General features: G+C 39.1%; 1 protein-coding gene across 2 annotated transcripts; it reads right to left on the bottom strand.

Annotated features, from left to right (window-relative positions):
- Nucleotides 1–12309: 12309 nt before the first annotated feature.
- LHFPL1 (LHFPL tetraspan subfamily member 1) lies at nucleotides 12310–60085 on the bottom strand. 2 transcript variants are annotated; one of them, XM_081125780.1, is made up of 4 exons: nucleotides 59901–60085; nucleotides 51057–51695; nucleotides 40579–40677; nucleotides 12310–13109 (listed from the first exon to the last, which is right to left on the bottom strand). In XM_081125780.1, the coding sequence occupies exons 2-4, from the start codon at nucleotides 51436–51438 to the stop codon at nucleotides 12928–12930; spliced, it is 663 nt and encodes a 220-aa protein (XP_080981906.1). In that variant the 5' UTR covers nucleotides 51439–51695; nucleotides 59901–60085; the 3' UTR covers nucleotides 12310–12927. The 2 variants fall into 2 exon arrangements, with proteins under 2 accessions (XP_080981906.1, XP_080981907.1); XM_081125781.1 differs by lacking the exon at nucleotides 40579–40677.
- Between the last annotated feature and the right edge of the window lie 12004 nt (nucleotides 60086–72089).

Raw genomic sequence — 72089 nt, 5'->3', positions numbered from 1 at the left:
CCCTTCATTTCATAAACTAGTGTAGTCCTTAAGTTTAAATTGCAAAAGAATGACTGAGAACACTACTTTGAGAACAAATTCTCCCCCATGGTTGGCCAGGAGAATGGAAACTGTTTTTGTTTGTTTTGTTTTGGTTTGGTTTTATAAAAGTTCACAACCCTGTGTAGCAGTGAGTGGTGGACATTTACATTTCATAAGCTCCCTGGAAGCCCAGATCTTTTTGAGTTGCTCATTTTGAAAGTACTGCAATTTACCTAAATGCTTGCGATTTTCTACTATTTAGAAATAAAATGGGTTTCTGACTGCTGTCATGTCCGGTAGGCTAAAATATAAATTCAAATTAGTGTTTTTGTTTTCTGTAGACAAATATCCAGGAGTTGGATCATACGGTAGCTTTATTTTTAATTTTTGAGGGGAAACTCCATAATATTTTTCATAATGGCTGCACCAATTTGCAACCCCAGCAACAGTGCCAGAGGGTTCCCTTTTCTCCACATCCAACACTTGTTATTTATTGTTGTTTTTTCATAATAGTTAGGTGATATCTCATTGTGGTTTTGATTTGCATTTCCCTGATGATTAGTGATGTTGAACATCTTTTCATATATCTGTTGGCCATCCGTATGTCCTCTTTGGAAAAATGTCTTTTCAGGTCCTCTGCCCATTTTTTTTAAAGATATTTTTATTGATTTTTTAGAGAGAGAGGAAGTGAGAGGGAGAGAGAGATGCAAACATCAATGATGAGAGAAGAGTCATTGATCAGCTGCCTCCTGCATGTCCCCTACTAGAGATTGAGCCCGCAACCCGGGCATATACCCTGACCAGGAATGGAACCTCAATCTCCTGGATCACAGGTCGATGCTCAACAACTGAGCCATGCTGGACGGGCTTTCTGCTCATTTTTTTATTGGATTGTATGTGGGGTTTTTTTGCTGTTGAGTTTTATGAGTTCTTTATATATTTTGGATATTAACCCCTTATCAAATATATTATTTGCAAATATCTTCTCCCATTCAGTAGGTTGTCTTTTTGTTTTGTTGATGGTCTCCTTCACTGTGCAAAAGTTTTTTTAGTTTGATGTAGTACCATTTGTTTATTTTTGCTTTGGTTGCCCTTGCCCAAAGAGACTTCCTAACACCATGTATTGAATAGACTGTCTTTTCCCCTTTGTATATCCCTACTTCCTTTGTCTTATATTAATTGACCATATAGGCATGGGTTTATTTCTGGGCTCTCTATTCTGTTCCATTGACTCATGTGTCTGTTTTTGTGTCAGTACCATACTATTTTGATTACTATAGCTTTGTAGTATAGTTTGAAATCAGGGAGCATGATACCTCCAGCTGTGTTCTTCTTTCTCAGATTGTTTTAACTATTAAGTGTCTTTTGTGGTTCCATATGAATTTTAGGGTTATTTATTCTAGTTCTGTGAAATGTCAGTGTGTGTCATTATATATATATAAGATAGTGCATGAATGAAAACATGAAAACAGGATACATTAGAGTTAGTGTTGCGGCTGGGAGTCAGGTTAACTAGAGGGCTAATGTACATGCATTGCTATGATTTACAGAAGAAAAAAGATGTTCATTATTCTTCAGAGCCCAATAGGGATGGAAAATAAATACGATTATTTTTGGATGGTAATGTGCCAGCCATACAAATGATAAAAGTCTTTGAAGCTTAAGGTGTATTAAGAGTCTAGCCTTTTTCTTTCTCAAAGCAACCAAGGAACGAGAAATTATAGATAGCTCCCTAAATATCTCCACCCTTTATCTGAGTTATGCTTTATATCTATAATATGTATATATACAATGTATATTTACATGGATTCATTTGAGCTTACCAACTACCCTGTAAAAAGAATGGTTATGCAAAAAAAGGAGGGAAAAAACCTCTCTCTCCAAGTTTGCTAATTGGAAACAACCCTAGTCAGGCAAGAGTTTAAAGTAAGGAAAGACAATTTTGTTGTTAGTGAGTTAATGTTCTAAACTACCGCTGACTCAGACCTAAAAGCATGGTGTGGGGATATGTTGGTCTTTGCTGAGAGAGCAAAACTGTTAGAGGACTTAGAGATCTGTGGGGAAGTTCAGTGTCAGAGAGACGAGAAATGCTTGCATAACAATGAGAATGGTCTTTTTTCCTAGATTATATGCCAAAGATTTTGGCATTTCATTCAGGATCCTGGAATGCTAATATGTCAAAATTTTGTATAAATAATGAGAACATGTGTGACCTAGAAAGGAGAGATGAAATATATAAAGTGCAGCCCCAAAGGGCTCTTCATTTTAGGGGGGCAAGAGAGTTGAGACAGAGATGTGGCATTAGACAAGGCATATAGAAGTATAAGGAAATCTAATAAACCAATGAAAGCTATAACAGCACAATTTATATTTCAACGTACAATAATTGGAGATAAGTAGACCAGAAATTTAAGGACTGGGACTGCAAAGCAAAGCTCTCAGAAAAGAAACCTCTGGAATGCAGGAAGGGAGAGTTAGCTAGCAACAGACAACAAGGTAGTCCTATGGAGGTCGCCCTAATCACTCATCCATCTTTGGCTATGGTTATGATTTTTCTTTTTAGAGAATAGAGCAGAGACTCAGAGAGTTTAACAGATTCACCCGAAGTCACACAGTTAATTAGCAGAAGATCCAAGGCTGGAACCTGTATCTCCTGGCCTTTTTAGCAGCTTTCATCTGGGCTCTTCACCTGGAGTACATTATTGTAAGATGGTATTAAGTAAAGCAGGTTTTGAGGAAAAGGAGATTAGAAGACAGGGAAAGAAACCCCTTCATTACATTTATTGTGAACACTAAATAAGAATAATCAAACAGTGACCAAAAGCATTGGTGATTTATTGAGCTGGTTATATAACACATGACAATCTAAAGATTCTTAACCATACACACACAATAGTAATGATGTGAGGTTATGGATATGTTAATTAACTAGATTATGTTTATCACTTCACATTGTCTGCATATATTAAATCACCATATTGTATACCTTAAAAATTACATTGTACAATCTAAATACACAAAATTTTTCTTTCTCAATTATATTTCAATAAAGCTGGAAAAAGTAAACATTCATAAAAGCATTGATAACTATTGGTACTGATATATAAATTTAACAAAGAATTTCTTACTGAATTGATAAAGTAAAACAGTTGTTTTTTTTTACAGAACTGATAATCTCAGAAAAGGATTCTTGCAGGCTGAAGAGCAAGTATGTTCACTTGTGTCACCTCTTGGTGAACAAGGGTATTTTAGTCTAGCTGGAATTACACACTTTAAATGACCAAGAGTGAATCTAATTTCTAGAAGCCAAAAATGTGAAATCAGAAGATTGTGATATATTAGAGATACTCTAAGGGCTTGAGGAAAGGGCAGAAGGAGAATAAAGCACCAAATGCTTGACCACTATAGCTGCTCACATAATGATCTATGTGTTAACCTACTTTCCCAAACTCTCTTGAAGTTAGGTTGGAGTCATGTAGTTAGTTATGACTAATGGACTCTAAGTGGAAGTCACGTGTACCAATTCCAGGTTCATAGACTTAAGAGCTGGTATTCCTCCTCCATATTTCTCTTTTCTTCCTATGATCTTAGAAACTACATGTTGGGATAATGGTGTCACAAAATGGGCAAAATCTGAATCCCTGAGTCACTGCTTGGAGGAAAATCTTCACCAACTTGAATTAGACTTGAGTAAATAAACTTTTGTTGTGTCAAGACACTGAAATTTATATTTATCTTCTGTGGCAGCTAGCAGTAACTAACCTTAATGCAATATTCTCATGAAAATATCCAACGCAGTCACTCCTTTGCATGATAACCATATTCCTCCCATACATGTCATTAAATGCATTTCTGATTGTAAAAACTCTTATAAAAATGATAAAAACTCTTGATCATTTAAATTTGTATTAATTCTACAGAAATTCATTTTGTACCACTTCATTGGAAAACACTTATTCCATAAGGCTATGTAGCTAACGTTTAGATATTTTCTAGGAGTCCCATCAAGAATACTGAGTAATGGAACAAGGAATGCATTCAGAAGGTAACCATAAATATGCTAAAATTAGATTGTGGTGATGATTGCACAAATTTATAAATTTACTAAGAATAGATGAAGTGTACACTTAAAACAGGTGAATTTTATGATGTTTAAGTTATACTTTAATAAGATTGTTTTTAAAAAGAAATCAATTAGGAATAGGTATTTTCACAAACCTTTGCACATGCCTACACTGATTATAATCACTCCCAAATTTACTTCAAAGAGTTCTAAACACATGTCCATAAAATGAGATATGAGCTAAATAATACAGCCTTCTAAACAGGAAAGCTAAGGATATTATTCCCAGGATCAGGAAGAAGTCTGGCTAATAACACCTGTGTAGTGAATTTGAGGTTGGTTTCTCTTGGCAGGTCCCCAACAAAGGGGAAAGATAACGGGACATAAAACAGCTAGAAATAGTCTCAGAACATGGAACACTTGGGAACCCTAACAGAAGAACTTCTCATAGATTTCCAAACTCTCACCCACATTATAAGTAACAGACACTAGAGAGTTGACTCCTTTTTTTTTTTTTAAATATATCTTTATTGATTTCAGAGAGAGGAAAGGAGAGGGAGAGGGAGAGATAGAAACGTCAATGATGAGAGAGTCATTGAACGGCTGCCTCCTGCACGCCCTCGACTGGGGATCGAGCCCGCAACCTGGGCATGTGCCCTGACCGGGAATCGAACCCCAATCGCCTGGATCCTAGGTCGACACTCAACCGCTGAGCCACACCCAGCCGGGCTGAGAGTTGACTCCTAAGACAGAGCAACTAGAAGCAATTCTGAACAGGTCCATGCTTAAGGAAAAGCGGTAAGTAATCCAAGGTTGCCTTTAAAATTTATCCCTTCACTTCTTTTCCCAAACCTGTACCCAAGTCCCTCATGTTGCCCATCTGCCGAAGATAGCACATAAAGTTAATGAAGCTAAACTGTTGAGAGCATAATCCCAATAAAGTTTATAACAAGCAGCTGGAATGGACAAGACATAAACCAAAAGAATAATTTCATAATGGTAAAATTTAAGATGTAAATGACAGACTACTGTGGAACATATTATTTTAGTAAAGAAACGTCCCAAATACTCTTAAACTTATACCACAAAGCAACTGCCTATTTTGTAGTAGTAGTAATATAGCAATAATAATAACTACAATAGTAATAATAATAAAACAACTAACATTTATTTGGCATTTACTATGTGTCACACCTTCTGCTAAGTGCTTAATATAATTATATCATTTAATACTCTCAACCAACCTTTGAGGTAGGTATTGTTGTCAGATGAGGAAACTAAGACAGAGAGAGGCTAAATACCTTGTTCAACATTGCACAGCTAAGAAGCAGTGGAACCTACACCTTGAGTGTTATATACATTATTCAGATAGTTCAACAGAGAAACTGCAGATCCAAAATAGAAAAATAAAGAAAGGAGACTGACATAATTGTGTACCTAGATGACAAGCTCAACACTATGCATGCTCACAGACATACTCTCATTTAACCCTCAGTATAACTCTGCAAGGCCAGTAGTATTGTCCCTACTTACAGATGTGTAAATGACTGTATACTTTCAACAAGTATTCAGTGAGTGCCTACTGTGTGCCAGGCAAGGTACTGGATGCTTGGCCCACAGCAGTCAACAAATAAGGGAAGTTTCCTGCTTTTGTGGAATTTACATTTTTCATGGGAGGGAGAGGGAAACAAACAAACACATGCAATGAGTAAAATTAATCAGAATAAGGGGGTGGGGATTCCTTGTTCCCTCTCTCAAAAATAACCACTCTCCTAAATTTAGTTTAATATTCCTGTTTTTATTATGTACGCTACCATAATTAGCTAGTTGTAGAAAGGAAAGGAAGCAAAGGGAAAGTCGGACATTGTTAAGCATGGTCAGCTGGGAAGCAGGGGCCTGTTTGCCTCACCAGTAAGCTACAGCTTCACACTATCCCCTGGGAACCACCAGTTCATTCCCTGCAGATCACTGGGGGAAGGGATAGAACAAAAGGGAAGGTAAACACACGTGATAAAGTCAATTGGCTCAGGGGGAGGTGTTCCACCATAGAGGCCTGTCAGTCTAACTTGGGAAAAAGATTATTGGCTGTGGGGGGGTGGAACCAATGCAAGCCTGAAAAATCTTGGGAAGTTAATTGCTTATTTTGAAAAAGCTCCTGTTTATAACCCCAGGAGAAAAAGCTGTCTCTCTCTCTTGCTCCTGACCCACACTTGTCCCATGTGCTCACCTGTTTTCTCTCCACACTCATGTGGCTTTAGCAGCCACATGATCACTGGCTGCTTGGATTTCACATGCAGGCTCCAGGAGGGAGGCTGTGTACAGCAGCAAAGCAATGGATTGCAGCCAGTAATGTAAACTAAACTAGCCAGATGCTAGACTAGGACTAAGGTTTAATATGGCACAGAATCTCTGGACATAGACTCTATTTCTGGCCCTGATTTTCACAGCGGGACAGATGGAGATCAGATAGACAGAGATGGGCCATCAGAGGAGCTTCTTTTTGATTTTACATTACAAGTAAATATTACCACCAGACCTCATCCTCTTTTGTGGGTCCCAGCAATTGCTTTTTCTTGCAACACCACAGGAACCTCACTTCCACTGGCAACACACATACATTACAAATATATATGTAATGTGTGTATACATAGATAGATATGCGAGTGTGTGTGTGTATGTGTATTCATAAACATTTTACTTTTCAGTTTTGTCTGTATATCAAACCAAGTCTCATACAACAAGCATTTATTCTTCTCCCAATTCTACATGTCAGCTGGGACAGGTTTTCTTTCCTTCTGAGGCTGATACTGAAGGAACAGTCTCAGGGGACATGCTGCGCCTTCACATGGGAGAGAGAAAGAAGAAGAAAAAGGAGAAGGAGAAGGAGAAGGAGGAGAAGGAGAAGGAGAAGGAGAAGAAGATGAAGACAAAAGAGAGCAAACTCTCTGGTATTTATTCTTATAAGGGTACTAATTCCATCATGAGGTCCCCACCATCATGACCTCATCAAAACCTAATTGCTTCCTAAAGGCTCACATCTCCAAATACTATGGAATTGTGGGTTAGGACTTTTAACATATTAATTTTGGGAAGAATTCAGTCCATAGCAATCCTCTATTCTGTTCCACTGGTCTATTTGTGGATCCCTGTGTCAACATTACACTTGTTACGTACTATATCTTTGCATTAAGCTTTGATATCTGAATACTTATGTGAAAATCAGCAAGTAAAGTTACACTAAAAAAAGATGCAATCTTTACTGGAACTGCATGGAATTTACAAATTTGTTTAGAGAATTGATAGACTAAGATATCAGGTCTTCATCCATGTAACATATTTATCTCTTCTTTTAGTCTTTCCCTATGCTCTTGAATGATATTTTGTAACATTCTCTGCATCTTTTCTAGGATTTAGTCTTTGTGCCTGATGTTATTGGTTGCTATTATTGACCTAAATATTTTTCATTGTCTTTTTCTGACTTAAATTATGTTTCTAAAATTTATTTAGTATGATGTTTGCTGAAGACTTGATAGCTATCTATTATCAGGTTATAATATCCCCTTTTAGTCCCAGTTTTCTAAAACTTTTAAAAATCATTAATGTATTAGAATGATGGCAGTAGAGATAAGAGAAGTAGAGAGAGAAAGAATATATTTTCTAGGTAGAAGTTATAGGACAGTGCACATGGATTGGAGGTAGGGGCCAAGAGAAAGAAAGAAATCAGAGATTACTACAGATTTTTGGCAGGAGCAACCGGTTGGAGAAGGGGGAAAGAAAACTAGTGATTTTCTTTTGTACAAGTTAAATTTGAGCAACCTGACCGCGTTTAAATCAGAGCATCATTAGCTCATTTTATAAGATCACCTGGGAAGATTCTGCAATTCTGCGTCTTGCAAGGAACACTGTGCCCTGAAGCATTTCAACATTAAGAGGTAGAACAAAGGCAAAGGGTCATAAAAGAGTGAGAAGAGCCACCCAAAGAGGTAGAGTGAAAACCAGCTAAATATGGTGCCTTTTACTAAGATGGGGATAATGAAAGGAGCAGGTTTAGGGAGAAAGATTTGGATCTTGGTTGTAATATATACAATTTGTCAAGCCTATTAGATATCCAAGTAGAAATATAGAATATGTAGTTGGACTTATGAACCTGGAGTTAATAGGAAAAGCTTGGCCTAGAAATATTAATTTGGGGGTCATCAATATTTAGTCAGTGGTTCTCAAACATGGATGCACATTAACAACACATAGTGACATAAAATTTATGTATGTCCAGACCCTACCCTAGACCAATTAAATTAGAACCTTTGAAATTGGGCCTAGGTGTTAGAGGAGTCTTAACTCTCCAGCTGATTCCAATTTGCAATCAGAGCTGAGAATCACTGTTATAGATCCTGGAACTCTTACTAAAACACAGATTCTGATTCAGTAGGTCTGGGGTGGGGCCTAACACTCTAAATTTCTAATGTACTCCCATGCTTTCAGACTATACCTCACACTTTGAGTAGCAAGATTATAGATATTTAAAGCCATGAGCTTGGATGAACTCATCAAAAGAGTAGGTGTAGACAGAGAAAAGGTGCAAGGACAGTGCTTGTGTTTCTCTATCAATGGTTAAAAATTTGGTGCAAGCACAGATCAGGCAGATAATTACATTTAACCAGGATTAGGGTTTTGTTGGACAAATATATGACAGGGTGAATGAGGGGCAAAAGAGTAAGATATTTATTTAAGAGGTGATTATATTGATGAGCTATGGACTCTAGAATGGGTAAGTAGAAAGGAATCAAAGAGTTGACAAAGTGAAAATAATAAAGAACATGAGCTGAAAGGATAAGAAATGTTGGTCAGGAATGGAATGCTTGAAATCTGGATTTTGGTGATGTTGCATTTGTTGGTGATGTAAGAAGTGGGAAAAGCACAGGTTGGGTGGAAGAAAAATATCACTGGCAGTAAGGAAGTCAATGAACTTAGAGGCCAACAAGCTGGTAGAGTGGTTCACATGGATGTTGAAGTTTACAAAAGGCTGACAGAAATTGGAATGAAAAAGAGAGTGAGCCAGGTGCTAAAGTTTTCGATGGATGAGAGATGACTAGGAAGTCAGTAGGTGATATCAACAATGAAGATATGGTAGTATGGTCCAGCATCCCCCATAAATTCAGACTCAGTTGAACTGGGGTGAGACATAGCCATCAAACTTTTTTAAAGCTTCTAGAGGATTCTATTGTAAACCAGGATTAAAAATCACTGTGCAAACTGGAAGGGATGGGGCCATTGGATAGTAAATGTCTTCTATAGTTCCCAGGGAGAGTGGAGGCCAACAGCAGATAGGAGATGCTGTCTTAGAAAATTTAGTAAACACAGGGAAGTTATGTAACTTCCCCAAGGACACATAGCTCATAAGTGTTTGGTCTGGGGTTCAAACCTTGATTTGTCTGACTCCAAAGCCTTGACTGTCTTCACTTTACCATGTTGTCTAGGTGCAATATTTTAACTTAGAAGATACAGAGAGATATCTTGGAAAGAAATTTAAGTTCCACAAATGAAATTCTAATAGGCCACAGTGGGCAGAAACATGTCTCTGGAACAATTCCAATATTTACCTATCTACCCCTCTTTATTCCCCTTGATCTTCTACTTTTCTTTGTTCCCTTTCTGTAGTTGCCACAACCTCTCCAGGAAGGAGAGGCATTACATGAAAGGGAGCCAACATTAGGGGCTGCCCTCATGGATGCCAGCTGGCCTCAATGTCACTCTTCCCCAAATACTGTTCGCTGGGTCCTCCTTTCTGTAGAGGGAGGAAGGTGCAGGACACCAAGCATTTTGTCTTCCCCTACTTCTGCCTCCTAACATATCAGCACTTTTGTATAATGAAAATCTAAATCATTTGTGTGCACACATAGCAACTGTTTATTTGCTGTTAGCTTTGAGGACTCAGTGGGGGTTCAATGTGTTTAGAAAAGAGATCAACTCTGGGAAAGCCTAATCTCATATGTAGACAAAATGAAAATTAAATCTGAAAATGCATCTCTCTACATTTGAAAGAGAGGCCAGTAATAAATATCCTTCAACTTCAGTCCCCCTCCAGCTCAAAATAATGCTTTTAAACCAAGGACATAGGGCAGAGATGACTTTTTGGAAGTTTCCTGCCTCCTGTCTGCTAAGAAAGCTTTACTAGGCCTGGTTGGAAATTGATTATGAGTTCTAGAAATAGCACACCTTTCCCCTTAAGCCACCAAGTGGGATACCTTCCATCTTTTACAAAATGCATTCCCTATTAGTTTTTTTTAAACTTCAATTTTTTCCCCCCACTGACAGTCTTCCTTGGGAACAAATACAGTCTTTAAGCTTCTCCACATTAGTATTACTACCAGGAGTGAATGCCAGACTGAATCCTTATCACGTTCTGAAGGGGCAGGCCTTCCCTCTTAGTGCAATTGGTTGGACAGTGTATAAAGTGTGTGCTTTCTAGCAGCTTCCTTTTCCCCTTAGCCTCCCAAGGTTTCCTCTCCTCCAGAAACCTCTTATTGCCACCTATTCTTGCAGAAGTCAGAACTCCTTTTACCAGAACCTGTCTGTTTTGGTTCACCACACATGCTCTTGTAAGGTGGGCACCCACTGCCTGGAAGTCACCAGAAGCTACAGTTGAATGGAGGTATTTATTCTCCATGGGAGCAGGGATGATGAGGAGTGACATTAAGGAGAGGGCATCACTCAAGACAGACCTGAGTGACTTAACACTTGTAGTATACCAAGGGCCACTGCAGGTGTAGAAATTGTAACCCTGCAGACACAAACACATGCCAATCGGGTAGTGGCTGCCCATCTGCCATCTCTGCTAAATGGACTTTTAATGAATTCTCAGTTGATTGTGAGCTAGCCCAGATGAATAGCTTCCCACCTCTCTCCCCTCCCCTCCACACACATAAGATTTAAGTGGTTCTAAAAATCAGAAAGGACCCATGGTTAAGCATTCCATTTGTGTACATGTAGGAAGCATGATAGCCAGCCAGGCATAGGACAAACCAGTCTTTGAGGTCCTCACTTCATTTGTTCAGCCCTCAACCTGACCCATAGGCTCTTCTTCCTCTGCTCAACGGCAGCCAGAGGAGGTAAGTTTAGCTTTCAAGAACCTGCTGCAGGCCACAGGGAAAGAAAACCCAGGCTAATCAGACATCTATGCAAAATACAAGGCCTAACAAGAAAGAAACCGGACACAGGTAGGAAGGAATTTAAATTCAAATTGAACAGGGACTGGATCCCTCTTTGAATATAAACCCCTGCAGGCTTGGTTTCTTCATAGAAAAAAAAAATCTTTTTAAATTTGATCCCCTTACCCTGGAAAAAGAGAGGAAACATTCCAACTGGCTAGGACGTTAAAACAAGGTGACAGTCATTTAAAATAGTTCTTTTAAATTAACCCCTTCTTGATCAGTCTCCTCTCTAGGGTGCCACTACTTCACAGGGTGTTTAGGTATCTGAGCCATGGATAGCAGCAAAGCATTGTCTTCCTGGGAAGCAATGTGTAAGGGAATGGTAGCATCAGGGGCTAACACTCACTGAGCTGTTATTTTTTGCACTTTGCCCCTCCCACCCCCAAGGTTCATTCTCTGCCCTTCTCTGCCATGCTCTGTGCCAAAGGAACCTGACCTCAATGGACTGTAGCACCAGAGTTTCCTATACCCTAACACTCTGGAGTAATTTAAAAAAAAAACAGATGAGCTGGACTTTTGAGTCATAGGCCCTGCCTAATCCTTAAAGCTGTAGTTATGGAACAGTAGAGCTGGCCTGAATTAATTGGGTGTGAGGGAGAGACAAATTCTGTCCCTGAGCAACACCAAGTTCTTCTATACCATCCGTCAGCCTTGAGCACATTTGGTATGGAAGCCAGGCCTAAAAATACATCAGCCTTTGGTGACATCAGGGCTGTTCTTTTATGTCTAACTCACCCCAGATGGAGAGGAAAGCATTTGATGAGCAGTGTTTGAAATAGGCTAAGAAACATATCATGGTGGGAATGACTATAAGGCCAAAAGGCCACTGTGGATTTCCTAGTCAATAAAAATGAATTCTGACAGAAATTGCACTAAGGAGCCAGCAGAAACATCCTTGTCATCATGATCATCAAATCATGTTTATTAAGTGCACAACAAATGCTGTTTTATGCTCAGAACATTTAATGAACACCATTTCTGAATCTATAAAGGACTAGAGAATACTTGCCACTATATGTTGATGTCAGTCACCCAGACAAAAGAAAAACTGAACTCTTATGAATATTCTAAAGCATAATGAGGAAGGGGTCTTAGACTATAAGCAATTAACCTTGGTTAATGTTTTCATTCCTGGGAATCACCCTCTCCACAAGCTTTCCCACAAATGAAAAGGAAGAAAGGCAGGATAAAAGAGAAAGAAGTCAAGGTGTAGTCCTGAGAAAGTCTCAAATATTTGAGCAGTGGCATTCTATAGATAGCAATCAATACCAGAGGGAGGGCCACAAGAATGGAATGGCAGGAACCAGCCCTGTCCATCTCCTTGTCCCTTCCTGCACAAGTGTCCTTACCTAGCCTTGTGCAGTTACCTTTCAAGTGAGGATCTTCTCCTTATTTTGCATAAAGGGGTACTTTGGGACTTGGGGGTTTGAGAAAATCATATTTCTTGATGGATTTTGTAAGTAGCCACTGACCCACTGGCTTAAGGGAAAGTGAAAATGAATGGTGAGTTTAAAAGCATGCAACTCTAGGCTACACTGCTAAGAGGTGGATGGCAACTGCCTTAGCCTTAGTACCTCTTTTCAAGGCTCCCTTACCTCTTCTTTCCCACCCTCTCCAACCTTCTGACAAAGCTCAAGGCTTGAGGCAGTAGTCAAGCTCCATGGCATAAGAATTGGTGTTTCTCATGATGCTCTCCACCAACATAACAGGCTTGGGGTTTCTTCCAGCAAAGCAAGAGAGCCAGGTACAGATCAACATGGCTGCAGCTGCTCCACCTCCAGCACAATAATAGGCCCAACCAAGCCTACAAGTACCTGTAGAAACAAGAATAGAGACATAAGGGTTAAAGTAAGAGTAGGAAGCAGTGAATGCAACTGGGATTCCTGTGTCCTCCTTTCCTCCTTTGCTGATGGATGGTATTTGCTTTAGCAAGAGGTTATAAATTTTCATTCTGTTACAGTAGGAACCTGGGGGTGATGTGTGTGGTGGTAGTGGTGATGATGCTATTGGCAATGATAATAAGACAATGATAAAGTGTCAAGAACTAGGCTAAGGTCCTTAGACATACATCTCATTGATCATTACAATAACTGTATGAGACAGATACTCTTATTATCCCTGTTTTTTTATACATGAAGCAATCAATACACAGGTTAATAGTGAAAAACAATATAGCTAGAAAGTCATAGAGTCAGGATATAAACCCTGGCTCATCTCGACTCACGCTCCACACTTTTTACCACACTGATACACTACAGTGCATGGATTGTTTTCAAAGAACTATAGCCTGTATCATCAGAAGATGTGACAGGCAAAATCATATCTCTTGCAGCTTACTCTATGTCTCTATCCTAACCTAGTTTTAAAATATCCAGGGAGGAAATATAAATTGGAAATAAGGCCAAGTTACTAAGCAGGTAGTTTCAATTTGAAGGAAAATGGGAAAGGTCATCTGCTCAAAAAATCTACCCCACCACCTGATACTCTATCAGAGGTATATTCTTTCATTTGAAGTATTTGGGACTGTGTGTTTTTTCAGAGAATTTTCTTCAGAGAATTTTCCCCCAGAAAATGTCAATGCCCAAATATAGGAGAGCTATTATTTTACCAGGGATCAGAGTAACAACTAACTGTAAAAAATCAAGTACTGAAGGAAACAGAACTCCAGAAATTGGGATAGATGCCCAGTGCTACAAAACTGCAGAGGAGTCCTGGGAAAAGAGGTAAGCAGCAACCCTCACTTACCTCACAGTCTTGGATGAACATAGTCAGTTGGGGATGCCAAGACTGATCTTTGTAACAATTTACTTTTTAATAACAAATTATTTATGCTCACATGGTGCTCAGTGAACCTTAATTTTTCTTCTTTTAATTGACTGGTTGGCATGTCAGATAGAGTCTAAGATGGCCACAAGTTAGGTTGTTTTACTTGTCTAGTCAGGCCAAGCTAGTTTATCTCAAATTTCCCACCTCAGAAAGTCTTTCTACACCAAGTCCTCATTCATGCTATCTCTCCTGCCAGTAACATCTTTTTTATTCACCAGTGCATATTGTCCTTGGACCACTATGCAGGGCTCAAGTCACCTCAACCAAGTAGTCCTCTAGGAATTTGTCTATACACCCTTTATGTGGGTGTACGTGTTGGGTAAAACATTGGGAGGAAGATTTGTATATCACGTATTTTTCATCTGCCATTTACCCTCTACCATATTGTTGGCTCAACAGTGCAGGTGTATTTGTTTATTTCTTGATAATGCCTCCTATGCTCTCTCAACAGCGGGTGCTCAGTATGTGTGATTTAGCCTAACAATACTTCAAAGATGGGTATACTTGAATTTTCAACCCTCAACACCCCAAACTATGGCTTGAATTTTAAATTAAAGTTACAAAACGAGTTATAGTTGTAAAATATTTGTTTCTGGAATGTGCTATGGGCCTTACTACCATAAGGCCTATGCACATTCTGTACCTTCTGCTTACTTCAAGTGCACGTGTACACATACACTTCCCACCATTATATTTCTACTAGTCAATGTTCTATCACATTACAGAGCTTGGTTCAATCATTAATTCCTTAGTAAAGCCTTCTCTGACCACCCTAAGTCAAATTCCCTTATCAGAGGCCCTCATTAGCATTGTGTACCTTTTCTTCTGTACTTAAAATGAACAAGTGAACCCCTTATCCTTTCCTATGGAAAGTGTCAAGTCTTAGTTCTTCAGGGGAAATAGTATTTTACCTATAGACTGAGATAGTCATATAACTTCTTGATGTCCCATGGCCCGGCCCAAAATCATGGTAAAAGCCAGACTATAATAGCTATGGAAACAATGCAATTTTAAGAGAGAGGAGTTGAATCTGAAAGAGAAGCCTTCTTAAAGAAAGAAATTCACCTATCTACAAATTGGCTTCGACATGAATAATTTTGATGGAACTCTGGAAAGAGTAAACTAAAGAATACCATATTGAGGCATCTTGTGGCACCTCCCCTTAGACACATACTCACTAAAAGTATGAGGTTTTATCTAATGCTTTAGATTTCACAGAGTTGACAACTCTAAAAACAGACAAACCTTCAACTTCTGTCATCCTTGGGAGAAAGCCTTGCGTGCTTTATTGCATCTACTACACAGAGAGGAATGTGAGGTTCAGTTGACAATCCTAGGAATGCTCTCAGGAGCAGAGAGGTAGAGGCAGGAATCCAGACCAACTCTCTGCTCTTAATCTGGTGCCCTACCCTCTCCTGGTTTTCTAATCTTCCCAAAAGCCATTTTCCTCTTACAGGACCTTTGACCTGTAAGTTTTAAAGAGGGGGCTCCCAAATCAATTTGTAATACACTCACCTGAGCTTCTCCCTTATCCTCTACAACCCAAATCTCCTGTGCTAATATGGCTGAGTAGACAGGAGCTAGCTCTGGGGTAGGCCCACTGTAAGGCAACGTCCTCCTCTCTCCCATTCTCCCAATCTAGTCTAGACAAGGCAGCAGAGGTCTAATTCTGTTTCTTCACTTGCCTGTCAGGTCATCATCCACATTAGAGTAGCAGTGATATTTCTATTAGAACCAGGGAAAGACTTGCTTCTGTAAATGAAAAGAATAAATGCATAGCATGCCATTACCCAAAAGCCTGAAGCAGGAAGCAAGCCAACAAAGTGGGAAGTTCCAGAGTAGAAAACTGACTAGAAAGGTGTCAATAAACCTTATTGAAATCAAGTCATAACCAGGTATCACTGGGCTAGGAGTCAACACCAAGAACTCAGAGTTTTCTCCACAGAAAGTTTTATTAGGCCAATGAATAGCATTTAAGCCCCAGACTGCTGCCACACAGAAATCCAAAAGAAATAGAGGGAATATATCTTCTATCCAACCCTCTCCCCACAACCCTACCTGTTAGCTCCTTGAGGGAACAGAGAGGTTATATCACTAGCATTGCAAATGGAAAGAAAAGCCTACCTCCTAAAAACTACATTTCAAGGTTAAGAACTTCTGTCAGTATTCACCTACTCCACAGAAAACTTTGACACTTCTCTGGTGGCCTATAGAAGAGCTTGTGTTTTCTACAGAAGGCTGTAAAATTAGGGAACAGGGGCAATGAACTACCACCTTTTACCTCCAATAATCTTTAGTAAAATCCCATAACCATCTCCAATCCCTAAAACCTATTCCTTGAAGCACTGCTAATACTTCCATTCATCTGACAAAAATTTATTAAGTACCTACTATGTGCCAGACACTTTGAATATACCATCTCATTTGATTCTCACAAGAGCCATAATTATTTCCATTTACATTTGAGGAAACTGAGTCTCAGAAAGGCAAATTACTTTGGCAATTTTCAAGTGTCAGAGTTGAGATTTGAATACCAGGACTGGAAGTCCATGGTTATTTCAACCATGCCAGGAGAGTAGAGCCAAGGTCACAAAATTGGTCCAAATTTTATGGGAAAATATGCCTTTAACTAATCACTTCACCTTTTTGTCTCAATTTTATTTTTCCCTAAATGAAAGTAATTTTACTGGAGAGATTTCTAAAAGTCCCCCTCTAATTCAAATTTTTTCTGCTATGAATGTGATAAATGCTTTAAAAGGCATATGAGTAAAATGCCAAAGGGCTATCCAGAGAAAGAGAAATTATTTGTCGCTGGGAGAATTCAGGCTCAGGCAAGGTTTTGTAGACAAGATAACATTTCAACTTGACTTTAGTAGTGGTAAGTGAGCATCTAGGCACTGGGAGTGGTTGGTGTGTGAGCAAAGTTATATAAGTGAGAAAACAAAATACATGTTTCAGAAAAAGCCCTCCATTCAGTATTGTTTCAGAAAAGGTGCTGTAGTTGACAAATAATGAACTAAATATAGACCAGGAGGGGCCATGAAATCTGTCATCTTTCCCACAAGCAGTGGGGAACAATGAAAAGTTTCTGATTAGAAGATGATATGATAGGGCAAAGCTTCTCATCCTTGGCACTATTGACATTTTGGGCCAAAACATTCTCTGTTGCATGGGAGCAGGGTGGGGAGGGTTATCTTGTGCATTGTAGCACTCTAGCTTCCACCTGCTAGATTTTAACAACTTGTCCCTACTTCTGAGATGTGGAAACCAAAAATATTAACAGACATTGCCAAATGTTCCCGGGGTAGAGAAGGTGGATTGCTCTCCATTAAGAACCACTGAGTTAGAGGTATGGTTTGGGAAGATTAACCTAAAAAAGTTCGGAGGAAGTTGTACTCGGAAGTTAGGCAGAGACCAGTTAACTAGAGGTCAGGGATGCTGTTACATAAAACAGCCTCTCACAACAAAAAATTATCTGGCCAAAAATGTCAATATTTTTGAGGTTGACAGCTTTCATCCAGGCAAACACCAAATATTTACACTGAATTATCTCCAAAATGAATCTTGATGACTGAAAGATTAACCCAAAAGAATGGAATCTTCTCCTTTAAGAACAGCTGTGTGTTGTTCCTTATTAACCTGGGAAGCTCGCTGGAACTGGATCACGGTCAGCCTTAAGCATTCTAGTATGCTAGCCCAAGGAAGCTGGGGAAGGTCAAGAAGAGAGATCTCACAAGGTATTGAGGAGGAAGCACTGATTCTCTGGGAGACTGAGTCTGAAGAAATCTCTTAACCCACTTGAACACAACTCCATCACGCTTAAAATAGGAGAAAATAGTTAAGTGCCTGCCTAAAGACATAGCAATAGGACCAGATGAGTTCTTGAGGTCCCTTACAAAAATAGCCAGTCTCATTGCTGCCTTGCCTCTTGGACTGAATGCGAACTGACATTGCACCTGGAGATTATCTCTACATACATGCATAGGTATCTGTGAAGAGAAAGATTGGGGAGAGAAGAAGTCCTAATTACAAATTAACTTTATGCAAAGATTCTGGATGAGCCCTGAGATAAGCCTGTTCCTTTTTGTGCTCCTCTATATCATTTCTAACACCCTATCATGAGTCATTCTATCCCAGCGTTGAATTTGCTGTGACAAGATTTCTCATAAAAGTTATTAAATCATCACTCAGCAGTGGGTCTGACATTTAAATCAAGACACGTTGCTTTTATTCCAAGTTGCAAATCAAATTAGTTTGATGTTTGATTGTATTTACTTTTTGATTCAGCATTAACTTGTATTATTACAACTGACCCCCTTCCCTAGAGCCCCAGTCCTATGTCCTTCAGACACTTGGTGTCTGGCCAGCTGTTAATGGATCATACTGAAGTACTGGGAGAAATTAGCCACAAACCAATGCTTTTGTGAGTGGGGCCTAGCATTGGTGGGGGTTCAGGGTTGCGTATCAGAGTAGGAAAGAATCTGAAGAGTTTAAAAGAGAGGCTCTCTGTGCAGGGGGCATGTTCAGAATACCAGTTTAGGAGCCAAGAATAGTAAAGAACTAATCAAAAGAAAGGTGTCCTCCTTGGAGGAAGAGGGGAAATGCATAAAAAGAGATTGAGACAACTTTGGAAGACAGTTGACTGTCTTACAAAACTAAACATACTCATACCATATGATCCAGCAATAGCACTCTTTGGTATTTATCCAGAGAAGTTGAAAACTTATGTCCACACAAAAACTTGCACACAGGTCTTTATAGCAACTTTATTCATAATTGTCAAAAGTTGGAAGCAAACAAGATGTCCTTCAATAGGTAAATGGATAAGTAAACTGTGGCACATCCAGATAATAGAATATTATTCAGAGCCAAAAAAAAAAGAAATGAGCTCTCAAGCTATGAAAAGGCATGGAGGAACCATAAATGCATATTAGTAAGTGAAAGAAGCCAATCTGAAATGGCTGCAAACTATACTATGCCAACTGTATGACTTTCTGGAAAATTAAAAACTGTGAAGACAGTACAAGGATCAGTGTTTGCCATGAATTAGGAGGTGTAGGGAGGGATGAATAGGAAGAGCACAGAGGATTAATAGAGCAGTAAAAATATTCTCCATGATATTATAATGATGGATACATGTCATTATACATTTGTCTAAACCCATAGATTCTACAACACCAAGAGTGAACCATAAGGTAAATTATGGATTTTAGGTGATTAAAATCTGTCGATGTAGGTTCATAAGTTATAACATATATACCACTCTGGTGCAGAATGTTGTTAATGGGGAGGCTGTGCATGTGTGGGAGCAATGGGCATATAGAAAATCTGTACTTTCCCCTCAATTTAGCTGTGAATCTTAAACTCCTTTATTAAAGTCTTAATAAAAAGAGAAAGAGAGAGGTAAGTCTGTCTTTTGGGTTTCTCAAGTCTGCCCTTTTAGAGAATCATCTGATGGAATTCTAGGCCCCTGAAAGGTTGGAGGAAGAGACAGCGAAGCAGGGAAATGGTAAGCACATAATGACCACTAACACCTCTAAAACTAGGCTAGATAAAAATGTAATGGAACTTTCAGATATTTGAAGTTTTTATTTGATGCAAGTGTTGCCAGTATCAAGTTCTGAGAGCTAATACTCCAGAAAAAAACATGCTTGTGACTTAGGATCAGTGGTAAGAAGCCACAAATATTAGTTTGGTGAGGGAGAGGCTGATGGAGGAGATAAGAATTGTGGAATAGCTGGGAGCTTTGGGGTAGGGCAGGAAGGGAAAAATGTGTTTTAAGAATATAAACAACTTAGGGGTGTGAGAGGGGATTGTATTCCTATACAAAGATTAGATCCAAAATCTAGGAACTCAAGGAATCAGGATGTTGGGAGGTAGTTCAGGTAGAATGCAAAGTAAACAATAATGACATCTGTTATTTTATCTAACATACTCCAAAAAACAGGGAATTTGAGACATATTGCTCTAACCTTAGATAGGCCAAATAAAATAAGGAGTAAACACAACGATGGAAAAGGACCTGTAATGGAAACCAGCATATTGCCCTCAACCTCACCACCCAGAGCAGATATGCAGAGATGTCTGCCTGGGAGCCACCCTCCAGGGAGGGCGAGGAACTTCACAACCTTAATCATATCAAACTAGGCTGCCTGCATTGGCCCTGAGGCCAATATCCTCAGCTACAGAGAGACACCTAAGATTCCTTTGGAATTCTATGGAATAGAGAGGGAAAGAAACAGAGAAAGATCAAAGAAGAGAAAGAGACTAAAGGAGGGTTGATGGGTCTAGTGGAAGAAGAAGAGAAGAAAGGTGGGGGGGTGCTTAGAGAACATTAGAAGATTAGAACACTAGAAAACATGTTGCCTATGGGCTGAGAAGTGCAGAAATTAAGCTCTTCAACATTCTTTTTCTTTTTTTAAAATTTATCTTTATTGTTGAGAGTATTACAGGTGTCCCATTTTTCTCCCCAATTGACCCCCTCCACTTTGCTCCCACCCACTCCCCAGGCCTTCACCCCATTATTGACTGTGCCCATGGGTTATGCATATAACTTCTTTGGTTAATCTCTTCCCAACCTCCACCCCCCTTCCCTCTTTCCTCTGAAATATGATCATCTGTTGCCTGTGTCAATGACTCTGGATCTATTTAGTTCATCAGATTCTTTTGTTCATTAGCTTCTTCTTAAAGAAGACCCTTCAACATTTCCTGTAGTGCTGATCTGGTGGTGATGAACTCCTTTAGCTTTTTCTTGTCTGTGAAGTTCTTTATTTGACCTTCAGTTCTAAATGACAGCTTTGCTGGGTAGAGCAATCTTGGTTGTAGTTCCATGTTTTTCATCACTTTGAATATTTCTTGCCACTTCCTTCTGGCCTACAAGGTTTCTGTTGAGAAATCAGCTGACAGTCGTATGGGTGCTCCCTTGTAGATAACTAAATGCTTTTAAGATTCTCTCTTTGTCTTTAACCTTTGACATTTTAATTATGATGTGTCTTGCTGTGGGCCTCTTTGGGTTCCTCTTGTTTGGGACCCTCTGTGCTTCCTGGACTTATAAGTCTATTTCTTTCCCCAGGTAGGGTAAGTTTTCTGTAATTATTTTTTCAAATAAGTTTTCTATTTCTTGCTCTCTTTCTTCCCTTTCTGGCACCTCAATAATACGAATGTTGGGACTCTTGAAGTTGTCCCAGAGTCTCCTTATACTATCTTCATATTTCTGGATTCTTTTTTTCTTTTTTTTGCTCTTCTGGTTGTGTCCTTTTTGTTTCCTCATGTTCCAAATTGCTGATTTGATTCTCAGCGGCCTCTACTCTGCTGTTGATTCCCTGTAAATTATTCTTCATTTCAGTTCCTGTAGCCTCCATTTCAAATTGGTACTTTATTATGTCATCGATTTTCTCAGTTATTTGCTTAATAGTATGCTTAAACATCCTTATAAGCAAAATTCTGAACTCAGTGTCTGTTAGCTTGCTTGGATCTATTTCATTTAGTTCCTCTTCTAGAGATTTCTTCTGTACTTTCCTTTGAGACATGTTTCTTTGCCTCCACATTTTGGCTGCTTCCAGGTGTTTGTTTCTATGTATTAGGTAGAGCTGCTATGTCTCCTGGAATTTGTAGAGTGACTTTGTGTATTACGTGTCCTATAGGGTCCAGTGGCTCAGCCTCCTCAGTCACCTGAGCTGGGCCTTCTAGGTGCTCCCCTGTGTGAGCTGTGTGCACTGTCCTGTTGTAGTTGAGCCTTGGTTGCTGTTGGCGTGACTGAGAGGAATTGACCCCCTGGCCAATCGGCTGTGAGAACCAGCTGCAACTACAACCAGAGAGCTGCTATGCTGGAGACACCCCTATGGAGCAGGATTTACTTCAGTAGGGCTTTGGTGTTCACCAAGTGTGCCCCTTGAGTGTGTCACTTGTGGATATGGTAGGGTTGTAATCCAGCGTGGTCGAGTCTGACCACCAGGTGCACTGTCTCTGGAGCCTTCTGGGAGGTGCAAAGTCAGCCTTTGCCTGTGCATTGCCCAGGGCCACCCAGCATGAGCTACACAGCAAACCGTAGTTGGCTGCTACTTGTCCTGGGCTTGGAGGTGTCCAGGAGAGGCCAAGCTATGAGCCAATGCAGGCTGCCGCTAATGCCATGCCTGGGGCCACTTATCAAGCCATATGGGGCATGCTGCTGCTTGTTTGAGAGATTTTAGGAAAGTCCTAAGCATGGGGCTCGAGAGGCCACTTGCACAGAAAAGCCCCTGGAAATTGCCTGGATGAGCTTGCAGGTCGGTAGGGGCAGGGCCTCTGGGAATCACAGGGCAAGGCCAAAGGTGTGAATCAGGTGCTGGTGATTCAAATATGGCTCCTGCCTTTTGGCTGTGTGCGGGGAGGACTCACCAAAGGAGCAATGGCCTCTGCCAGCTCTTCTGCCTGGGAGAAAGCTGCCCCTCCACCTCTCACCCCAATTTCAAGCAAGTTAGTTCCTCCCCGAGTGTCCCCAGTTCCTTTCAAGCTGCTGCTCGGCACTGGGGCTCAGAGGGAGCAAGTCTGAGTGAGTCCATGCTCAGGCCCTTTAATAGAAAAGCCTGGGACTCCTGCAGCCTCCGTGACCCTCTGCCACAGTCCCCACTGGTTTCACAGCCCAGAGTTGTGGGGACTTCTCTTCCCAGCCCTGGAGCCCTGGGCTGGGGGCCTGCTGTGGGGCTGGGACCCCTCACTCCAGGAAACCCCCACCACCAAGATGTCCCTCCCAGGTTTAAATGGCAGCACCAGGTATGGGCCCATGGCTGAGTCTCCACAGTTCAGTCCAGATCTACCCATGTCTCTGCCTCTCCTACAGTCTTGGTGCTTTTTCAGTTCCCTGGTTGTAGGGCTTCTGTTCAGCCAGATTTCAGGAGGTTCTGAGTGATGGTGGTTATGTATTTAGTTGTAATTTTAATGTGGTTGAGGGAGGCGGCACATGCAGCTGTTACCTACGCCGCCATCTTCACATGTCTCCCAACAGACTTCTTAAACAGGGTGCTATTTTTTCCAAGGAAGATCCAGCACAGGAAAGCCAACTGCTCTTCCCATCACTGTGGCATCATCTAAGCTTATGAAACCAGGGCTGCAACCCACCTCCTAAATGTTGTTTGGTATGTATGGTTGAAGGGAGGGAGAGGGTAAGTTGCTACTTATTTACTCAACATATTTTTGCCACTGGGACCTGAATTTTGTGTTAAATGGGCAGCAGGGGTTTGGAAGAAGCTACTGGTCCCATCTATTGAGAGAGATACTGCTAACTTTAGGGTCTCCATAGGTAGCAACATAAAGAGTAAGGGCAGACCAGAGTACTTGTTAGAAAGTCAAAGTAGCAGTTAGTAAAGAGTCAAATCTTCATGGTGACAGAGGTACCCTAATATGGTTGATTTTTTTTTCTTACAGTCTGCCAAACAAATTATGTCCATCTACTGAAATCTTCCCCATGACTATTGAGCATTTGCTCTGACTTACCCTCATACTTTGTCAACCAGTCTTTCTTATTTATATCATCTCTTGCATAGCTAACCTGAGTTTTAGCTGACCTACTCATCTTTTTATTCACTGGTGGGCCAGGGGGAGAAACCACATCTCAGGCCAATTTAAATAGTGCTTCTTGCCTGGCTGGGCGTGGCTCAGCAGTTGAGTGTCGACCTAGGATCCAGGCAATCGGGGTTCAATTCCCGGTCAGGGCACATGCCTGGGTTGCGGACTAGCTGATCAATGACTTTCTCATCATTGATGTTTCTATCTCTCTCTCTCCCTCTCCTTTCCTCTCTCTGAAATCAATAAAGATATATTTTTAAAAAATTAAAATTAAAAAAAATGTGCTTCTGGGTCTTTCTGAAGATTTATCCCCACCTGTATCTGAAAAAACTTCCATGCCACTCTGTGTTGTCCTTTGTGCAACTACATTGGAGCAGCTTCCTGGAAGAGCTTTGGGTTCCCCAAAATTCATAAATTAAATCTTAATCTCCAATGTGATTGTACTCAGAGGCGGGGCCTTTATGAGGTGATTAGATCATGAGGGCAGAGCCCTCATAAATGAGATTAATGCCCTTATTAAATGAGACCTAAGAAAGCTCCCTTGCCCCTTCTATCATGTGAGGACATGGCAAGAAGATGACTATGATTCAGGAAGTAGGATCTCACCAGACTCTGAATCTGCTTGTACCTTGATCTTGGATTTCTCAGCCTCCAGATCTGTGAGAAAAACGTATCTATTGTTTATAATCCACCCAGTCTTTGGTAACTCTCATAGTAGCCCAAACAGACTAAGACAGATACCCTCCCCAAAGAGATAGGTCAAAACCCATTTAATCAAGTATTGGACCTCTTTGACTCAGCATGAGTTCTCTAGGATACTTGGTTTCTAAGAAATTGACCTCTCTCCTCTAACATCTGCTTAATACACCTCTGTTTGCATCCACTTGAACTTCCTCAGCTAATTAAGTCTGGAACTGGAATAGTAAGAGCTAATATTGGTCAAATGCATCCATGTGCCAGACACTGGTAAACTCTTTAAACATATTCTCACATAGGTATGATCAACAAACGAGATGAATGAAAGGGAGCCAGAGACAGACATGAAACAAGTGAATAGACTACTGGTTTGTTGAGTGCTATGACACAGAGTAATACGAGGATATAGATGAGGGGTATCAAATCAGATTAAAGTGTTGGACCAAGGTTCCCACTTAGTCAGAAGGTAGAGACTAGAACAGCCCTGTGTGTGCTCGGGAAGCATGTGGTACAAGGTAAAGAGCCTGGGATGGGGGTCACAGGGAACTGTTTTTGAAACCATACCCTGTCATTTACAAACTGAATGTCTGGGCAAGTCATTTAACCTTTCTGAGTTTCAGCTTTCCCATGGGTAAAATGGAAGCGACATCAACTACCTCACAGAGCAGCTGCGAAGGTCAAATGACGTTACAAATATAAAGCACTTAACACAGCACCAAGAATTATCAATACTTCTCAGCTCCTTTTCCTCTCAGCTAAACACTTTTTAACTAGTCCACTAGTTGGTAAAACTGTCTGGGGAGAGCTTTATAATACATGTTCCTAGGCCCTGCTCCAGATCTACAGAATTATTATCTCTGGGGAAAGGGCCCAGATGATTCCGATGCACAGTTCAGTGGGCAACCTCCTGAACCAGACCATATCCTTAATCCTGACTAGTCTAGCTTTTAAATGAAAAGTGGAAGGAAATAAATATTTATTATGGTTGATGCAATGCTAGGGGCTTTTCTGGAAAGATGTATTTGTATGTAAATTCTCCCAGTTCACCTGGGTGACACTTGGTGAAAATGGTTTGAAAAAGTTATATGACACAGCATACAAACATATATTTTTACACCTGTAAGTGTCAGAGAATTGCTCCTAGGATGTGAAGGAGTTGTCCCTTATTTTTCTTCTGGTTCCTGGCTTTGAAACCCATTTTATGTTGTTAAAAAATCTTCTGATTCAGTCTAACCTATAATAACAATAACAATAGTAGTAATTGTTAACACTTAATGGGTACAAGCCCTGTACTAAATATTTTAGGTACATCATTTCATCCTCATGAGAGCCCTGTGAAATGGATGCTACAGTATTAACACCCCCATTTTAAAATTATCTCTGTTTTTAAACAAGGGCTTAGGATACAGAATCACTCCAGAGGAGACAGGGCTAGAAAAATGCTCACTAATGGTGAGAGGGACAAAGAAAGCTGATGATGAGGTTTATCGAAGGAAATCAAGTAGGGAAAATGGAAACTAGTCAATTAAGCCTGAATCACATTCTTTGATTTGAAGACCAGAAGCAGGGCTGAGAAAAAAGCATAGAACAGAATGAATTCACCTGACTTTACTGCCATCGCGTGGTGGTCCTATGTATATAGACAACCGTTTTTGCAATTCTGCATTAATTAGTCAGTGAGCTTCTTGGACCCTTTGCAAGGCACTGAGTGGGGAAATAAGGCCATATAAAGCAGACCTGTCCTTGAAGCCTTTTATAGAGCCTTGTCTCCCTCTGGAGTCACCAGGCTGGAAGTCACCTTAGGCATCAACTACAACTATTAGAGGGGTAAGCACCATTTTCTCATGCGGGCTATTTCAGGAAAGACAGGAATGTTTATAAGCATAATATAATTTTTATTCAAAATGAAAAGAGCTTAGCATCCAATGGATGTATAGAGTCTCATTATTTTAAGTTCTTCACTATTTTGAGTAGAAGATGGTCAGTGAAAAACCTGGCTCTGAATTTTAAGCAATAAAATGACAGGAAGGAGAAAATGTAATGGTATATTGGCTTTCTTATCTTTTACCCCTTACACATGTAGGACATTGTTTACATAAAGCATATTTATGTGTACTTAGTCATTTCTTGGCCAAAACAACCCCAGAAGGTAGAGAAAATCATCCTCATATTAGTTATGGGGAAATAGGCTTAAAGAACTAAAATCTATACGTGGAATCTACAAAAGCCAAACTCATAAAAAACAGAGAGCAAAATGATGGTTACCAGAGGCTTGGGGGATGCTGGAGGTAGGAGAGATGTTATTTAAGGGTACAACATTGCAATGAGGAGTAAATAAGCCCTAGAGATCTAATGCACAGTATAGTGGATATAGACAACAATATTGTATTATAACCATCAAACTTGCTAAGAGACTAGAATTTAATTATTCTAAACACTAAAAAATTATGATTATGCAATGTGATATATTAATTATTGCTACAATGCAATATTTCATATACATAAATGTATCAAATTAACATGTTATATACCTTAAATTTATACAATGCTATATGTCAAATGCATTTCAATAAAAAAAAAAAAACAACTGAACTGACTTGGTTATTATCACACAGTAAGATGGCAGCAGAGATGCCTTAGAATTTTTTCATTCCACTCGATGAAACACTTAGAGAGTGCCAACAGTGTGCCAGGCACCAGGGATATGCAGATGAATTTAGTTGCTCCCTGACCCATGGATTCCATCCTGCCTCCTCTAGCTTAGTTCAACTTTTCTTATGGAGGGAGACTCCTCTCTGTGTGGGTTAGGAAAGCAACTAAGAAACCTTAAGCAATTCCTTAGTCATGAGTTTACCTGAAAACTGGCTGCCCAAGGCATTCATGGGCTAGCTGATGCTGCCCAATGAATGAGTTGCTTTAGGCAATCCCCTTGGCTGATCCCTGAAACTCACCCACATGGGTGAGTAATATTAAAAGTCTCCTATCCTCTGCAAGGGCTGCCTTAAATAGACTGATATTTTTAAATAGGTTGATTTTTTTTCATTATCCTTCTAGTCTTTAAGAACAAAATAGATAAATATAAAATTAGATCAAAGACTTCACTCTCAAGGTAAGCAGGCCACAACAGGGAGCTAGTTAGGTATCTGGAACCTCAGGTTGCTCGTCAGTCCAGTCCAATGCACTCTGTAAAACCAGGGAAACCAAGGTTCAGAGTGGGAAAGTGATGTGCCCAAGCAAGCTTAGGAAAATTAAAATCCAGCTATCCTTATACCTAGGCCAGGGCTGTTTCTACCACACTCTGCTGCCCCTCTGTGGACATGAAGGTGTATTAAGCTGCTTCACTGGACTCTGGTAAGCACAAGAAAACAGACTGTCCTTAAAGAAGGAAACTAACAGAGACGAAAGGTAATAGGAAATGCCTGGAAACTGAACCCACAAAGGCCAAACCCAGAATCACCATAAAAGGCTTTGAACTGGTAAGAATGAGAGGAAATGATGGGAATACAAAGGAAATGGGCCTCTGAGAGAGGAAACACAGGGAGTACACACAAGGGCTTTCTGTAGCTTCTATAGCAGGCCTTTGTCAAGATGAGTGGGTCCCTCCACCCCACCCAGCAGCCAAGCCTGGGGCATCCTCTTCAAAGAGGCTCTTAAGCTGACTACCTACTAAAAGCAAGTTACATTTAGTGCAGCCTATTGTACTACATGCTTTGTATGGGAACTCATACAACTTAACAAAAGGAAGACAAACAGTCCAATTTAAAAATGGGCAAAGGACGTAAATAGACACTTCTCCAAAGAGGACATACAAATGGCTAAGAAACATATGAAAAAATGCTCAAGGTCGCTAATCATCAGAGAGATGCAAATTAAAACCACAATGAGGTATCACTTCACACCTGTCAGAATGGCTATCATCGACAAATCAATGAACTACAAGTGCTGGCTGGCGAGGGTTTGGAAAAAAAAGAACCCTAGTACACTGCTGGTGGGAATGCAGACTAGTGCAGCCACTATGGAAAGCAGTATAGAGTTTCCTCAAAAGATTAAAAATTGACCTGCCAATTGACCCAGTGATCCCACTTCTAGGAATATATCCTAAGGAACCCGAAACACCAAACAGAAAGAACTTATGCACCCCTTTGTTCATAGCAGCGCAATTTACAATAGCTAAGATCTGGAAACAGCCCAAGTACCCATCAGTAGATGAGTGAATAAAAAAGCTGTGGCACATTTACACTATGGAATACTATGCAGCTGTAAATAGGAAGGATCTTTTATCCTTTGGCACAGCATGGAGGGAACTAGAAAGTATTATGTTAAGTGAAATAAGCCAGTCAGAGAAAGACAAGTACCTCATGATCTCACTTATATGTGGAATATAATAAACAAAATAAACTGATGAACAAAGTAGATGCAGAGACATAGAAGCATGGAACAGACTGAGGGATCTCAGAGGGAAGGTGGGGATGGGGGTGCGGGTGGGAGAGATTAATCAAAGAACTTATATGTTTATAAGCATAAACCATGGACACAGACATTGGTATGGGGAAAGCCTGGGGGTGGGATGGATAGGGGGTGGAGGAGATCAATGGGGATAAAAAGGGGACATCTGTAATATTCTCAATAATAAAGATAAAGAAACTTAAAATAAATAAATAAATAAATAAATAATAAATAAATAATAAATAAATAAATGCTTTGTATGTATGTATTCCTTAATTTTCTCAGTACCTTATGGAGAAAAATATTTTTATTAATCCCCATTAATGAAGATACAAGGAGGTTAAGTATAATGCCCAAAGGTACACAACTAGTGAGGGACAGGGCTCAAATCTGAACTCAGGACTTTCTACCATTAACCTGTGTTTTTATCCATGATGCTATATAGTAGCTCCTTGCTGTAATCGGTCTTTTTTTTTTCTTTCTTTTTCTGAAAATGAAAGCACTTATTGAGTGGTTACTACAACAATTTTTAACCTTTTTCATCTCATGGCACACATAAACTAATTACTAAAATTCTTTGGCACACCAAAAATATATGTTTTGCCAATCTGACAAAAAAAAATAAGTATAATTTTGATTCATTCACACCAAACAGCTATTGTTGTGTTGGCTGTTGTCATTTTTTTATTTGACAATCTAAGGGAAAAGACGTCATTGCTCCTGACTAAACAGTAAGGTATTACATGTTTTTTAAAATATGTTTTTATTGTTGTTGTTTTTTGAGAGAGAGGAAGGGAGAGGGAGAGAGAGAGAAACATTGATGAAAGACAAACATCAATTGACTATCTCCTGCATGCCTCCTATGGGGATCGAGCCCAAAACCCTGGCTTGCGCCCTGACCAGGAATTGAACTGGCTACCTCTTGGTACATGGGCCAATGCTCAACCAACTAAGCCACACCAGCCAGGGTGGTACTGCATGTCTTAAAAATGCTTGTGGCACACTGGTTGAAAATTTCTAGATTACTATATACCAAACACTGATTGATCTGCAAGGTCTCTTCCATTGTAGGTACAAGTGCAAGCCCATGATTAATGTCTGTTTTTTTTCTGTTTTAAATATTTAATTGTAAACTTCTTATTTTTATTAGATATAATTAGCATATAACATTTCATTAGTTTCAGGTATACCACATAATGATTTGATATATATGTATAATATATATAAATTGTATATATATACAAAATGATCACCACAATAAGCCTAGATATCATCCATCACCATGCATAGTTATAAATTTTTATAATGATACTTTTTAATATCTACTCTTGTAGAAACTTTCAAATATACAATATATTATTAACTAAAGTCATCGTATTGCTCATTGTATCCTTAGGACTGATTTATTTTATAACTGAAAGTTTGTACCTTTTGATCTCCTTCACCCAGCTGAACTGGGGTGAGACACAGCCATGAAACTTTTTAAAAGCTTGATGTAATCCTACTTGTTTCTTTTTGCTTTTGTTTCTTTTGCCTTTGGTTTCAAATCCAAAAAATCATTGCCAAGATTAACACCCAGAAGCCTACCATTTATGTTTTCTTCTAAGAGTTTTATGGTTTTAGGTCTTATGTTCAATTCCTTAAATTCATTTTGAGTTACTTTTTGTGTATGGTATAAGATAGTGGTCCAATTTCATTTTTTTGCATGTGACTATCGTTTCCCAATACCATTTATTGAAGGTACTCTCCTTTCTCCATTGTATATTCTCGGTTCTTTTGTCATAAATTAATTGACCATATCTGGATGGGTTTATTTCTGAGATCTCTATTCTGTTCCACTGATTTATGTATCTGTCTTTATAGCAATACCACACTGTTTTGACTAGTATAACTTCGCAATAGTTTAAAATTAGGAAGTGTGATGCCTTCAACCTTGTTTTTCTTTCTCAAGATGGTTTTAGTTATTTGGGGTCTTTTGGGGTTTTATACAAGTTAATTTCTTTTTAAAATGAATAAAAAGAAGAAAGAGAGTCAATTCTCTACACTTTTGAACTGATGAGTCTGGTGGGTGAGAGCCAGGTCAGTGATATTCTTGGGGGGGTAGAGCTGGGACAGGGGACTGAGACAGCAGGTGACCTGGAAGATGGACTGGGAGACATGAGAGGAGATCCTAGAAACAGGAGAGGTGGTAAAAGGAAGAAGGTGGAACATTTAGGAGACAAGGGGCTTGGGATTCATTTGCAACTGTAAGTTTTTGTCTTGAGAGCTGTGTCTTTTCTAACATCCTTCCGATCTTTTATCCCACCCCACCCCCACACACATATACACACATCTCTTTCTCTCAAGAAGAGAGACTGAAATAAGGAGTAGATATCCCAGAAGACCAGAAAGAGGCCCTAGGTAAATTGTATATAATCTTAGAACATGTGAAACACAAAAACTTTTGTATATATTTCTTCTGTAATCAAGTTTAGCAAGACAATTAAGGTGCTTTTATTAGTGCAATTCAAATTTAGATGCACTTTAATTTTTCCCACACATATCTGTTCCACTGAGGAATTCTTTCAGAATCCCATCAGGACCAGCCACTGCCTTATTTATTTGTACTCTGATTATACTAAAAGATGGACAGGAGACTCAGGCTGAGGGTAGGGGTGGGGGTGGGGGAGACAGGATGCAATACTGGGTACTTTCCCATATAGACAATGGAATATAACTCAGCCATAAGGAATGAAATGTTACCATTTGCAACAGCATGGATGCATGTAGATGATATTATGCCAAGTGAAATACATCAGTCAGAGGAAGACAAATACTATATGATTTCACTTATATGTGAAATCTAAAGGAGAAAATAAATCAGCAAATAAAATTGAAAGTGACTCATAGATACAGAGAACAGAATATGGTTGCCAGAAGGGAGAGGATTTTAGATACTGGGTGAAAAAGGTGAAATGATTAAGAAGTACAAATTGGTAGTTACAAAATAGTTACAAGATGTAAAGTATGGCATAGGAAATAGAGTCAATAATACTGTAATAACTATGTATGGTGCCAAGTGGGTACTGGAAATATCAGAGGGAAGGAATACTTTTGTAAACTATATGATTGTATAAACACTATGATGTATACCTGAAACCAATACAAAATAATATTGAATGTAAACTGTAATTGAAAAATAAAATAAAAATACATATGAATATGCCTCTTGAAATATCAACCATACAGAGAAGAGAAGTGTTAACATAATGTAAATACAGTGTGGGGCAAAAGTAGGTTTACAATTGTTCATATGGAAAATAATACAATAATTAATAAATAATGATATAAGAATAAACTCTGTGTTTCCCATACTCTCAACTGTAAACTTACTTTTGCCCCACCCTCCATAATCAGTTTTTCTTAATGCAAATTACATATATACAAACACACATGCATATGTATTTCCATAAAGATACCCACACACATTCAATATTACAAATGATTTCTCTTGGAGTCTCAATTTCCTTATCAGTTAAGTAAGGATAATAATAGCCACCTCACAGAGTTTACACACACACATACTCCACATTTCTCTCGCTCCCATAAACAAAATTTTTAAGCTGTTCTTCAATAAAAATTGTAAAATTTAATTCTCAAATACTCCAGGGGAGAATAATGTGGAAGATGTTTTATTGTTAAAATAAATATTCTCATTGTGAAAAAATATTTTTCACTTAATGTAGTCATATTCATCTTGAAAGTGCCAAATGTGTAAACAAAAATGCCCAACATTAATTATGGAATTGACAATCATGAAAATTCAGGATATCGTGTTATCATTCATTCAGGATAAATGTTTTTCTTTTAGTTAATGGTGAGTAATCATCTCCTGATGAAGAACAGTAATTCAAACCTGGATGCTGGGCTCATGGGGAGAAAAAAGAACTGCTTACAAAAAAAAAAAATATATATATATATATATATATATATATATATATATATATATATATATATACTGAGCACTTTCCATGATGTTTCAGGGATTTGTTGTTGAAACCGGTTGAGCTAAAGTGTGTCCTAAGGGAAAAAGTTCTCAAACGCCTTAAGACATACCCTAACCAAAGGAAAGGAAAACTATCATTGTAGCACACACAGGACAGTGAAATAGGAGACAGGCTCCATTCAGAGTTCTACCTTTAACTTACTGTGTGACCTTACACAAATCATTTTACGTCTCCATATCTCAGGGTTTCTTCATTATAAAATAGGCATATTATAATTTGCTATGCATGCACTTTTAAGGATCAGATTAGATTAGATTCATGATAACATGTTGCAAATGTTATCTATTGATACATGGTACAGACCATACCTCAGAATTAAGTGCTATTGATAACACAGTGGTTTTATAAGCTTGTCCAAAATGGCTATGTCCCATTAGAAGTATTTAGCTTTACTAAATTCTCAATGGAGTTAATTTGGATGTCCATTGTCTATAGGCCACTGGGTATGAAGAAATTCTCTTAAGAGTTTTGTGGATCTAAGAGAATTTTGAAAATCACAGCAAAACTGAAATATATTTATTAGGAAATCAGTTAAAAACATTTGAAATCTCAGTTCAAGAGTCCTCACTGCACCTTCACTTTCTCAAGGACCTTTTGTTGTTTTTTTTGTTGTTTTTTTGCATCAGTCTCTCTCCACTATAGAATCATTACCATGATAATTCAAGTATTTGGCCATCTTAGAAAAAGCCTCTCTTTTTTCCACATTCTCCTCCAGCTATTGCTCAGTTTTTCAGCTCTCGTTCATAGTAAAACTTTTTGAAAGAATTGTCTACATATGCTGCATTCATTTTCTTTATCTCGCAATACCTCCAATATCTATAACTGCAAAAGTATTCCTCTAGGTCACCTTTGTCTAGCTGACTCCAATGGTTACTCCTCTATCTTCATATAGCAATCTGGAATAGCATTAAGCAAAATTGACTACACCCTCTTCTTTGACATACTCTCTTTCTCTTGGCTTTGTGACCCCACACTCTTGATTTTCTTTACATGGCTCTCTGGCTACTTCTTCTGAGTCTCCCTGATAGTCTACAGAGGAGTGTATCAGCTGAAAGCACAGACTGTCAAGCCCTGCTATCCAATACGGTAGCCACTAGTCACATTGTGGCTATTATATTTAAATTAATAAATTAAATTAAATTCACAAAATTAAATAAATTAATAATATTAAATATCTATTAAATAAAATTTAAGTTAATAATATTAAATTATGAATTCAGTCTTACTAACCTAACATTTCAATCATTCAACGACAATACATGACTAGTGGCTAACACATTGAACAGTAAGACACAGAACATTTTCATCATTGAAGAAACTTGTATGATCCTACCTAAACCAGACTTCTAGAATTTGAATCCCAGCTCTGCCACTGTACCAGCTGAGTTATTCAGTCTCACAGACAAAAATTCCTTCCCTCTTGGACTTCATGCTATCCCTACAATGAAAAACTATGGCATACCTAAACTGTAGGTGTGAGATCTATAAACATTAATAACTCTCCAAGACATATTAGTAAGTTAAAAACACAATGTGCAGAATGGTATAGCTAGTTAGATGGCTAGATATATACATAATATGATCTTGGTTAAAAAATGAAGATATGCATAGAAACACATATTTTTGTATTTATTAATAATTCTGGAGAGATAAAAGGGAATTTAATGGTCCTTTTGAGGAATGGGATTGAGGTCCAGAAAAAGGCTGACTGCATTTTAAACCTTTATGTACTGTTTTATTTTGTTACATATGTTAATTACCTTTGATTACAAATAATAATTTTAAGTTTATATGTATATGATTTGGAATTTTCTTGTTATCCATTGTTGTATAACAAACTATCTCCAAAACATAGTATCTGAAAACAACAATCATTTTATTATATATCTCAGGAATCTGTTGATCACAATTTGATCAGGGCTCAGCTGAGCGATACTTTTACTGCAATTGGCATTAACTAGGGCAGGACCCAAGACTGCTTCAATTACATGTCTGGTGCTGTGGCCGAAATGGCTGAAAGTTTGATCTCAGCTGGGACTCTCCCTGTCTCTAAATATCTCTGGGACTTTCCATGTGGCCTCCCCAGCAGAGTAGTCTTTTTTTTTTTTTTTTTAAATGATGGCTCAGATTTTTAAGAAACCAACATGGAAACTACATTCTGTAGAGGCTAGGCCTAGAACAAGCTTGATGTCATTTCTGCCATACTCTATTGATTAAAGCAATTATAGGCCAGCCCAGATTCGAGAGACAGAGGTAACAGATAGACCCAGCTTCACTATGGGACAAGTATCAAAGAATCGGTGGCTATCCTTAATCCAACACAGACATCAAGACTGCTGCCTTAATACAAGTTATATTTTTGGTAATTCAGGTTAAGACTAAAAATCATAACTGTGAATGGTTTCAGATAACTTGAATGGAAACCTAGGAAAAGAGGAGAAGTTGAAGACATGGGTGGACCCCTTTATACTGGAGGCTATAGGGGGCCATTAAAAGTCTCAGAGGGGAAGTCTTTTTTACTAAACCTCAAAATCATTTTGGCAGACAGATAATGCCCGCTTCTATTTTTCTTCCTACCCACTTCATTTCTCTCAAGGAAGTCAGGGTAAGAAGCCATGTTCCTTAAATAAAGTCCATGTCTTTCTTGGCTCTGTGACTCTCTCTTCCCAAAATACAGAATACACAGTAGAGCATAAAGCCTACAGCAGAATTAAAGTAAATGCCATCAATTGATAATCTACTATCCCTCCCCCCAGTGCATTCTACTCTATCTTTTAAAGAAGGCCACATCTACTTTAAGTCAAACACTGTGCTACGTACTTCAATATACCTTTAAATTTCATTGTAAAAAAAAAAACACACACACACACACACACACACACAAAAACACTGGTAGAGGTATTATAATCCCCCATTCTACAGAGAACAAAAAACATCAAGCAACTTCACTTCCATACATTGCATAGGGGAAAGATCTTGGATACCAACTGAGATCTTTGACTCCATAGCCTATGATCTTTCAGTATACCATGCTGCCTTTCAATGAAAAAAGGAACAAAAGACTGCACAATGGACATTCCATGTATGTTCCTTCTATTTCATTCATCCATCCAGAAAAATCTAATGTATGCTGAGGATCCTTCCACACTGCCAGAATCTCCAGAATATTAAAGAAAGCTTTTTTTGCATTTGCATTCCCAAACTTGATATTCACAAGCTTGGCATTCCCAACACATTATAAGAAATTTTAATTCTACTATATGTTTTTCTGCTGCTCCTGGGTACCTTTGTTTTGCAAGGGAACAGTTAATACAGCTGACACTGTCATGTATGTTTGGACAGCTGACCAGAAAAGAGCCAAGGATGGCACAGGTTGTCTCTTCTTTTCAGCATTAACAATTAAGGTGTAAATATGGGGACATGTAATTGGAGAATATGGGCAGGAAATGTGAGTCTAAGAAGGATGAGAGACACTTAGTCAGTTGTAAAAATTCAAAGGTATTTCAAAAAAGGAACTAGGAGGGTTTGATTCAAGCAGGATTTAGCAATCCCTTTATCCATAAAGATTCACAGAACAACACTGTCCAGTGCACTGAGGAGAGGGTAGCTAGCACCCTTGGGCAGACACAAGGTGCAGGAGAGAAGGGAAAGTAAAGGAGGAGAATGCAATGGAAAGAGAAACAATAACAAAAAAATACTGAGTAGTCAGATGGTGTGGTTCAGTGGTTGAGCTTCGACCCATGAACCAGGAGATCATGGTTTGATTCCCGATCAGTGCACATGCCCGGGTTGCAGGCTCGTTCCCCAGTAGGGGGCATGCAGGAGGCAGCCAATCAATGATTCTCTCTCATCATTGATGTTTCTTTCTCTCCCTCTCCCTTCTTCTCTCTGAAATCAACAAAAACATGTTTAAAAATCAAGTAAAAAAAAAGAAAGAGATACTTAATGATCCTGTGATAAACACAATTGAAGGCCATGAATTTGGGACAGAAGCAGCCACACAAAAAATTGCCCATTTGTGAACTAGGTCCTTGGGGATGCTGATTAGTGCAGAAAACCATCAAATGACTATGTGTAAATCATGTCTCTAATTTTTTACTTTGTCATTTTACATTAATCAAAGTAGAATCATATCAACTCATTCTATGAGGCCAATATTATCCTCATTCCAAAGTCCAACAAACACATCATGAGAAATCTCCAGACCAATATTCCTAATGTATATAGATGCAAAAATCCTCAACAAAATACTAGAAAACTAAATCCAGCAAAGTATGAAATGGGCTATACAGCATGACCAACTGTAATTCGTCCCAGATATGCAAGGTTGGTTTAACATATGAAAATCAGTCAATAAAATTCATATGATCATCTCAGTAGATGAAAAGAAAGCATTTGACAAAATCCATTACACTTTCATTATGAATACTCTTAATACAGTAGGAATAGATAGAAGGGAACATTCTCAATGTAATGAAAACCATCTATGAAAAAAAAAAACACATAGCTAACATCAACACTTAATGGTGAAAAACTGGGGTCTTTACCCCGAAGATCAGGGATAAGACAAGAATGTTTTCTCTCACAAATTCTATTCAGTATTGCCCTGGAGGTTCTAGCCATGGAAACTAGACAAGGAAAATAAACAAAAGACACCCATATTGGAAAGGAAGAAGTAAAACTACATATATTCTCAGATAACATGATCTTGTATATACAAAATCCTAAGGACTCCACTAAAAATCATTAGAATTAATAAATGAGTATAGCTAGTTTGCAAGATGCAAGGTCAATATAGAAAAACCACTTGTATTTCTATATGCTAACAATGAACCATCCAAAATAAAATTAAGAAAACAATTCCATTTATAATATCTTCAAAAACAATAAAAATACTTAGGAATATATTTCAGAAAGCCACCAAAACTTGTATACTGAAAACTACAAAATATCATCGAAATAAATTAAAGATGACCTAACTCAATGGAACATTATCTCATGTTCATGGACTGGAAAACTTAATATTGCTAAAGTAGAAATACTCTCCAAACTAATCATTGGTTCAACACAATCTCTATCAAAATCTCAAATGCTTTTGTACAGAAATTGACAACCTGAACCTCAAATTCACATGAAAATGCAAGAGTAGCCAAAACAGTCTTCGTGACCTCGGATTTGGCAATATACACTTAAATATGACACTAAAAGCACACACAACAAAAGAAAAATAAATAAAATTGGTTTTCATCAAAATTAAATAATTTTGTACTTCAAATGATATAATCAAAGAAGTGAATATACAAACCACAGACTGGAAAAAAAAAAAAATGCTTGCAAAGTATATACCTGAAAAGGGTCTAGTATCCAGAATACATAAAGAACTCTTTACAGCTCGACAAAACAAGGCAAATCACCCAGTTAAAAGAGGCAAAGATGCCCCGGCTGGCATTGGTCAGGGGTTAGAGCATCGGCCTGCGCACCAGAGGGTTGAGGGTTCAATTTCCCATCAAGGGCATGCACCTGGGTTGCAGGTTTGATCCCTGGCCCTGGTCGGGGTGCGTACAGGAGGCAACCAATTGATGTTTCTCTCTCAGATCGATGTTTCTCTCTCTCTACTCTCTCCCCTACCCCCTCCCTTCTACCCTCCCTAAAAAATATCAATGGAAAAAATGTTGTCCAATGAGGATAAAAAAATAAAATTAAAATAGGCAAAGAATTTGAATAGACTTTTCTCTAAAGAAGATATAGAAATGGCCAATAAATAAATTAAAAGATGTTCAACATCATCCATAATCAGGAAAATGCAAATTAAAATCACAATTAGCTATCACTTCACGTTCATTAGGATATCTATAATTTAAAAAATGGAAAATGAGAATTGGTGCAGATTTTTGAGAAATTGGAACACTTGTATATTGCTGGTGGATATATAAAATGATGCAGTCACTTTGGAAAATAGCTTGGCAATTCCTCAAAGTCTTAAACATAGAGCCACCATTTGACCCAGCAACTCTACACCTAGATACATACACAAGATAAATGAAACTATATATGTCCCTGGCCAGGTAGCTCAGTTGGTTAGAGCGTTATCCTGATATACCAAGGACGAGGGTTGGATCCCCAGTCAGGGCACATACAAGAATCAACCAATGAATGCATAAACAAGTGGAACAACAAATCGATGTTTTTTTCTCTCTCTCCTTTCCTCTCTAAAATAAAATTTTTAAAGCTATATACGCATACAAAAACATGTACACAAATATTCAAAGCAGTATTATTCACAATAGCACGAAAGTGGAAAAACCCAAGTATCTGCCTATTGGTGAGTAAGCAAATCAAATGTATTCTATCCATACAATGAAATATTATTCAGCCATGAAAAGCAGAAGTACAGATACATGCTACAATGCAGATGAACTTTGAAAACATTGTGCCAAGTAAAAGAAGCCAAACACAAAAAGCCACATATTATATGATTCCATTTATATGAAATGTCCAGAATAAGCAAATCTTTATAGACAGTGCTTGCTGGGGGCTGGGCACAGGGGGAAATCGATAGTGATTGCTAATGGGTAAGGGATTTCTTCCTGGGTTATGAAAATATTCTGAAAGTATATAGTGGTGATGATTGCACAACCTTATGGGTATACTGAAAACCATTAATTGTACACTTTATAAGGGAAAATTTTATGGTATGTAAATTATATATCAATAATGCTTTTAAAAGTAGAATTACAGGTCTAACAACCAAATAGAAGAAATGTGCTAAATCTTTATCTTTCTCTACCCCAGCTAGCAGGACCAGTAGCTTGCTTCCCTTTTCTTGCTTCACACTTGTTGTATCTTCTTTACAGCCCTTTCCTTATGTTTGTACAGTGAACAACTCTTCCTCCAAAAGTTAGTCACATGAAACAAAAGATAGTGTGAGGCAACAGAGAGAAATAGAAGTAATGGGGCATAAGCTAAAGGAGATGGGTGGCCTCATTGTTCCAAAGTTCTCTCCTACAATTGAGGATACTCAAGGAAATTTATACATTTCCCCTCTTACTCTTTTCCATCATGGTAGGATGGGAAAATATTTTGAAGTCTTCAAATTAGAGCCCAATCTACTCCCAACTCACAATAGTGAATTTAAGCCATTCTCAAGGAGAATCGGCAATCATAGAAGAGTCAAGAGCTACTTCTGTCACTCCTAATATTTAACAGTTCTTGCCATTAACATGCCAGTAACAATGTAACAATGCCCATAACATGCCAATAACAATTCCCAATATTTGACCTAGGTTTTTAACGCATGATGTAAACCAAATTACCCTTTGTTATATCCTCAGTGGAGAGTTTGAAGAGATACTGTTGATTTGTATTTGAAAAACAGTGCCTAGAAGGAAATACTAATAGGAACAAGGATTTTTTCAGAGGATGACAGATCATCAGTCTCCAAGCATTTGAAAACCCTCTGTAGATAGGGTTGCCCCAAACTGGTCACAGGACTCTTGGTAAAAGTACATAAAGGGTGTGTAGAAACATAGTCAAGGAAGTGGAATCTATGTCCACCTCTTGTGAGTTAGCAAGGCCAGATGAGTCCGGTGAAGCCACCACTTCTCACAACCTAAAACAGTGATAGAGACTCAGGCAAGCACCACTAGCAAGCAGAGGCCTATTCAAGAGGTAAAGCACTTTGAAAAACAGATGAACCACCACTGCCATCCTGCTCAGGCCACCTTACCTAACTGAAATTGATTGGAGACATTCCCACATGTTTGCATTATCTCCGGGCTATTCCATCCTAAGGGGTATAATGCACAGCCTGAGCTTATCAGCAGCCCTGGAAAGAAAAACACACACACAGGTAGAAAAAATATCATAGGTTTCCTGTCACCCCAACATTCCCTCTGGATTAGCGCAGCTCAAATTCTGCCTCTTCTACTCAGAGTTTACCTCTCCCTTTTTATCCTAAATGTCTATAATACTACCAACTCAACAGGATATCTTTGCCATGCCATAGGTGGTAAGTTGTAGTAGGTAGTAGAGAGGATAACTTGTGAAGGGCAGTATTGGGAATTGAGACAGGCCAATGTAATTTTTATAGTCAAAATGTTTTCAACAATGACTTACAAAGCTAAGTTGGACTCTCCAACTAGACTCCTCTACTATCTTGGTCTGATTTACAAGGAATCACAATGTAGGGACTACTACTGTTTTCTGAAAATTCAGCATTTTTGAAGAGTCAAGTAGGTCCCTAGTAGTTGAAGGTAGGTCATGAGCTCTTTAACAGAATCAGCTGCCATACTGAGATCTACAGAAAGCATACATGTGGCACAGGCTTCTCCTGGTGAGCAGGGCACCACACTTCCTCTTCCAGAAACACTTCCTTCTTCTAAAATCATTCCAAATTCATGCTAAACACATCTCTTTTCTTAACTTCTCATACCTTCCATTGTGCCCCTTGCCTTCATCTCCATTTTGTTTAGATCATTTAGTCACTACAGGGAAACTTTGTGGGATCTTAGTGATAACTTTACTATTCCAACCAGAAATACAAATCTGGTGCTTGCCAGCACTACCTTCTAAGGGCAACTGCAAAATCCACAGCTCTTGCTGCTGCCTAGGTTTACATTTTATAACCTCTGACCTCCCTACATCATGCCTTTGGTGACGGTGAATTGGACCTAGCATTAGCATCTGATACAAAACAACAAAATTTATTGGCTGGACAGTAATGGGTGACATGATAACCTGGCAAGAAGATAGGATCTAGGCCACTCTCTTGTTTCTGAAAGTTTTAACCAAGAAACATAGAAATACTGAGTTAGTTAGCAGATACAGAAGGAGTTGAGAAAAAAAAAACACCAGGAGATAGAATCAAGTCTGTGTCAAGTTGAAGCCAAGTTCAATCTAAAGTTATGAGCACACATAACTTCTGGGTAAGCTGAGAAAACTGATTGATAAAGGGAGAGAATACAGTAGTATGAAGCAGATATACTATGAAGGAAAACTCCATACTGCTCATTAAAGAGCTAGAAAGACCACAGTGCTTCCCAATGGCTTTTGAGTTCAGATTTTCTTATGTTATAATAAATTTCCTTTTCACTGAGAGATCTCAAGTGAGTCTCCTACTTGTACCCAAGAGAGCATAATTACAAGAACACAATACTTGAGTGCTACACCAAAGTGCATGGGGTGGCCACCTGCCACAAATGTGAATGCAGAAACTAACATTTAACACAGAACCTCTAGAGAGCAGATGTTTGGTCAGTGATGAATGAATTGCATATTTATAGGTTCTGGAGCTTTGGGGCTCAGCTGGACAGTGAAGGAAAGGCTGCTTCAGGGATTGCTGGCCTCACCTTTACTAATCTTTCTTCAATGAGGAAAATTCCATATATACTCTGAGAAGCTAATAAGCCCATTTTCCTTTCAGATGAAGCCTTTTGGAAGAAAATCTCAAGTACTCTCTAAGTTTGTCTGCAACATGGCTACCAGGTTTTTGTACTCAATGAGTCCAGAGAAAAAGACAAGGACTTTAAGAAATAGCAAGAAGCCCGGCCGGGCGTGGCTCAGCAGTTGAGCGTCAACCTGGGATCCAGGCGATCAGAGTTTGATTCCCGGTCAGGGCACATGCCCGGGTTGTGGGCTCGATCAATGACTCTCTCATCACTGATGTTTCTATCTCTCTCTCTCCCTTTTCTTTCCTCTCTCTGAGATCAATAAAGATATATTTAAAAAAAAAGAAAGAAATAGCAAGAAGCCTTTAAACAGGAAAACAGAGAGAACATTCTGACAGTGAGAGAGAGTTTAGTAACTAAAAAAATGATCAGTTAAGGTTGGAAATTCCCTTCAGTGGAATGCTTAAGTTAGAAGGCATTGTTATCTGTCTCATAGTCTTAAAGGAAATGGCACTGGTCACTCAAAGACTTTTCTAGGCTCTGGAATTTATCCAGTGGCAATGGAAAAACACTTCTCTGTGTTGTTGTTGTTGTTTTTAACCACACAAAAAATGAAATCCTATGATATGAAGAAATATGAGCCAGAGTATATGAGCTCAGAGTTTGCACATAGGTTAAGGACAAAATTGGAGATTAAACCTAAGCCTTTTCCTGCTTCCAGTGTATGCCTTTTGAAGAAAGAGTTAATAAAAAGTGAGCTTTCTCACACAGATTAGGAAGAAAAGCACCCAAGTTTATAAAAGAACAGCAGTTCAGCTTTCCAACCTTCACATTCAAAACCCTGGAACTGGCATGAACTGTGACTTTTCAAGCAAGAAGTGCTGCTGGTGAAATGCCTTTCTTGACATGGCAGGGGGAACCTTCCATCTTCTTCAGCCCCCTTGCTCTTCAAACCTTACCATGCTGAGGAGCTCAGATCAGGGAATCCCTCCTCAAAGAAGCCTTTCCTCGCCATCCCCAACTCCCAGGCAAAGTTACACAGTCTCTGTCTCTCTTCCCATTGCAGCCTGTGCTTACTCCTGTGATTAAAATATCTTGTGATATATATCTTTCACAACTTTTTGTTGTCTGTATCCCTCACTAGAGTGTGTGTTCCTTGAAGGGAGGAGCCATATTTATCTTCAACTATGTATCCTTGGTACCTGGTACATAATAAGTGCTCAATAAATGCATGTTTTGCAGTGTGCTCTGCCCACCTTACAGACAGCTTCCTTCACATGCACTACCCAAGCAGGAAGACTCCTGAAGGGGTCCCTATGGCAGAAATGGTAGATCATCCTAGATACCTGATACAGCAATACACCTAAGAGAGGGAAAGACCTTTGGAGATTATGTACTCTAACCCCTCTCCATTACAGATGTGGATGTTGAGACCCAGAGAGGGAAAGTGATTTATCCAAAGTCACATGGTCAGTCACTGGCAACATCTTTTCTCACTAATCACAAAGATCATCAACCCTTAGAAGTTCTGTCCTTTCAGAGATAGGTGTCCAGAAATGACCACCTTTTGGCAACAATATCTCTAGCAGGTACTAGGAATCTTAAAGGCATTAGAATCAGAGAGACAGTACAACATGATGGGTTAAACAGGGTTGGGGAACATTTTTTCTACCAATGGCCATTTGGATATTTATAACATCAGTCATGGGCCATACAAAATCATCAGCTTAAAAATTAGCCTGCTATATTTGGTCAGACATTTAATTTATATTTGGCCAGACATTTAATTGAATTTATTGAATTTTGAGTCCCCCCTGAGGTTTCCTTGGCAGGGCCAGACCAAATGATTTCTTGGGCCCTATTCAGTCCACAGGCCGGATGTTCCCCATCCCTGGGTTAAGAGAACAATACTGTATTTTATACTTGAAAGTTGCTAAGAGAGTAGATCTAAAATATTCTCACTACACAAAAGGTAAGTATGTGAGGTGATGGATGTGTTATTAAACCTTATTGTGATAATTATTTCACAATATGTACATGTATCAAATCATCATGTTGTATACCACAAACTTATACTTACATAATTGACATTGTTAAATGTCAATTATATTTCAATAAAGCTGGAGGAAAAAAAGAGAGAAAGAATGGGTTCTGTAGTCAGACTAGATCTAAGTTCAAATTCCAGCTCTGCCACCTGGAAACTGTGTGACTTCAAGCAAGTTACTTAATCTCTCTGTACTTTAGTTACCTCATCTTCGAAATGGGAATAGTAGCACTCTATATTACAAGGATGTTTCAAGAAGTAATATTCATAAAGTTTATGGCACATAGAAAGCATCTCAACAAAGATTGATATATTATTAAACAGTAGCCTTTCCCTATGGCTCCTCTTTCACTTTCCACCTATATTCTTCATGCTAATATTTTCCCTCACCTCTTTGTTCTCATAACAAATGGCTGGAAAGTGAAAAGCTGAATAGGGCTCCATTCAAAAGCTGCCTGGTTGGAGTTGTTATCTTTCAATGTTTCATAGGCACCAGGCCAGAGATCAGAAATCTTTGCCAGGCATGTCTTCTTTCCCAGTGCATGTGGCTCCATGCTCTGCCCAACCTGACTTTCCACTCCTCCCATCCCCTATCCTTCATCCTGCCTTTTAGACAGGTGAACACAATAGGTTGTACACATTCTTCTCGAAAACATTGGACTTGTAACTGACAGCTGATTTCATTACATTTGATCATAGTTGAAGAAAGATGCCCTGGAAGACATAGTTTAAAATATGTCACAGGGGAATTTCTTCTCCATTATATTTGTCCCCAGCAGTTCTCATCAATTTCAAATTGTGAATTGCTTCAAATAGCAACACAGAAGTCATTTACCAGTACCAGGCCCTACCATCTTCTGGAAGAGTGGGAGCTTATTAAAAATGTAGATTTGGGGGCCTCACCTGCAGGTACTTGATTCAGTAACTGCAGCCCAGTAATATGTATTTCAAAAGCACCCTAGTAATCTGATGCATCTGGTCCTGGTACCAGCATTTAAGAAAAACACCACTGAAAATATTAGGAACATGGGGATCTGGTGGCAAAGAAAAATAGTTGAAATCCTGGCTCTGCCATGTATGAGCTGTAGCATTAGCTCCCACTTCTCAATGTGTCATTGCTAATTCCGGGTTTTATTGCCCCTTCAACCACGCATGCCCTTTGGAGAAGTCTACCTTCTTTTTTTCTTTTTTTTTCAAATACTAGTGTTTTTATTTATTTTTACTCTTTTTTAAAAATATATCTTTATTGATTTCAGAGAGAGGAAAGGAGAGGGAGAGAGATAGAAACATCAATGATGAGAGTCATTGATTGTCTGCCTCCTGCACCTCCCCCCCCGACTGGGGATTGAGCCCGCAACCCGGGCATGTGCCCTGACCAGGAATCAAACCTCCATCTCCTGGATCCTAGGTCGATGCTCAACCACTGAGCCACGCCCGGCCAGGCAAAGAGAAATCTGTCTTAACTACATAGGCTCAGCAGGGAACTTTTCTATAGAAAGGGAAAGTAAAGCCCTTTAGAGTGTACCATCCTCACTCCCCTACCGCACGTGTGCAGGTGACCATTTTGTTTCCCTTCCTCAACTTCTCCTTCCACAAGGATCTCTTTTCACAAATGTACCAAATGTTCTCCCCGAACATGATTGCTATAGTTTGAATTAACTTCTCTGACCAGAGTAGAAGCCCAGAGTTGGACACTTTACTCAGCTTCAGCCTTTGTGACAACTTCAGCACCAATACAAACCCTCAGGCACACAATCTCAAACAGATCTTGGAACCATACCTGCAGCTATATCCCAGCTGCCTTCAATGTTCCGCTGCAGCCAGAATTACTACTTCCCCATATGCAATAGCTGTATAACCGCTTCCCAATTGCACATTCTCAATTAGGCAAATGCCTAAATTCAGTCTCTGGGCAGGGAAAGTCCCCTCACTGGGTGTAACCATCCCCCTTCGTGCCCCTCCCCCCCAGCTGTTCACAAGTGTAACTTTTGAGTGGGCAGTGATTTTGTTACACACCCCACCCTATCCATAAATATCTGTCCAAAAGCGGTTATTAGTACTTTGAATTTACTACCCTAAGCAGAAGCCTAGTACAAGTTATTTTGTTATTAATTTGTTCAATTTATTGTTCCTGTAGTAACTTCAACTCAAACATAGTGGAAAATTTATATCTGCCCTCCAGCTATATCTCAACTTTCCCTTTCTGGGGATCTCCCCTACTCAACTCTCCCATTCCTTGTACCTAATATTTTCAGTCAGAGTTATAAGACAGTTTGCTTCTGCTAGAGATTTCTAAAGTAGATCAGTGGAGGCTTCACAGAGAAGTTGCATTTGACTTGTCCTTTGAGAGAGAGAGATATTTATGTTCAAGCAGACATGGAAGAAAAGGGAACTCCATTTAAAAAGCAACATTATACCAAAACTGAGCAGAGGTTCTCAAATTTTTATGTGTACTGCAATCTGCTAGGGGATCATAAATAACAAATCCAAGACAGTAGTTACCTTTACTGTGGGGACAAGGGAATATGATCAGGGTAGGAAGGAGGCTTCAACTGTATTGGTAAAACTCTATTTCTTCAGCTGAGAGGTACATACATCAGAAATATTTCATACTATAGTTTCCAAAATAAATCAGCGTGAGAGGCTGTGTAAAATGCGGAGTGCCAGGCATCAGTTCTGATTCAGGAGTCTTACAATGACCCAAGGAATCTATATTAGCAAGTACCCCGGGTAATACTTATACAAGTGCTTCATGGACCACTCTGAAAAACACTGCAATAGCATTTTTCAGAGAGCCCAGATCCCTGAACCATATTCTCAGCTGTACTTCAATGTGCTGCATGAGTCTTTGATAACAGGTTAACTTCTTTGAAAACCATTTTCCCAAACAGAAAGCCACTTTTATAATCCTTATTCTGCATGGTAAGGATAAGTTAAATGATTCATGGTGAAACTCTGGAGGACTTTCCAGGAAATGAATGGTTTCCAAAGAAGATAATGGTTTAGAGAAAAATAGTACCCTTTCCTTGACTCAAGTTCTCAGTGATCTGTTTACAGTGGCAGTTTTCATCTAGCTTGAAGCATGTAGCATTAAGACCATACATGGAGAAAAACACTGGTGCCTGTCTGAGTGTATTAAATTGTATATATATAAAATCTCCAGGGTGGTGGTTCTCACTTGGGTTGGAGAAAGGGAACACAGCATACACATCAGAGTCACTAGGGTGATTTTTCAAAACACACAGCCTTTCACCTTTTGTTGTGTATATCAGAATGGGAAAGAGGTCTGGGGAGTTGTAGAGTCCACATTTTTTAAGCCCTCCAGGTGATTCTGATACATTCCCTACTCTGGAAAGATTCTTGGCCTCCCTCAAGTAATCTGATCCAAGATCTTACACTTCTTCCTGCCAAGAAGTTCCTTATATTTATTTCTCACCTATTTCTTCTTTGTTTAGCTCTCACTGAAGATAGAGGATAATTCACAAGTATCTTATATATATGTACACAGAAGAATGTGAATAATGATCCTGTTCTCAGGGGCCAGTGGCCAGCTGGTTGGAAACCTCAGCATCCCCAGGGTTGAAATAATCTCCTGGCCAGATGTTTCCTTCACTGGTTGGAGCAGGGCATGAAGGTCCCAGTGGAAGGCTCTCTGGACCCTAGGCTTGTCCAGCTGGATCAGCTGCAGGTGGAGCAAATGGGACCCATGGGCCTCATCAGGTCACCTTGCTGAGTATGACTCAGTCAAGCAGATCTTTATTTCTTCCTGTCTCTCCCACTTCCCACCGCTCATCTCTGTGGGAAGCTGCCAAACTGGGGAACAAGAGTGAGGTAGGGGGAGGAGATAGTTCTTAATGGATACTCCATCTCTTCAGTGGTTTGGGGTCTGGCAGAGATAAACCAGACCTGAAACAAATTGGCTCCTCCCCTTAATGTATTTCGGTTAATGCACCAGCTGCCGAGAATCAGCCAGGCCTGCAGCAACAAAATCAATTCCCCTCAGCTGAACAACAAGTTCAAACTAAACCCCCACAGCTCTTTTACTTGCATCTTTTATCCATGGAGCTCAAAATGCTGTTCAGGCTTGGCTATCTGCCACTGGTAGAGCCTGTCTCTGAGGGGTCAGACCTGAGATCTCTAAAGAACCTTCAGTAATGGTCATGTGGCAAGGGACTCATAGAAAATATGATATATCCAAGCAGTTTTCACCATCCCTTCACATCTGATGCAAATTTAACAGGCACAAGTTTCTAAAATGTAGGTGGTAATGATTGTTAGTTGGTTGGTGTTTGGTGTTACAGATGTGAAAGCTATGGAAATTTAGCTATCTGTCCAATATCATTCCCTTGCCCAGAGAAAAATCTTACAGCACTCCTTGGGTCGTGACTCTTTCCATGACTACTGTCAAATGGCATTTTATTCTTGAACTTTAAAGACCCTCATCTAAGTGTAAATACTGTGACCATGTTCATATGAGCAAGGATCAATGAGGAACATAGAATGGCAGAATCATGAGACAGAAATGGTACTATTTTGACTTCCCCCATGTGACACCTACACTTGACTGAAGTTCTTCCCCACTCAGTTCATGAGTATCTAAATCTCCATTACCTACCTACATCTCTTCTCAACAATTTCCTTTTAGTTTCTAGACCTAGGAGGTGGAATCAACTAAAATATGTTATGTGGCAAACCATAAAGATTTTGTAAAAGGCTCAGCCAATCCCAAGATAGGAATGCAAGCTGGGAGTAGGAACCACTGTTAATTCTTAGAGTCTGATGGAGGCTATTGCCACTGAAATTCTGATTCCTAACAGTTAGCACTTTTTCAGTCTCTGTCAGAAATTCTTAGAAATGCAAGTGAGGTTAACTTGTCACTCTCAAGTCAGAAAAGAAGATAACTCGGGATGTTAACACCCTTGAGTGGAAGCCTGGAAGAAAAGGAAAGGATGTGAATGAATCCAGCTCTCATATGTCCATCTTATCCCAACATTCACTGGACATTGCCTTAACATGTGTACATTCTTCTTACAGTTATTAAAAACCTGCTCTGTGCCTGGCACTGAGGTGAGCCCTGGAGCTATAAACATGAGTTCCAAGGACCACATCTTACTCTTGACAGGTAAGTGAAAGGTGAGCCTGCTTAAGGTTCATCTGTGATATCCAGAGAGCCCCACAAGGGGATCAAGTAATCGGCTTTGATTAGCCTTAGTAATTGTTTCTATACCATGGTTTTCAAGGGAAAGAAAGAAACAATCTAATGATTTTCCAGTGTGGCCAGAAAACCATTAGTAAAGAGTGGACAAATTTAGAGATAAGGCAGACTAGAATATTAATTCAAATTTTAAAGTTTTACAATGAATCTGAGGAAAGAGAGGACCTGAAAAACATCACCTTAACTGTGATTCAATAAAAAGAATCTGATGCTTTTCATAAGCAGGCCAGGAAACCATGATACCTTAGCTCAGGGCTTCTCAACCTCAGCACTATTGATATTTTGGGCCAGATACTTTGTTGTTGGGAATGGGCAGCTGTCTTGTCCTTGTCCACTGTGGAGTATCAAACAGCCTTCTTTTTCTTTACCTACTGGAAGCCAGTAGCACTCTCCTCAAATTGTGATTACCAATAATGTCTCAAGAACATTACTAGTTGTCCCCAGGGAAAGAAAGTGAAAAATCAGCCCCTGTTGAGAACCACTGTCTTAGCTCATCACTACCATATCATCCCAAGACCACCTGAATGCAGTCATTGGGATCTGGCCTATCTTCCCGGTGAACAAATTCAAGGAAAGAAAGGAAGTGAACACAGGAAAGGTCACTGTCATTTGCCCATGGTCACAGGGCAACTTAGTGGAACAGCCAGAAGTGAGGTCCAAATTTCTTGGCTCCAGTCACCCACACTGTGCTACTGAGATAATAATAATAATGAATTTCAAAACTTGATGAGCAACAACAACACACTTCAACAATAGCTTCTATCAGCACTTTTTCCCAGTACCTCAACCAGGTATAAAATATAACTCACATGTACATATATAATTTGCCTATCTGTTTAAACTTGCTTTTTTACTTTATACAATTCAAATTAAACTGCTCCCATTGCCTTCTTGCAGGTTGACATTTTGCATTTGGTCTTTCCTAGCCCATTCGTACAGTGGCAGCATCCCCAGTTTACCTGCACTAATTTAGAGGAAGCTTGGATGAGGGAAAAGATAGATAGTATGGGACAGGACCATAAGAAAGCTGGATAGACTGTTAATGGCTACCAGACAGGGCTAGCCTTACATGTGGGCAAAATAAGCAGTTATCTGCAGTCTGTTTGGCACCTAGCATTTCACTTTAAAGATGTATTTCTTTATTGAGGATTTCACATTAAATTCTTGTTAGTAATTAGCACTTGTGTGTATCGGGGCATTTAAAGATCAAGTTTATTTTGAAGCAGTAATACTAGAATACATGTTGCTGCCCCTGGAAAGTAGACCTGGATGATATTCTTAAATAGACACCCTGCAGGCAGAAGAAGGTGATGAAAATAGAGGATAAAAAGCACATATCAACTGCCTACTAACCAATTTTGCTGTGAATAAAAGCGGGATGTCGATTACACTTTACAGAGTCCTAGACTGTTGCAAACAATTCCCCTTTTGTAGCCTTAAAGATGGACATAGGGGAGGGAGGGAGAGTAGATTTCCCATAAGGTAACATTTCCCATTGCCTTCCCACCTCCCTCCTCCAGAGTTCCCCAGCCTACCCAATCCCACCAACACCGTCTTACCTCCCACAAACTGCGCTGCTCCCATGCAACGTCCCATCATTCTGGAGATAAGCTCCTCCATGCAGCAGCCCAGAACTGCAGCCAGTGCCACCAGGAGCAGGAGAGCACAGCCAGCACCTGTCACCACCGTGCACATCTGCCAGGCAAGGCTTGGAATAGCACTGAAGCTGGCATAGCGCCCACACTCTTCCACCATGATCAGACTGTCCCCCTCTCCCCGCACAGGGTAGTTGCATCTCCGGAATGTGCTGAAGGACACTGGCTTCCCCAGCTGGGATCCAAAGAGCCAGTATGGCAGGAAGTAACTGGTAGAACTGGCCACAGCAGTAACAAGGGACAGGAAGGCCCAGAGGGTCCCCACCACTGTCAGGCTGCTCCTCATGGTCCCAGGTTTCTCTGCAGGTATGGGAAGATGAGTTGGGTCACAGGACCAAATACAAAAAGTTATCACGTAGGCTCCATCAGCCTATTTTTCATCTGTCTGGCCAGTCCTGGGGCTCATTCATGTGTCACTTGGCCCTTGCTTCTTGATAAAATTATTCTCTCAAGGACCATTTGGGTCCTTATGGGATTCTGCTTTCCAGCACTTTTTCCATCATTCCTTCCTTCCACCTGATTTAGAGTTCTATGGTCTCTAGGCTGCAATGAAAAAACCATAGAATTGAATTAGTGACTTCTCTGCCAACTCAAATGCAGCCTGATCTGTCAGCTTTTAACTCTTGACATCCAGCATGAAACAAGTGGCTGTTAGGGTGTGTATGGGAAGCCCAAATGAAATCCAGGCTGCCCAGAGAGACTCCAGCTTCCCAAGGAATGGCCTTTCTGACTTGGAAGCCTAGAAGGAGGTGATATCTCAAGAGGGTCAGCAACCAAATTGTTTTCAGTGAGAAAAGGAAGAAGAAAGACCACTCACAGGGTCTGCTCTTAATACAAGGGAGAAGAGGGAAGAAAAGCTCACTATGGAGTTGCAGGATGTGCTCATCTGACCTAGGTAGGATGTGCAATAGTGCATTCATGTTGACTTTTCACAAGGATGCATCAGCCAGGTTGAAATGGGTAGAATAAAAAAAGGGATGCTTAGTCTCACACTCTATGCTTATTACTGAGTAAACACCATTCAGCCACTTTGTTGTTGTTGTTAATCCTCACCTGAGGATATTTTTCCATTGATTTCTTAGAGTGGAAGGGAGAGGGAAGAGCAAGAGCAAGAGAGAGAGAGACATTGATTGGTTGCTTCCCATACGCACCCTAACAGGGGCTGGGGATCCAGCCTGCAACAGAGGTACGAGCCCTTGACCCGAATCAAACCCAGGACCCTTCAGTCAGCAGGCAGACACTCTAACCCCAGAACCAAACCAGCTAGGGCACCATTCAGCCTCTTTCTCCCAAAATCAAAATGTAAGGCAACTTTCTAACCAGTGAGAGTTGTTTAACTCTAGACTGGTTACTAAGAAAAGCTGCCTCTTCTTTTCCTCAATATAATCAAGAAAGCTTCTCATTTTTCTGAAATAGATCAGGTACCCCCTGCCTGGCAGCAGGAATATATAAGTAGTTACAGGGACCTTGAAAGGTGACTTTAGAACAAGTTACCTCAGATTTAAGATGCTGAGAGTCTTTTTAGATCTAATCTCCTCAGCCCAGCTCACAAATGGCTTTCACAGTCCTCTCTGTCAAAAATGAACCACTTTTCCTCCCAACTCCATTAATCTGCCATTGTTTGCTGGCCTGATTCTCGATTAGGGCGGCCAGAGACCTCACTACAGCTTGATGACAGCACTGTGAATGTCTCCAAAAGGCAAATGGTGGAGTATGTCTCAGAAGATTCTCCATGTTTCATCATTACTGGTTAAAGTTACAGGTGCTGGGAGGGGGGGTTCAAGGGTGAGAGACACAAGACAAGAAAAGTATAGGAAATGACTCTACGGGACCAATCTGTGACAGTCAGGAGCAAGCAGGAATTGTACTCAGGGTCTCAGGGACTGTGCCCAGCCATGATCCCTTTCATAACCACTATCATACAGTGCCGGGCACAGAGTAGACACTCCAAGTCATGTTTATTTAATGAAACTCATTTCATAAAAGCATCCAATTTCCAGACTGGCAAGGACCTTAATGAATCACCTAATTCAACCTTCTTATTTTACATATGAGGGAGTATGGCCCGGTAAAGCGGGAAATGATTTCTCCCAAGTCACAGAGTAAGTTAGCAAGCAACAACAGAATAAGAAACCTGATCTGGAGATTCCTAGGCCAATACTTTTCTACCACACAGTGCTAGGCCCCCTCCCCCAATCAGTTACAGATGGGATTACAGAGAGGAAGTGATTTACCCAAGGGTAAAGGGCTAGTGAGATACACAGGCCAGACCACAGCCCAGTTATTTGAGTCTTAGTATAATGTTCTATTTTCACTACATTGCAATTCCTCTCCTGATACACATGTATTGTGTGCTATGTGCTTTGTGCTGGAAGGGAGCAGAGATCATAAATTGCAGGTGCTTACTTTGGAATGTTAGGGCTTGGGAAGAAAGTGCCCTGAGCTGGGCCCCTGGGAATGAGGCTTTGTGCAAGAGAGTGGGGGGAATGAGAGAAAGATGTGATGAGGGATTGAAAGTTAACAGGAGGAGAAGTGAAACTCGTTATGAGTAATTGCTGTTGGAAAGCAAGTATGCTTGGCCACAATGAGGTAATGCCTCTGCTTGTTATAGTAAAGTGGGTAAGATTATGAAAAGTGCAAGCAGCCCTCTGTTATGGACTCATTTCCTAGTGAAGAAGCCGAGGCTAGAGAATGAGAGGAAACAAGCTGATAAACATCTGCGGCTGCATCATCATAGTTTCTTCCAAGCCCATTTTTTCATGTGTTCTGCCCAACAATCTCCTTAGGTTGATAAGCAACTTATTAACCCTAATTTACAAATGAGAAAATTGAGGGTCAGAAAGCTAAGTGACTTAACCAAGATTACCCACTGATTCAATGGCAGAAGCCATCATTTCCCACTTCTTCACCTGCAACCTTCCCCCATATTCTGCTTCATGACCCCAAAAGTATTACAATTAAAAGCTTCTATGGTCTCCCACACAGGATTTAAAAAAAAAAATGTTTAAGGATGGGAAAAGAATTAGAGGGTAAGACAGGGATGGTAGGAGGAAGGTCACTTTCTCTAAGCAGTGTATAAACCAACAGAACAGGAACATAAGTTGTTTCAAGCTCAGAAACTGCAGTTAGAACTAACCCCCATATGTCCTTCATGAATGTCATCACCTTGAGATCAAAAGTCCCAGTATGACAACCAACAGAAAGGCAGAGAACTTAAAGAAGAGAAAGGAACTATATCAGTAAGTAGTACTTAGACTGTACTAGAAATAAGAGGAGGGGTTCTCACATAAGGTTATCATCTGCGACAAATCGAACTATTTAAAAAAAACACAATACTTTATTGCTACTTTATCTATTGGATAAAAAAGATGCTATATATATATATATATATATATATATATATATACACACACACACACACATATATACATACATATACACACACACATATATATGCACACATATATACAACAGAATATTATTCAGCAGTAAAAAAAGAATGAAATCTTGCCATTTGCAACAACATGGATGGACCTCGAGGGTATTATGCTAAATGAAATAAGTTAGACAGAGAAAGACAAATACCATATGATTTTTACTTATATGTACTTAAAAAAAAACAAAATAAATGAACAAACGAAACAAAACAGAAACAGATTCATAGATATAGAGAAGAAAGTGATGGTTACCACAAGGGTAGAAGTGGGGAGATGGGTGAAAAATGTTAAGGGAAATAAGAAGTACAAACTTGCAGTTATAAAATAAGTCATAGAGATATAATGTACAACATAGGTAATACAGTCAATAATATCCTAATTACTTTGTACCATGACAGATGGTTACTAGACATATTGTAGTGATTACATTATAAGGTATATAAGTGCAGAATCATTATGTTGTACACCTGAAACTAATATAATAGTGTATGTCAAAAATACTTTAATAAAAATATTACAAAACTACCAACCACTGTCACCATCATTTTATTTTTAAAATGGTATTTTTAAATGGTATTTTAAAGTCAAGATTTGGGAAGGCAGAATCACAAAATTCAATTTAAATTAAATACATTTAGCTTTAGAAAAACACATTGATTTTCAAAATTTAAATGAAATACTTTCACATCAGGAAAAACTCATTTGTACTTATTTCATTTAGGACTAGGGTGACCAACCATGCCGGTTTGCCTGATACTAAGGAGTTTCCTGGGATGTGGGACTCTCAGTGATAGAACAAGGAATGTCCCAAACTTGAATGAGTTACTTACCCTATTTAGGACTAGAGGGGTGGTGAACCAGCACCATCCATGGACAGCAGGTTGAAAATCACTGCCACAAATAGTTTGTTAATGTTCTTTCTGCAGGTCTCAAGCAGTATAAAGTTACAAGTGACAACGGAATTAGACAATGGAGGGATAAAGCCTGTAGATTTTGAATGTAAACCTTTGTAAATCATAGACTTGACCTCATGCAATAAAGGAAGAGATCTCAGCGATCCAATGGCTCAGTGTTTTCTGGAAACAAAATGGGCCCCAGCCCAGCTTCTTCTATGGCTGGATAGAGAGGTAATGGGCTGTGTGGAGTCTGTGCATGCACATTGCTACATGTTCACATATGTTGGATAGAGAAGTGCATTCAAGCAAATGCTTTTAGTTCCTGCATCATATGTGATGGAGTAACTTCCTTTTTTTTCTCCAAAGCAATCCAAATTCATTCCCAGGAACTAGCCAACTCTTTGCACTCACGTAAATAAAATCACACATAATTCTGTACTTCATTCTATCTTTATTCTTCTTGTATATTTTGTATACACAATAGCTTTGTTTCCCTGTCCTGGAATGTCTAGCTACCCTGGATTTCGGAAACCAAGAACTCAACATGGTGGTTCTGCTAATTGTCCCAGTAACGAGGCATTGAAAGAATTGTTATTCACCCTCTCTCGTTAGTGTTACATGATCCCTCACCCTTTAGTTTTTCCATGTCCTAAATGGGTCACATGTCTGTTTCTGAGAGGGTTATATGAGATGCAGTGATTGTGGCTAGAAAGTTGTAACAACCAGGGTAGAAACATGAAGTCTGTTCTGAATTTATTGTCCTTACTAAAGACTACTGTTCACTACTCTTAGAGATATGGTAGTCATTCTAACACAGATCACGGGTAGAGATCACTTCAAACTATATGAGTCAGGAAACCCACCTAAGCTGTAGATGTCAAATGGTTGTCTATAATGTTTTTAAAGGACTCTAAAGAAGACTACATTTTTTTCTCAGTAGTTTAACAACTCTCATTGTCAAGAAATTACTTGTTATATCTCATTTTAAACATTTTCTGCTGCAATTTATGGCCAATTCCTTTGGTCAGGTCCTCAGATGGAATGGAGAATAGGTTGGCCACTGTCCTCCAGATGAGAGCCCTTCATCAACTCAGATTAGTGGTGGCTTACTGTTGGCACTTTTTCCCAAAAATGAGCATTCTAACTCTCCCTGCAATGACTCATTGCCCTGTCTTTAATCATTTGTTCTTACCTTTTCACTCTTGTGTGTACCTACTCATTATGGGCACTTACTTAGTATCAGTAAAACTGGAAACACTGCTCTTATATTTTTCTTGGTGGAGAAAAACCAAATTGTTCCTCTACCTCATCTCCTCCCCAGTCCCTACAGAAGAAGACTCAAAATCCTTTTGTTCCCACTTGACCTTGTCATACAACTTCTGAGTTAAGGAAAGCAATACCTTACTAAGGGTAATAGGGCCCAGGTAAAGCATCCAGTGAGTTAATGACCAGAACATGAAGTGATCAGAAAGGGAGTCTCTGATATGCAGCTGCTGAGGGAAACATGGCTGCAAGAATACTGGGTTCAGATTGGTCTTCAAGGAGCCACTTTGTTGTCACTGATTTTGGCAAAGAAATATGAACAGGCTTTTCTACTCATGCCCCCATATAGTGTGCATTGCTTACATGCCAACCCTGTTACAAATACATCATACTCAGTGTTGAGACTTCCCTAGGAAATGAGAAAAATAAACAAACATATATGTTTCCAGTGTGTAAACAGGGTCCTGTTTCAGAAAAATGTCTCTGCCCAATGTGACTCCTTGTATCAAGTTGGGTATATAAGCAGCCTGACCATTCTAGATCATTATGTTTCAGACACAACTTCAAAAAGTATCTATTACCACTTCCCAATCATTTCTCTCCTCATTTTCTGCCACCGGAGTCCCTCCGAAGTTTCTCCTCCTCTGTATATCTTCTCAAAGAGAGTTGCTTCAGGTTATCCTATGCCTGATATCATATCACAATGTAGCTACACCAAGGCCTTTATTTCCCATTTGCATCTCTGTGGCTTGAAGAAGATCTCACTTTATTCAAGCTTTATTGAGGTATAAATGTTATATGAAAAAATGTACACATTTAATGTGTACATCTCACTGAGTTTAGACATATGCTTACATCTGTAAAACCATGACCACAATTAAAGTACTAAACATATTCATAACCCTTAAAAAGTTCCTTGTATTGTTTTGTGTGTGTGTGTTAAGAACACTTAACATAAGATCTATCTTCTTAACATATTTTAAAATGCACAACACCGTATTGTTAACTATAGGCACAAAGTTGAACAGAAAATCTCTAGAATTTATTCAACAGCCTAACTGGGACTTTACACCCATTGAGCAACAATTCCTCATTTCCCTCTCCACCAAACCCCTGGCAACCACCATTCTACTACTCTCTGCTTAAGAAGACCTCACTTTTAACCTAAGCCTTATCTATCTTTCAAATTCCTCAGCCTTAATGTTTGCTATCCTCTTTCTAAGTTTCTCCCTCCTTCCCTCTTCTTTTATCCTAGAGTATAAAGACTGGTAAAACTAGCTGTGCTGAGTCTGTTCATTTATTTATTCTCATATTTTCATCCTGAGGTGGGGATGATCACAAGCAGTTTAGGCATTAAAACACAAGAATCAAGAGAGTAACTACAGAGAGAGGACCACCAAGTCATTGACAACCTAGAAGGTCAAGTTGGCCAAGCAAAGACAGAGAGAGCCCATAAAAAGAACCTGTCCTGACCTATTCCCTTGCTCCAGAGTCTGAAGTTAGAAAAGTAGGGATTAGAATGATTTCTCTAAATTTCATATGAGCTTCTCCATTCCTTGAAAAAAAAAAAATGTTCATTGAGCTCCCCATCTGCCTTCTGCTTTGAAAAGTAGGGTGCCAATTAGAGATCTTCATCCTGGTTATTACTCTGAATTGACAGGTACCACCATCTTCAGTGCTCAGTTGATCGGCTAGGAGTGTCATACCCTATACCAGTTAGAAACTACTCCTACAGGCCCACTCTGGCAAGACATTGTTAATCACTATCAACAATGGGCTAACTGGTAAACCATCTGCTCGCACATTTAGGCTCTAGCCCCAGCCCTGCTACTGTTGCCCCAGCAGTCCCTTTAACCACGGCTTCAACATGGAATAAAATCCCATCACAGCTGGCCACCTCCATTCAGTGAATGTGGCCAGCATAAGAAGAAGGTGGGCTGAATGCTTCTCCAACCACTTCAACAGACATGAGAGGCAGCATGGCATATTAAGAGTTTTTCAAAATGGGAGCTCTAAACCCTCTGTACCAGAATCACCTTCAATGCTTATTCAAAATGCAGTCTATTACACTCCTCCTCAGATTCACTGAATTAGAATTTATGGGATTTGCATTTTTAAAAAATCCTCAATTGATCCTGATGGGAACTAATGGTTAGAAAATACTCTTTTAGAAGAAAAGAGTTCAGATTTTGGAATCAGATCTGGGATAGAGTCCTGAGGTCTGTCCCTTATAGATTCTATGAACTTGAGAGGATCGCTTAAAACCTCTGAGGTTCAGTTTCATCTATAAAATGGAGATGATGGAATGTAAAGTTCAAGTGAAATAACATCTGGTCTACCTAACACTAGGATAGTTGTAAATTCTCCTTCCTGCCAGAGAAGGCTCCATTCTCCCATAAGTAACAGAGAAGACTTGAAGTCACCCAAAAAGTAGAACATCACTCTTCTCCCTTCTCTTTCCCCAAACACTCTCTAAGTAATTTTTCTTCACTCTTAGTCTTCTTTCTGCTTTCAGTTTTCCACCACAAAATGAAAACACTTGGCCCAGTGTTTTTTTCAAGAATGGATTTATAGTTAAACTATCTCAGGTTTTCTGGAAGTCATCATGCTTGGCACATAGTTAAGAATTCACAAATATTTACTGAGTGAATGCAGTTTTTATTTCCAGCCCTACTGATTTCAACATCTGCATTTCAGTTTAACGCCATTACCCCATTTCAGTCTCATTGCCCCAGTTTAGGCAAGTCTAAAAGATCAACCCAGCACATCAGCAAACCAGATCCACCTTTACTTCTACAGACAAGTCAGAATAAAATCCCTCCATCCACTCCCAGAGACATGCACTTCCTCTCCTCAAGTTACAAATTCTTCTGGGGAAATCAACTAGCATTTAACCCTTAGGTCCTCAAACTATGTCAATCTGAAATAGGAATCCAGCCCTGATTCCGCTTAGCCTCTGTGCAAACAACGAACTATGAAGAAGGAAAAAATGTACCAGGCTGCCTTTGGGAAGAAACAGCTTCTCCGAGCTGTGAGATGAAAGGACAGGAAGCCCAAGAAAGGCAAGGGAGGAGGGGGGTTGAGCAAGGGGAGAGCAAAGCAGTTTTTTATCCAGCTGTTTCAATTGCATTTGGCCCAAGTTGCAAATTTACCTTCTGGCCACGAAGGCTGATTGACTTGTTCCCTCTCTTCGAACTCAGATCTGAGAAACAATTTCTCCTTACAGCTTGTCAGAAGGGGATGGGAATCCCAGCTGCTCTTTGCAGAGATGCCTGAAAACCTTTCTTTACCTTTGGGAGAGAGGGGCGGAGTCCAACCTAATGGGAATTAACTCCAAACACGCTGGAGGCTTCAACTCCAGCCTCAGACATGCAGGCACTTGAAGTAGATTAACAGTCACTGAGTCCCCCATCTCCATCTTCACAGCTGCTAAGTCATCTGTCTGTGAGTGAGTGAGTGAGTGAGTGAGTGAGTGAGTGAGTGAGTGAGTGAGTGAGTAAGTGAGTGCGCACGCGCACACAGGGGCGCCCGCACTTGAACTGCAGGTTCAAGTCTCACTTCTTTATCTGCTTCCCAAACTCCTGCTGAGGCTGGGTGGAAGGGGGCAAAGGGGAGGGGAGAATGGGGGACATCTGTGATAGAATCAACAATAAAAACAGAACCACTTCAGGTGTTTAGGAGAGGAACTTGGGATCCAGTCGACTTGTTCATGTCATTTTTAAAAGGGTGATTGTGGTTGTGTAACAAGTTACCCCTAACTTAAGAGCTTAAAACAGTAAACATTTATTCTCTCCACAGCGAAAACATAAAATTAAATTAAATTTAAAAAGTGAAAAGATAGTAGCAAAACACAGACAACAGTGTGGTGATGGCCTGGGGGTGGGGGGTGGGTGGCTGGGTAGAGGTGGACAAAGGGGAAAATAGGGAACATCTGTAGTAGTGTCAACAACAAAAATAAAGTAAAACAACAACAACAATAAATCAACACTCCCACAACATTTCAAGGTCTAGACAAGGGATCAGGAAGCCAGAGCCTGTGCTATGCACCAACTCCAATAGGCTGCCTGTTTTTGTAGTTTTATTGGCACATAGCAACAATTTATTCATTTGCTTATCATCTGTAGCTGTTTTCATGCTACAACTGCAGAGTTGAGTAGTTGTGGCAAAGATCTTATGGTCCACAAAATCTAAAATATTTACTATCTGGCTCTTTAGAGAAGAAAAACAATGCTGATGCCCCATTTAGACCCACACCAATAGAGTATAATAGAGGCATTATGTTAATTGTTAGGAGAAAGGGGTTAAAAAGGGGGGGGGAGTGAGATAAGAGGAAATACTGCTTGCTTTCAGCTTTGTTGACGTGCTAGTCAACTGTCATCATTCTTTAGAATCTGTGAAGGTAACAACCCACTATAAATTAGTATAAGCTAAATATTTGGCAAGTTTATGAAAATGTATTTTTCTGTTAACTCTCCTTTAAACCTGTGTTTATATTATTTTCTTATATACCCTAAGTTTTTTTCCCTGAAAACTTTGTTGAGATATGTCACATACCATACAATTCACTCTTTCAAAATGTGGAATTCTGGGGTTTTTTTTAGTAGATTTACAAATCTGTGCAACCCATCACCACTATGTAATTCAAGAACATTTTTATCACTTCCAAAACAAACCCCATACTTGGTAGCATAGACTTTAAGTTATTTTTTTCTCTTTTGTCAGAGCTGCTTCTTCTTTGGGGGCTACTTGGGTCTTTTGTTTTTGTTGTTGCTGTTTTCTTTTTTTAAATAAAATGTCTTTTTACTGTGGGTGTATATTCTGCTCTAGTCTTACAAGAAGGAGCAATTTATTTCTGAAATAATTTCTAGAGTCCCATTGCCCTTGAAATTTGGAGAGTTTTCATATAAATGCTTACAAATTTAAAACCACATAGACTCCATGGCTTGTCACCCATGCAGGTTGCATAGGGAAGGCACACCTTGCTTATCCTATAGTTTTGGTTCTAGAGTGAAAACCTAGAAATGAAACCTATATTTCTGTTTTATATAAAAGTCAGAATTGACAACTTTTGTTGAGTTTCCTTATTGACCTCAAAGGATGAACTGATAGTGTTAACCAGTGATGTGGTGTGCTGGTAAATATTTAATAACTGGTTTTGGGTGACAGGGGGAGCAAGAGAGTGCTGCTGTGGCATTTGCTGATTCCCATGGTAAATACTCCTACCATGGCCAATTTCAAGCTACCAACTTGAAGTCAATGAAAGTGGAGTTGGGAAGATATATACACAATCTACTCTTATGAGCTGGTACAAGTCAGTTCCAGCACATCATTGGAACTTAGATTCAAGAAATTACTTCAGTCTTGGCTTGTGTAGATTTATAAGTTACATACAGTATTAACAAAAAAATAAAGATAACTATCATAGTTGTTTCAGATGTGGCACATAGACATCCACCCACTATATACTATGTCAGCTGGCACTGAAACATTTAAAAAATATTTTGCTACACCAACTTTTAAGCTCTTAGAGTACAATTTGTGTGTTACTCAGAAGTAAACCAAAATAAGTTGTCCACCGGTCTTGCTACCTGCTTTAATAACTTTTGAGAGAGGATCTTTATTATATTTATAATAGATGAAAAATAAACCAGATTGAAAATCCCCTTTTTAAAACTTCAGTCATGTACCATATTTTTTGTTCAAATTGTACAGTGTAAGTTAAACTAAATAGCACTCTAGTAACCACCATGAGTATATTTCTGTAAGCATATTTATACTGAAATAAACTTTCAAAAATATGGAGACATTTTTCATCAAAATGTTAAATAAAGCTCTTTAAATGTCCTCTATACTGGGTGAGGAAGATCCATCACCCACATTGATTGTTGCCCTTTTGGAGAAGGCAACCCACTAAAAATTACTTACTAATCACTAACATGAGCCAAGCAGTGTTCAGTCCTGGAAACATAAGATTTAAGAATTTACACAGGGTCCCTGCCCTTATGAAGTTTATATTCTACACAAGGAGATGGAAAAGATTAAACAAGCAAACAAACATGATAATAATGCACAATGATGAATACTGAGTGATTTAAAATATAGTGATATTTATAGAGTAATGGGGGTGAGGGATACTTAACTTTAAATAGAGGAATCAGGGACGGCTACTCTGACGTGGCATAGAGCTGAAAACCTGAAGGATGAGAAGGAAAAGAGGAGCTGGAAGAAGCTGGGAGAAGATTGTAAATTCAAAGGCTCTGAGGAGGAGAGGATCCTAGCATGTTAAGGAACAGAAAGGCCCGTGGGACTGGAGAATGGTGCACCAAGCAGAGATTGGTACCAGGTAAGGATGGAGAGGTAAGCAAAAGGCAGATCATGCAGGGATTTGTAGGATTTCCTTTTAATTACAGTGGCAAACTATGGGCAGGCCTTCCATGAGCTCAGTGTAGCACACACTCAAAATAAATAGATGGCAAATCATAGGTAACTGGGGCAAATAGGGAAGTCCTAGGCTGCTGATGTGGCCAACCTCCAGTGTCTTGACTTTTAAGACCACACAACTTGAGACATACTTCTATAAAACAGGAACAGCTACAAAAAACAACAGCAATCAACTCTTACTTTTATCTCAGGGTTTTCGAGGTACTGTTGTTCACAGATTTGTTAGTAGTAAGCTGACCTTTACTACTTAGGCCTGAGGTTATTAACTTTATTACTTAGGCTTCCTTGACCTAGTATGAGTCATTATCTTCACTAGTCTTTGACCCTTGACCATGCTTTCTGGTCTTGCCTAGCACAGACCAATGGGAAGCCATTACCTGGTTTAAAGCATTATCCGATTCACATTTGAAAACTGTCTTCTTGGAAAATAAAGAAATTCGTAATATTGGCATTTTCAGGTCCCCGATCATCCTCAAAGCTTTCTTCTCTCAGTGATCATCTTGCATTTACAAACTTGGAATTTCATTTTTAATTTCCCTTTTGGCCCCTGCATTCAAGGTACATGATGTTGAACTAATTATGAGATTGATTTGCCTAGGAACAGAAGGTCCACTCTCTCACGCTCTAGTTGATCAAGGTTTCACTAGAATTCTGCTCCTATAAGCGGTGTCCTAAATGATAGTCCAGATAGTTGAAAGAACAAATGGTCTCCTCCTAAGTCTATCAACAGTACTTCCTGTTATACTTACCCATCCCACCTCTCTCACCACAAAGCCATCAGTGTTTTTTGAAGCTTTTCTAGCCCTAACACCCCCATTTTCACAGTTGGCCAAACCATGTTGGGGCGTGGCCACTGGTACCATAACTGATTTTCTAAACCACCCTGATTCATTTTCCAGAGGATAATCTAATTGGGTTATATGAGTTACAATGAAACAAGAGAAACGGCATTTCAGAACTAATAAATCCTTATTATCCTTGCCTCTGCTTCCTAAAGCAAGTCATGGAGCTTTGTCAATTTGGGAACCTCAGTCACAAAGACTGGTTTCTAGGCATCCAGTGGGTTACTACAGCATTACTACACTTTGGGGTTTTGCTAAATGGTGTAGCCAGCCAAGCTGCTCCAAAAGACCTGGGCAGGCACACAACAGAAGGATATTAAGAGAAACGAAACAATGAGTGTGTCTTCTGACATTTTAGTATTGCCTTAAAGGCTGAAGAAAAAATGAGGGTAATAGGATAAGCAAAAAATGCTTAGGAAATGAGATGTAGAGCTCAGGAAATATGCGACAGAATTTTCCACAAGAGTAATCTGATAGCGTAGTAGCTGGCCAGTGGAGACAGTGCTACAAACCAGACTACTTGCCCAGAAAATCCCATGAAGCAACAGCTGCTGGAAGCAAGGACCACACAATAAGAAAAGCCCTACTCTATGAAACTCAGCTTTGTTCTTTGGGTAAGCATATGGGTACTGGGGTAATACATCCCCAGAGCATATTTGGGCATTTGCCTAATGACCTGCAGCATATACCATGTTTTCTTAGCAGCTGTGGCTAAAATACAACTGACAGCCACAAACTTTGTTCTATCTTTTTCTGGGATATAATGCTGGTTCCTGCAGACATCATCGGCATACCAGGGATTTTAATAGATCTGTCTAGGAAATTATTGTCATGGATATTTGTTGGGCCTTGTAGGACAGCATTCCTAATTTTTGCAAGCAGAACTTGCCTTTTTCTGAGTAACTGTCCCTTAAATTTGGAAAATAAAGTTGATCCTCACAACATCTTTATGAAGTAGGCATTATCCCCATTTTCAGGGCAGGAAACAGGAAGGTTAAATGACAAACCTCCATACTGTTTTTTCCATAATGGCTGCGCCAATCTGCGTTTCCACCAACAATGCACAAGGGTTCCCTTTTCTCCACTTCCTTGCCAACAGTTGTTGTTTGTTAATTTATTGATGACAGCCATTCTGTCAGGTGTGAAGTGATTTCTCATTGTGGTTGTAATGGGCATTTCTCTGATGATTAGTAACACTGAGTATCTTTTCATATGTCTGTTGGCCATCTGTATATGTCCTCTTTGGAGAAGTGTCTATTCAGGTCATCTGCCCATTTTTTAATTGGATTGCTTGTTCTTTTTGGTGTTGAGATGTATGAGTTTCTTATAAATTTTAGATATTAACCCCTTATTAGATGTATCATTGGTGAATATCTTCTCCCATTCAGTAGATTGTCTTTACATTTTGTTGAAGGTTTTCTTTGTTGTGCAAAAAACACTTCAGTTTATGTAGTCCCATGTGTTAATTTTTCTTTTGTTTCCCTTGCCCAATGAGATATGTCAGAAAAAATATTGCTGAGATAAATGTAAAAAGATTTTACTGCTTATATTTTCTTCTAGGACATTTATGGCATCAAGTGTAAAATTTAAATCTTTAAGTCATTTTGAGTTTATTCTTGCATATTGTGTAAGAAGGTGGTCTGGTTTCAGTTTTTGCATGTATCTGTCCAATGTTTTCAACACCATTTATTGAATAGACTGTGTTTAGAGCAATTCCATTTATGAGTATATATCCAAAGAAACCCAAAATACCAATTCAAAAAAAATATATGCACCTCAATGTTTATTGCAGCATTATTTACAGTAGCCAAGATATGGAAGCAACCCAAGTGCCCATCAATGGAGGATTGGATAAAGAAGATATGGTACATATATATGATGGAATGCTACTCAGCCATTAAAAAGAATAAAATCTTACCATTTGTGACAGCACAGATGGACCTAGAGGGTATCATGCTAAGTGAAATCAGTCAGAGAAAGACAAATACTACATGATTTCACTTACATGTGGAATCTAATGAACAATATAAACAAACGAATAATCAGAAACAACTCATGGATACAAAGGACAGATTGATGGTTGCCAGAAGGGAGGGAGGTTGGAGGGCTGAGTGATAAAGGTGAAGGGATTGAGAAGTATAAATTGGTAGTGACAAAATAGTCATGGGAACGTAAAATTCAGCATAGGGAATATAGTATAAGTATGTATGGTGCCAGGTGGGTACTTGAAATATCAGGGGATCACTTTTTAAAGTATATGGTTGTGTAACCATTATGCTGTATACCTGAAACTAATACAAGATAATATTGAATATAAACTGCCATTGAAAAATAAAATTAAAAGTTACATGACTTTCCCATAGCCATAGATCTCTAGTTCTACTAAGTGATAGATTCAGAAAAGGACTTGGAGACAGAAAACAGGCTGCATGGGAACAGATGGGAAAGGCCAAAGAAGTATGAGGTAAAAAAAATATATGGTATGAATCCTACATTTCTGCTTTGAGAAACAGGGTGCATGAAGATATCCTTCATTGAGATAAGAATAAAAGCAGATTATAGTGTGACCTGCCTACACCTATTCTCTTTGGTGATGGGCAGTGAAAAGCTGTAAATAATTGAGTTCAGCTTGGCTATTAGGTTAGAAGCACCTCTGGTACCTCCTGATGTGTAGTAAACAGTTATACAGGTTTGGAGGAAAGTTCGAGGCTGAGAGTTCACTTGTGGAAGACAAGCCCTAAGAGCAGATGATCAAGATGCTTATCATATATGAAGGCCATGGACAGGAACAACCTTGATAAACATCCACATTTAAAGGATGGGTAAAGAGACAAGGACCTGTGAAGGAGATAAAGATTGCTCAGTCCTTCGCTTTCCTTTTTCCCATATACCACAGCCTCTCAAGAACAAGAGCTGACTCAGGAAGAACTGGTTCAGGAAGGATATGAGGACAAAGTGGTTGAGGGGGGCAGAATGGTTAAAAATCCTTCAGTGTTAAGAGCTTTATCGACCAACCATTGTCCGGAGATAACCACGGATGAATTGTAAAAAAATAATCTCACTCAGAAATGCAGCTGTATTTGCAGGTTGTTTAACATGTTTCTTTCATTTTTAATGAGTTTTTAAGTAGCCAATGTTTGCTGTGGTTGGCAAAGAGCCATCAGCTGTGATACCACCTGGTTTTCCTTCTTGAATTTAGAGAAATTTCGAGGAACAACAAGGAGACTGAAAGCAGGTTCAGGCACCTTGGATTTGGCCTTGAACAGTCACCTGTGTCTCTTTCTTTTACTCTTGTGGGATACCGCCAGCTAAATTAATGCTGTGGGAATCATTCCACAAATCGAAGCCTCTCTGTTGACCTTGAGAAATCACTTTTATCCTTTCTAGAACTTACTTTCCATCTAGAAAAAAAAGTGAAAGATCAAAAACCATCCTCATGCACAGATCATTAAGCTGCAAAATAATTTGGAGGACATTGTTGTCAGTATTATACTAATAATAGGGCCATTATGTTCATTCTACAATGATTTTGTCACTGTCTATTATGAGTCAGGCACTGAAAGTACAGTGATAAAACAGGATAGACAAAGTCCTTGCTTTCACAAAGCTCACATTCTAGTGAGGAGGAAAGCTAATAAAACAAGTGAACAATTAATAAAATACAGTGGTAAGTTCTAAAACAAAAATAAAATTTGGTTATAAGATAGGGTGTTGGGTGGGAATAAGGGCAACTTTAGTTAGATTGGGAAGTTGGAAGAGGCTCTGAGGTGATATTTGGCATGAGACCTAAAAGATCAGGAAAAGCCAGGTAAAAGCCAAGGTAAGAAACTTTCAGGCAGAAGAAAAAGAATATGAAGAGGTGTCAAGTCATAAAAATGCTTGGAGTGTTTAAGGAACTAAAAGCAGTTTAAGGACAACTAGATGTCCACATGCAAAAGAAAGAAGCTGAACCCCTACTTCACCTCACACCATATACAAAAATGAACCCCAAATGGATCAAAGACCTAAATATAAGAACTTTAAACCATCAAACTCATTGAAGAATACCTGAACATAAATCTTCATGACCTTGGATTAGGTAATGTATTTTACATATGACATCAAAAGTGCAAGAAATAAAAGAGAGAGAGAGTAAAAACACAGAAGAATTGGACTTCATCAAAATTAAAAACTTTTGTGCCTCAAAGGATACTACCAAGAAAGTGAAGGACAACCCATAGAAAGGTTGCAAATCAGATATCTGATAAGTGCTTAGTATTCAAAATACAAAAAAAAAAGCACAACTCAACAACAAAAAGAAAACCCAATTTCAAAATGGGCAAAGTTCTTGAGTAGACACTTCTCCAAAGAAGATATGTAAATGGCCAATAAGCACATGGAAAGATGCTCAACATCATTAATTTTTAGAAAAAAAACAAAAAACACAAAACCACAAATCAAAAACCAATAAGATACCACTTTACATCCACTAAAATGTCAATAATAATAATGGGAAATTAGAAGTATTTGAGAGGAAGTGGAAAATTTGGACCCCTTGCACATTGTTTGTAGGAATGTAAAATGATGCAGCTTATGTGGAAAACAGCTTGGCAATTTCTCAAAAAGTTTAAACATAGACTGACCATATAACCCAGCAATTCTTCTCCTTGGTATATACAAAAAACAACAACAAACAAACCTGAAAACAGGTATTCAAACAAAAACTTGTGCATTAATATGCACAACAACACTTTTCACAATTGTCAAAAGTTGAAACAACCCTAAAGTCCATGAACTGATAAACAGATAAACAAATAGTGGTATATCCATGAAAAGGAATCATCCATTAAAAAAGGAAATTCTGCCACATGCTACAACAGCATGAACCTTGAAAACATTATGCTAAGTAAAATAAGCCAGGCACAAAAGATCATATTTCATATGATTTCCTTTATATGAAATGTCCAGAATAGGCAAATTTGTAGAGTCATAAAATAGATCAATGGTTGCTAAGCACTTGGAGGAAGGGATGAAGGAGTGATTGCTCAATAGGTACAGGGTTTCTTTTAGGAATGGTGATATATTCCCAAACTAAATAATGGTGAGGTTCCACAATACTGTGGTTATACTAAAAACCATTTTAAATGGGTGAATTGAATGGTATGTGAATTATATCTCAATAATAAGTTATTATCACAAACAGCAGGTTAATGTTATAGGAGAACAGTGAGAGAAAGTGATAAAAGGGGCAGAGGTAGAAATTGCCTAAGGATGCCATCCTCCTAAGCCCCCATGCAGATCTAAGGCTCATAATATTGAACATACAGTGAGGAGCTTCCTCAGCCTCTTTGGGCTAGGCCCAAAGCTTTTTCTTTCCTTTTAGAAATTACTACTCTAAAATCAAGAACAGAGAACCCTAAAACAATATGGGGAGAAAGAAAATGTTGTTCCTGCATCTAGAGCGGGGTTAGTCCAATTACCCTCCTTAGTCTTATTCAGGGTGGGAGGTTCCTTCCAACACACACCCCCCCCCCAGCTAAATATTCCGTAGACATCAAAGGAATCCAGAGAGCAATGGAGGGAGGATACAATAGGCTTGCTCCAAGGACATGGAAGTTTGATGGCATGACATCAAAAACTCTACTCTCTAGAAATGTGGCCCAAGGATTACCTTGGTTAACATTAACAGCTACATTTATTAAATGCTTATTCTGTGCCAGGCATTATGCTAAGTGAATTTGCATAGATTGTCTCATTTGACCCACACAACAATCCAGTGAGGATTTTAAAATCCCCAATTTGACAGCTGAGGAAACTGAGACAAAACTGGGTCAAAACCTTGCCTAAGATTTTATAAACAATAAGGAGCACTCAAGTTCTATCAATCTAAACTTGCTCTGAAGCTCAATATCATACTGCCGTGTCTCCTCTGAGTTCCAGTGCTCCTCTTTTATTGAGTGAGGAGGGGGAGCTCTGAAATCCTTCTAGAAGTTAGTGGTATGCTCTTCACACCTTTTTTTTTCTGGTGAATTTAATGGACTAAATAAACAACTTTGGTAAACTTATACAGCTGGCTGCTTTAGAGGTGATATCAGAAATGTCTTCTCTGTGCCCTTCCAGGATGCTGCTTCTGTGATCCATTTGAGGTCTGTGAGAAAAGAGAAAGAGTGTGTGGTCATCAAAGTTCAAGCTTTGTTTCACTCATCATATGAAAACCCTTACTCCAGAATTGTAGCCTGAAGGTCCTTAGCTAGCAATCACTTTAACAAACACTTACTATCTAGTAAGCACTGTGGTAAGTGCTTTTACAGAAATTACCTAATTTGATTTTGACAAAAACCCTGTGCAGTAGCTATGGCATCATCCACTTTTTATAATTGGAAGAACTGAAAAACAGCTGTAACAAACTTGTCCTAGATTTCTCAATGCATAAAAATACTGAAACTGAGTATTTCGAAGAACTAGAACCAATAATCCAAAAATTTATATGGAATCACAAAAGACCCCAAATAGCCACAGCAATCTTGAGAAAGAAGAACAAAATTGGAGGAATCATGCTGTCTGATATTAAATTATACCACAAGACCACAGTAATAAAACATCATGGTACTGCCATAAAAACGAACATATAGATCAATGGAACAGAGAGCCCAGAAATCAACCCACATCAATATGGTCAATTAATATTTGACAAAGAGGCAACAACCTACAATGGGATAAAGACAGTCTATTCAATAAATGATGCTGGGAAAATTGGACAGATACCTGCATACAAAAAAATGAAACTAGACCACTTTCTTACACCATAAACAAGAATAAACTCAAAATGGATTAAAGTCTTAAAATGCTACGAAACTACTAGAAGAAAACATAGAACTACTTGAAGAAAACATAGGCAGTAAAATCTCAGATATTTCTCTTAGTAAAGTTTTTCTGATATATCTTCTTGGACAAGGGAAACAAAAGAAAAAATAAACAAATGAAACTGGATCAAACTAAAAAGCTTTTGCACAACAGAGAAAATCATGAAAAATGGAAAGACAACCCACTGAATATAACATATTTACCAATGATACAACTGATAAGGGGTTAAAATCCAACATTTATAAAGAACTCTTTACAACTGAACACCAATAAAACAAAGAATCCAATTTAAAAATTGTCAAAGGACCCAAATAGACACTTCTCCAAAAAAGACATACAGATGGCCAACAGACATATGAAAAGGTGCTTGTCACTAATCATTAGAGAAACACAAATTAAAACAAAAATATGATATCACTTCACAGATGTCAGAATGGCTATCATCAATAAATCAACAAACAACAAGTGTTGGCAAGGATGTATAAAAAAGGGAACCCTCTTGTGCTTTTGGTAGGAATGCAGGTTGGTGCAGCCACTATGGAAAACAGTATAGAGCTTCCTCAAAAATTTTAAAATGGAATTGCTTTATGAACCAGCAGTTCCATTTCTGGCCATATATCTAAAGAAACCAAAAAAATTTATTTGAAAGAATATATGCTCCCCTATGTTCATTGCAGCATTTACAGTAGCCAAGATATGGAAGCAACCCAAGTGCCCATCAATGGAGGATTGGATAAAGAAGATATGGTACATATATACAATGGAATGTTACTTAGCCGTTAAAAAGAATAAAATCTTACCATTTGTGACAGCATAGATGGACCTAGAGGGTATTATGCTAAGTGAAATAAGTCAGAGAAAGAGAAATACTATATGATTTCACTTACATGTGGAATCTAAAGAACAATATAAACACACAAACAATCAGAAACAACTCATAGATACAGAGAACAGACTGATGGTGGTCAGAGGGGACAAGGTTGGGTGACTGGGTGAAAAAGGTGATAAGATTGAGAAGTACAGATTGGTAGTTACAAAATAGTCATGGGTATGTAAAATACAGCATAGGGAATATAGTCAATAATATTGTAATAAGTACATATGGTGCCAGGTGGGTACTTGAAATATTGGGGGATCACTTAGTAAAGTATATGATTGTCTGACCTTTATGCTGTACACCTGAAACTAATACAAAATTACATTGAATGTAAACTG

The sequence above is a fragment of the Miniopterus schreibersii genome (assembly GCF_964146895.1).
Source record: "Miniopterus schreibersii genome assembly, chromosome: X".
In the NCBI taxonomy this organism is placed as follows: Eukaryota; Metazoa; Chordata; class Mammalia; order Chiroptera; family Miniopteridae; genus Miniopterus; species Miniopterus schreibersii.
Note: the sequence above shows the minus strand (reverse complement) of the source record. Positions and strands in the feature narration are given on the sequence as shown.

Excerpts from the sequence above, each read along its gene's own strand:
- LHFPL1 (XM_081125780.1), bottom strand. The coding sequence starts at position 51,438 with ATGAGGAGCAGCCTGACAGTGGTGGGGACCCTCTGGGCCTTCCTGTCC. Across the intron at positions 40,678-51,056 it reads AGCAGCGCAGTTTGTGGGAG|GGCTGCTGATAAGCTCAGGC; the intron begins GTAAGACGGTGT and ends TTTTCTTTCCAG. Across the intron at positions 13,110-40,578 it reads CTCCAATCAATTTCAGTTAG|GTACTTGTAGGCTTGGTTGG; the intron begins GTAAGGTGGCCT and ends TTGTTTCTACAG.